Here is a 72,089-nt window from a genome sequence, read left to right as displayed (position 1 = left end):
AGGGAAAAATAAAGTCGGTAAAATTGTGAAGGTATTGTGTTAAGAATACTATAATTAAAACGAAGTAAAAAATGCAGCTAAGTAAAAAATCTAGCTAAGGAGAAAATTTAGCTAAGGAAAAGATGTAGCTGAGGGAAAAATTAAGCTGATAAAAATATGTTTGGCTATAACGGAGACTAAGTCAAAAGTCTAGCGGCTAAGTAAAAAATCTAGTGGCTCAGTTAAACATCTAGCAGTTTAAAAAAAAAAAAAATTGAATATATCGAAATTTTTATTTTGTCGTTTTTTTTTACTCGAAGAGTTTTATTATTAGTCATTATTATAGTTGCAAAAAAAATACATACGTATATTGAAATTTATAAATTATTATCTAAATTTTTATCGACGAGCTTTATTAATTGATATACTAATAAATATTAGAATTGATCGTTATTTTAATAACTGTACGATATATAACCGATAAATAGTCGTTTTTTCCATACTTCAACTCTATTTTTAACCACTTTGCACATGTATAGGAATTTTTTCCGTATTTTTCCCGTAATCGTGAGAAAATTCTCTATAAAAACCGAATAAAAAAACATGTTGTCTGGGTTATGATAATATCCTCAGCTGAAAGTGTCGATACACTAGATTTGTATATATTTGTTTTATTAATTTTTTTTAATTTTTTTTCACATTAATACGTCTTCACTTTTATACGCCGTCTACCTATACATTACAGTACCTCGATCGTTCAGTTCCCCAATTATATTTTACAAACACTATTTCGCATTTAGTATGTTAAACGAACTTGAATAATTTAAAATCAATAAATATCAACAGATGAAATATCATATGTAGTTGAATCCTAATAATATCGATATTGAAACTTTGGATATCACTGTGTTTTTTTATACGTAATACATTATACTTAAAAAAAAGGCACTTTTTAGTTTAAATCAAAAATTATTTTTTAAACTAAAAAGTACCTTTTTTAATACACTATTATAAACATAATAATTATGATAATGAATATTTATCAAGTATACTATTTTTCTTTTACTTTGATTAAAAAAGTATAAATAAATTATATTGTAAAATTATCGTACAATTACAATAATAATTTTTTCTTCCAAACAGTGCCGTAACAAGGGATGGGCAAGAGGGGCAACTGCCCAGGGCGCAGTGTAAAGAGGGGCGCACTTAGAAGCGCGTGACAAGAAAAAAAATATTCTTTTTAAAACAATTGAAAAAAAAATTTTATTTTCAGGAAATAAATTGACTACTGTCATTTATGATCATTCGGGTATTACATAAACATGATTGTCTTTCTAAATTTGAAGGTAATCGTCCTCATTATTGCCATTGTTCGTTTAGAGACAATCGTCCAAAAACAATATTAAAAATGCAAAATACGACGTAAAATAAAAAATAACTTCAACATAAACAGTATGTTGACAAATATAAAAAAAAATGGAATGGCACAATAAATCGAATGTGCTTCCGAAAGAAATGAACGCATGATGTGTCGAAATTGATGATAGAAGACAAGCCCGATAACATTGAGGCAAAGACACCAATCAATTGTATTTCGGAGGCATTCGAAACAGATAAATCTGAAGATCAGATGCCAGACATTCAGATTGGAAAGAATTGAATATATTTAATAAAATTTAAAGTCAAACTTCTTATGTTATTCTGGTTTATTATTGAAAAAATATTCAATGTATAAGAATGAAATATGTTACTTTCGAATTAATGGATCAACAGTTTTTGTTGAATAAATAAAAAAAAATTGATTATGATATTTTATTGTATAATATCTTATCATTGTTGTCATTATTACATCTTTTCAGTCTCATCTGGTTTGTTTCCGGCTTTGTCAAATATTAAACGTATTCCATTCAATTTTCAATGAAAAAATACCACCGTGACGTTTACATAATTGTCAATTGATTAGCTTTTTTTCTTGTTTTTTTTTTTTAATCATTTCTTTGACAGCAAAAGTATTCTTGGATTTTCTTAATAGCAATTAGCAAGTACTAACAATATGCGGAGACAATCGAAGTAAAAGTGAGTAAATCGGAGAAATTCGCAGAGAATCGGAGTAATACGGAAAAAATCTGAGAAATATCGGAGAAAAACGGAAAAAAATCGGAGAAATCATTTTCACCAGGGACCATTTAAAATGATTTCTCCGATTTTTACACTAGTGCATCAAATTTCTTTTTATTTCTATTACCATCGTAAAATGTTGCTGCGAATGATTTTAGAAGATCTTTTAAAACTGTTCTCATTTCTAATTCGGTAAAACTGATAATATTCGCATATTGTGGAAGATTTAGAACATAATTAACTGAGATTCCTGATTCATTACGCATTGAATTAGGGTTAAAAGGCGTGACACCGGTATAAACTAAAAAATGGATTGAATTCATCTCCTCCCTGGATTGTAACAGAAATTCTATAAGTTCTAATATTATCGATTCCATTTCTTCAGGTGACCCATTTAATCTTAACAAATATTCAAACTCGTCAACGGGTATTACTACTTTTGTTCTATAACCTTCAATTGTGTGACCTGTGAAAGCAATTATGGAAAAGAAGTTCTATTTTTTTCATAATTAACATTTGTTGTGTTTATATAATATTTTAATAAATTTTTTTAATTTGTTGTTTGAATTTTAATTCGAAAGCTGCAGGTGTTCGAAAAGTAGTCGAAAAATTTAAACATATGACTGGATATCTTTTCCAATGATATTTTTCATATCTCGTTATTTGACAATCTTTGAATAAGATTTTGGATTCTTTACCTTGACGAACTTTATCTAATGCATTTAGAATCATTGTTTTGCCAAATCTTCTTGGACCATAGAGATTATGAAAGCTCCCTTTCATAATCAGAAGTTGGACATAATTTGTTTTGTCAACATAACAGTTAGAATTAATTAATTGATCAATGTTACTGAACTAACTAAATAATCCGAGTATTATTTCAAGTAAGTATAATATCGCAACAATAAAAAAAAAAGATGTTCTTTTACAAAAAAGAGTCAAGTATACAAAATTGTCACTGTAATTGACTGTCTACATGCAATAACCCGCTACGCGTCAAAAAAATTTTTGATGTTTAAACATCTTTAGGCGCGGGTTGGGTATGGAGTAAAAGGAAAAAACATAAAGTTTAGACGTCAGATCCGGTAACGGATCTGGGCAGGAATCCATTTTCTGTCAGTCTACATTGTGCCTTGCAGCGCCATGGTAATCGGTCGGTAACCGTTCCCTGGTAGAAATATTTCTCCGATTTTTCTCCAACTTTTTTCCAACTTTTCTCCGCCATTTCTCCACCTTTTTACGAAAATGACCCATGGTTGGAGAAATGGCGGACAAATTTCTCCAACCAAAAATTTACTCCAGTTTCCAAAGTTGGAAAAAAATCGGAGAAATATTTCTACCAGGGAACGGTTACCGACTGATTTTTTAAAGTTGATGAGTAGTATAAATAACATTGTTCGAATTTAAGTACTGAATGATTATTTTAACGAGCGTCAATTGTTAATTCTACTATGCTAACATAATAAACATTAATTTACACATAGCACTTTGTATCTAAAGATTATTAAAAAAAAAGATTTCGTTAGTACTTTTGACTATGTCTTCAGTAAAAAAAATCTTGTTTCATAGTTTGATTACAAATGATTTAATTTACTATGTGCCTTTATTAAAATATATAGTATAAATAATAAAAAATATTATATCTTATCAAAAATCCGAAAACATGCACCGGTACTACAGTAGCATAGTAAAACATAATATTTTTTTCTCTCCGTGTAAAATTACAAACAATCATACAAACTATTAATAATAATGTCATATTCACAAAATAAATTTATTTGTAATAAAATGAATATAAGTATAATAAAAAAAAAAAATTTGACACAAACGAGCAAAATCATAGGTTAGGTATGACATATTGATAATAAAAAGTAAATAATTATTTATTCCGAATAGATATGATCTCGATGAAACAAAAAAAAAAATGAACCGAAGAATACTTCATGTTTTGTAACTTTTTTAATTATATTATGTATTTTTATAATATGTATTAAACTTGTTTCGGTAACACAAAGTTTTATTTGGTGTCATTCACTGATAGAAGTGAGGGAACATAATTAATGCAACTCGCAAGACCTAGTGGTCATCTCTCAACTAATTTTTAACATTCGAAAAATTTCAAATTCAAAATTTAACATTTTTTTAAGTGTTAATTTTATGTGTAAAATGAATTGACATTTTTTTAAATGTCAAATTAACTTTTTTTCTAATTTCTACATTTTTTGAGATGTTAAAGACGGAAAAATGTTAAATTTCTATTTAACACTTAAAAATATGTTAAAAATTTGACATTTTTATTTTAATATTTACATTTTTTTTACATTTTACATTTTTTTTTTACTGTGTATTAATTGGATAACTTTGTAAACTTGATATCAGTGCAAATTGGTGTTGCATACTAACAAACAAAAATTTATGTGCGAATATATTGCATAAAATTGATAAATAATTGAAAGAATAAATGGTTAACATTAAAAAAAGGATCACGAAAAGTTCAAACTTTTGGGGTTGGTATGACAAAATCTTCAATATGAAAAGCATAGGACTTCATTTAGGACGCGCTTACAAAATCTAGCTATGAAAGTGCGTTGAACCAAAAAATTTTCAAAAATGTAAAAAAGAATGCCAACGGCACGTGGTGTTCCCAAGCGGTCACCCATCCAAGTACTAACCACGCTCAGCCTTGCTTAACTTCAGTGATCGGACGAGAACTGGTGTACTCAAGCCGATATGGTCGTTGGCGAATGATGAAAATCGAAACTTTGTTTTTATCTGTTTTTTTTTTATTCATGTTACAACTGAATATTCTGTTTTAGTTTTTTTGTGAAATGTTTTTTCTTTCATTGATTAAAATAAAAATAACTTCATATCAACACGATTCGTTTAGATTTTTTATTGAAATGAGGGTAACATTCTTTGATCAATATACGTTTTCTATTATTTTCTATTATGCAATCATGTATATTATTTTGGTCTCCAAAAGAACTTTCTGTATCCGTTGATGCAACAATAGTAGGATATATGAATAATGTATATACAGGCATGGTATTGGACTACACAACCAGAAATCGTAAATGCAAAGCATGTGATTTTGATGTCCCCATCGAGAAGCACGATTGTCGTCTGAATTTTTATAGTACTGCCAAAAACATGGAACCTGATGCAGCAGTGGAGTTGATGGCCTACAGTATACAATTTTACAACAATACTGAATATAAAAGTAGGACAATTTAATGGCAAAAATGATAGTTCCAGTATCGCAGCAATAAGAGAGGCTTGTGAACATGACATTCTCAAACTGTCTGATATAAATCATTCGTCTAAAAGACTGACATGTGTTCTTTATAAAATATAAAAGCCACAAATGATAGAGACAAAGAGCTTCCGTCGAAATCAATAAAATATGTTCATCGTTGTTTCACGTATATGCAATGGCACAAGACAAAGGCAACAGCAAAAACATGGCTGCTGCTGTGAAGAAGATTTCATATCATTTATTCAATGTACATGATAACTGCAGTGATTGGTGGGTTATCAAGAAATATCCAGAAGATGATGATCACTCAACAGTTTCAGATGGTAACATGACAAAATAAATTTTACAAAATAAATCCGGACAAAATAAATCACGAAAAAATAAATCGCGACACAATAAATTAAAAAACAATAAATCTGGACAAAATAAATTTAAAATAAGAAAATTGTTACATGAATGAAGGGGTGGTTTTCAGGTCATGTGGGGGGGGGGGGGGCGAAGCAAATTTTTGCTGATTTATAATTTTAAAAGACAATTTTAATGAATTCTCGATAGAATTTTTAATTTTATTTATTTATTTATTCAATATTAAATAAATTTATTTTGTCTACATTTATTTTTTTAGTGTCCGTAGGACACTTATGTTTTCACTTTTCGTGTGACTTTTTGTTATTTCGCGATAAAAATAAAAGTTATGAATCGAATTGGCTTCTACAAAGCCCATTAGGTTCCATTTTTTTTCCCAGAAGCAATCACCATATTTATTTTCAATTTTTGGTCCTTATCAGTGGTAATAGTGCCATTTTTCTACAGGGCCCAATTTCAAATATTGACGGATCGGATCCGGCAATGATTCAATCGACGACGCTTCATCTGTAGACTCTACGATATTTTTTTGAAGTTTTTCGGTCGTTTATTTTTTTTTTTATTAAACAAAATGTAGTGTCAGAATTTTTTTTTGCAAGATATTTTTTGAACCGCCGAACCGAATTAGTTGATGTTAAATGAAATTGATGTTTTTTTTTTTTCCCAAAAGCAATTATCATATTTATTTTCAATTTTTGGGCCTTATTAGATTTAATATTCCCATTTTTTGATAGGGCCCAATTTTAAATATTGACAGATCGATCCCGGCAATGTTTCAATCGATGACGCTTCATCCGTAGACTTTACGTTATTTTTTTGAAATTTTTCAGTCGTTTATTTTTTTTTTTATTAAACAACAAAAATAAACAACATTAGAAAATAAAACAAAACAAAAAAATAGTCATTTATTTTACAATAAAATAAAAAAACAAATGAAACAACAAGAAAAAAAATAAAAAATCCTACGGAACACTTGGGGTGCACCTTGGGGGACTTTACTATATTTTTTTTCAATTTTATTTTGTCGCGATTTATTTTGTCTCGATTTATTTTGTCGTGATTTATTTTTGGCGGATTTATTATGTCGGATATATTATGTCAAATTTATTTTGTCGTGTAATCGTTTCAGATGGTTTCCAAAATCCACCATTGTTCAACATTCTTGAACAAACTTTTAATAAATTAGTTGAAAATGCTGACGGCCACCTTTGTAAAAAAATTTTTCCATTTTTCACCAATATTAATTCGTTTTTCTTCGATATTTCTCCGACTTTTTCCGCAAGCATTTGATGTTGAACTCTTCAAAAATTTCCATTATTATGCTTCCCGAAAAAGTCCAAATGGAAGTACTGTAATATTTGAGGGATTCTCAGTTGAATCACGCTGTCAACTAACTGACCCCACCGAATACGTTCACGAAATTTTTCTACGTTTCTTTTAGTTCAATTTTATGCCCTACACGGAGAGAAATCCGCAGCAAATAATGTAGAGTATCAAACAAATTTTACTGTAGTCTACTGGAAATTGAGGAGTTGCGTGGGGAGGCCATCAAGATCGACTAGAATTTCCTACTACACTACAGTAATTTTAATCAAAACAAAACAAAAAAACAACACAAAAAATTAAATAAAACCTTAATACCTTATTGTTTAAACATTAAAATAAAAATGTAACGTGTCTATTAATTTTAAAAAAATAAACCATTTTATAATTTTCATGTGTTTCACCGCATTTTTATTTAGATTCATGAATAAAATAAAAACAATAAACTTTTTCAGAAGAGGTTAGGAACACATTTGATTTCCAATAAATATTCGTGTCATCTGGCGGGAAAACCTGCTGTACAGTACAGTAATTTCTGTCATAAAGTATACCATTAACTCAAGACTTCCAAAAATTCCGGTAGACTACAGTAAAAAATTTAGATGAAATAATCATTATAATAAGTGGGAATAAGTCGCTTTAATGACGTCAGCTATGATTTTTACGATACCACTACAGTAAACATATGTATATGCTGCGGATTTCTCTCCGTGTATGGTTCTATTTTATTGATCTACGTAAACTAATCGAAATCTACAGGTTTTTTTTTTCTCCAGTAATTAAAAATGTTATTTAAAATTTAAATTTTTTCAGGAAAATTTTACTTTTTTTATTTTTTCGCGGTGCGTCACGGTTTTAGGAGGAAAAGGGTGGCTCTAATCGCAAAAAAGATGAAAGGAAAAATGGAGGCTCCCAATCTTTAGAAAATTTAGGTTAGGCTTAGAAAATGTATTACCTCCCGAGTGGAAATCTGGTCAGGCTAGCCTGATTTGACTACAAGTTTTGATCAAGACTTGATCAATGTTCCCTTAACACGGGAAGCCTAATCAAAATTTGATCAAGATTTGATCAAGGAGCTTGATTAAGGATAACTTGATCAAAATTGGATCAAGGAAACCTTAACTTATTCTTAATAAGGCCAGCCTGATCCAAACTTGATCAAGAATTGACCAATTAACATATACATGTATTCTGGCACTTGTATTTTTTTTAAAATTATTACTCTATTAGTTAGCTACATCTTTTCCTTAGCTACTGCTTTTCCTTGGATCCTTTTAATTTTTTTTATAAATAAAATACATGTAAATTTATTTTTTAATAATACAAATGTCCAAGGAAAAGCAGTAGCTAAGGAAAAGATGTAGCTAAGGAATTAATGTGACTAAGAAATTATTTCCTTGAAACATAATTTTTTGGCAACATTAATTCCTTAGCCACATTAATTCCTTAGCTACTGCTTTTCTTTGGACATTTGTATTTTGAAAAAATAAATTTACATGTATTTTATACATACTCGTATACCTATACGAGAAGAACAATAATACTAAAAAACGTACGAGTGTGATCGTTAATGCCTCCATCTTGGTGCTACATAGCTTGAATATCAATTTCACAACAAAAGAAAATTTTAATTAATTTGGAAAAGTTTCAAATTATTTTGAAAAATGCAATTTATTTTTAGTTGTACTGATGATAATGATAGAAAATTAAATTGCTATCAAATAAAATATTTATGTAATAAGTTATTAATAATTACTAATAACAAAAAAATAAAAGAATTTCATATAAATTCAATTTTTGAGATGAATTCATTAATGGCAGATTTATTATCAAAGTGTATATAATGGAATAATAATAATTTAATTTCACATGGGATGTTGTATGGTAGTAAAGTAACGTTCGAGCAAAAAATAAAATTGTTAAAAGTAAATTTTTTTCTTTAATAATGATAACAAATTTTCGTCTTTCAATAACAGACACGTATCAAAAAGAAAAAAACAATATCCAGCTATTATATAAAATTTACAATAAAAACAACGACAAAATACGAATTTAAATCATAATATTCGTATTTTTCTAAATATAAAAAATTAGTTTGTATGATGTCGCTTCATTTAACAATATTATTCAGCATTGTGGTTTTTTAATTTGATGAATTTGAGAATACTTCATCTTTCTTAGACAACAAATAATTTATATTAGTATCGAACATACATCATGTCGTAATATGGGTTTCGTAGAGATCAAGATGTTCAAGATCAGGACAATAATTATTTATCAATTGAATGAGACCAGCGTCAGTAATTCTTTTGCAACCGCTACGATCGAAACATTTTATTCCTTTTAATTTGGAGATAAAATTGTCTGTTACATTATCCATATAATCAACCTTTATTTTTTTTTAATGATTGAAAGTTGGTTAAAGCATTAAGAGAATTGTTTCAATAATATCCCAGCAATTTCTTATATCCAGTTTTGTCAAATTTTTGCAAGTATTAACGAAAGCAATAATACTACTCTCGTGAAATTCATTCATGGTTATCAATGGCAATTTTAATTGTTCAAGATAATGCTATTTTATTGAATAATTAAGAACCGATGGAAGGTGAGGTTGGCTAAGAGCCAAAATCATAATACTACCGCCATTTATTTCCAGAATTTTAAGTTTTCTACAATTATTTGATATTGCAATTATAGTTTTAGCATCGAAATCAAGTACGTGTCTAACTTTCAAACATTCAAGATTTTTTAGTTTTGTCAATTTTTGCAGAACAGTTTTTATTGTATCGTCTATGGACGTTGTCAAAAATTCTTGTAATATTTAACAAGTTGATTTGCAATTTTATCAGTAAGTTTCCAAGTAATAGTCAGATGCTCCAAGTTCTTAAGGTTTTTCGAGTTTTCAATTGAAATCTCAAATTTATCCTGATTGTACCACGATGGTACGTCAAGATATCTTATATTTTTACATGTATTAAAAAATAAAAAGTGAAGACATTCAAAGTTAATTTGTGAATTGTAATGCTGATATGCTCCGAGTTTACAAATTTAGTAAATACATGACCAATATTAAATAAGCATTTTTTGGTGACACGGAAATTTATAAGGTCGAGATAAATAAGTGATGTTTTTTCTGACATTCCTTAAAAAATTTCGTTTAAAGTGCAGCCGCACTCAATGTCAAACTGTGAAGATTTTTGAATTTTTTTGAATCCTGAAAAATTATAAAAATCAGTTTATTATATGTATAATTTAAATTAATTCGAATATGCTTGTTTAATTTATGTTATTAAATAATTAAAAAAAGTAACATACGAAAAACACTGGTTTCTGGAATATAAGTGGTCTTCATGGATTAAATGAATTTCATTTATTTCTTCTGGAAGATAATTGATTGTTTCCCAAGGAAACTTTCTTCTGAGACACCAATCCATATGAATTAATTGTATGTTAATAAATTTTAATTTTTTCAATTTTGTAAACGTTTCAATGTAGTCATTGGCATTGGTTTTTAATTCACCGTTATGAACAGATTCAAGTCTCGTCAAGTATTTGCAATTCTCACCAATCATTGGCATGATACTTGAGGTGCAAATTTTTAAAAAAGACAATTCAGTTAAATAAATACTACATTGTAATAATAATTTTTCGACATATGATTGTGTCAGCAACTGGTCATCATAAGCGCGACCGATTGAATGATTACATTTGTATTTTTTAATGTCATACCAATCTAGTTTACAGGCTTCTTTCCATTTTTGACAAACTAAAAAAAAAATACCACATTATAAAAATTATAAAAATGAAAACATTAAAATTAATTTCAAAAAATTATTACCTCGTTCCATGGCCAATCTATTAGGTATTGGCAGCAGCATGAATATTTTTGCTATAATGATCCAAGGAGTTGATAACATCTATTTTTTGATTAACATTATCAAAAAGTTGTTGTTGTGGCTGTTCCTTAATTTCCATTATAAATCTCTCCTAATATAAAAAGGACACTTGACCGCTTTTTATTCGTGATTTGATTGGTCAAAAATTTTTAGCATTTGTTTATAACTAATATTCTATTATTTTCTCTCTTATAAATAACACGTTGCTATGTGTTGTTGTGTGGTTGCTATACGTTCGTTCATTTTCGGCAATTCATTTCATTTATTTGAGTTATGTCGTTTCTAGATCAAAAGTCATATTACAGATTTTTAGTAAGTTCTATATATTCACATTTAATAAGAAAGTATTATATATTTATGAATACAAATATAATATATATAAATGAATTAATATTTAAATAAAAAAAAGTTAGTTTGGTTACTATATGTTTATCAAAAACGTCACCATATTTATTACTGTATAGAATGTAATTATTTATATAAATAAAAAAACAAATAAATAGAAAAAGTTAGTGTGTAAAATTTAATTGCTACGTATGATTGCTAATCATTTTTCTTTTTCATCAAATATAATAATACAATTAACTTGATGAAAAGCTGTAATATATATTTATATAACATTTTAATAATATTTTTAGGTAGATTTAATGAGTTTCGACTGGAATATTCCTGTTCATACAAATTTTAAAAATGCACACTGATTTTAGCACGTGAAGATTATAACAACGGTATTTCACTGCTCACAAAATTTTTAAAACTTTTTCCATATGCCACCACGACGGGGTATTTTCAATTACTATATTCTCTTATCTTCTAAGAAAGTGTTCACAATCCGAATCGTTTAAGCTCCGATTTACTCAGCTTAATAATCTTTTTTTTTTTTTTCTTTTTATTTAACAATTTTACCAAGATAACATGATTATATTTTTTTTTTCGTTTGAGAAATATTTCTGTTCGTATCTAAATTTTTTCTTTAATTATTCGAAACAAATGATAAAACCAACAACTTATTTTTCAAATAGAGAAAAAAAATAAGTTAACCAACAATTACTATATTCATCTATCTTTTCAGAAAGTGTTTACAATCATTCAAGCCCCGATATTCTCGGATCAATAATTCTTGTTTTTTTAATAATAATTATTTTACCATAACAATATGATTATAGTTTTTTTTTTCGTCCAATAAATCATTTTTTTTCAAAAGTCTTCTTTTTATATTTTTAGATAATTTTATAAATTTCAAAAATTATATAAAATGCTAAATGAAATAATTTTTTATAAAAAATTTAATTCAATGGTTTTCTAATCTTCATAGACATTTATCTTACCTGTTAAAATAGATCCAATACAAGTCATCAACTTCCTAAATAATCATTTATCAGCAAAAATATTCATGCTGCTGCCAATACCTGATAAATTGGCCATGGAACGAGGTAATAATTTTTTGAAATTAATTTTGATGTTTTCAATTTTATAATTTTTATAATGTGGTATTTTTTTTTTAGTTTGTCAAAAAAGGAAAGAAGCCTGTAAACTAGATTGGTATGACATTAAAAAATACAAATGTAATCATTCAATCGGTCACGCTTATAATGATCAGTTGCTGACACAATCATATGTCGAAAAATTATTATTACAATGTGGTATTTATTTAACTGAATTGTCTTTTTTAAAAATTTGCACCTCAAGTACCATGCCAATGATTGGTGAGCATTGCAAATACTTGACGAGACTTGAATCTGTTCATAACGGTGAATTGAAAACCAATGCCAATGACTACATTGAAACGTTTACAAAATTGAAAAAGTTAAAATTTATTAACATACAATTAATTCATATGGATTGGTGTCTCAGAAGAAAGTTTCCTTGGGAAACAATCAATTATCTTCCAGAAGAAATAAATGAAATTCATTTAATCCATGAAGACCACTCTATTCCAGAAACCAGTGTTTTTTGTATGTTACTTTTTTCAAGTATTAAATAACATAAATTAAACAAGCATATTCGAATTAATTTAAACTATACATATAATAAACTGATTCACATAATTTTTCAGGATTCAAAAAAATTTAAAAATCTTCACAGTTTGACATTGCGTGGCTGCACTTTAAACAAAATTTCCCAAGAAATATCAGAAAAAACATTACTTATTTATCTCTGCCTTATAAATTTTTGATGTTATACCAAGCTAGTTTTATCCAAATTACTACCTTCTTTAATGGCCATTCTATCAGGTATTGGCAGCAGCATGAATATTTCTGCTGATGGATGATGATCCAGAGAGTTGATAACATCTATTCTTTGATTAACATCATCAAAAAGTTGTTGTTGTTTCTTAATTTTTTACTGCAGTTTTTATTATAAATTCTGGAAATAAAAAAAAAATGTATTGAAAAAATAACATAAAATTGACTAAGAAAAAAGTTCAAATCTTTATCACTATTTTTGTTTTTTAAGCATCAAAAATAAAAAGAAAATAATGAATTCATAAATCAATTCATTGTAAAAAACATGCTAGTTTAATATAAATACCTTTTTTCGTAATTTTTTTGAAAGTTTATTTTATTGACATGCAATTGTTATAAAAATTTTCTTAATAATTATAAACAATTTGACTCGGAACGATATTTTTACTAGAAGTCTAAAATAACATAGCCAGTACACGTTCGCAGTATGAATGATCAAAGCTGCAGTGCAACGCCATCGACTAGAGTAAACAGTAAAGCTGTGTGTAGAGGGGAAGGGCCTCGAATCTGCTTGGATCATTTGGATTTGATGAGTTGCAGTCAGAAAAATCCGCCCCATTTCAACAACCCTGTTTGCTTGCTTCCTGTAGTTGGAAAAGAAGTTTTTAATTATATTAGCTCGATATCATGATTTTTTTAAAAAAAAGGATAATTTTAAATTATCGATGACAAATAATCATAATAATATTTTCAGGTAATCAGGTAGATTTTATGAGTTATGACTTGAATATTCCTGTTTATACCGGTTACAAAAATGTATACTGATTTTAGCACGTGGAGATTTTAACATAATGGTATTTCACTGCCTACAAAATAATGAAACTTTTTCCATATGCTACCACAACGGGGTATTTTTAATTACTATATTCTTTTATATCTTTTCAAAGTATATTACGTACGTACATCACTGTGACTCGTTGTATTACTTTTTATACTCCAAGTGATAATATCGATGAGTGAAATTTTTAAACATTTAAAATTTTTAACTCTAACGTCAAAAAATTAAAAAAAAAAAGGTATTTATAAATATTTTCCAAATTCGTCATCTAGAATGATAAAATTTTTGATTAAGTGTCTTTTATGTACTATACACTGCATAAAAAATTCCTATTTCCTAAAAAAAAGCTTCTTGAAAATAGGAATTTAGTTTTTGCAAAAAAAAGCATTTGAAGTATGAAAGAAAAGTTTTGTTATCAATTATTTTTTCGTTTTGGTTTTTAAAAATCTCAAAAATTTGGTTTATGAAAAAAGAAATATTGAATAGTTTTATTTTAAATTTCAAAACTTTACTCAGCTGACATACAGTATACACACATGCATTCATGACATAAATATTAATATCCCAGGTAGGAATTCTCGGGCCTGACGACCGTGTCAGGCTTGTGCAAGGCCTGTGTATCAAGCCTTGGTAGCCAAGGCTTGTCTCAGGCCTGGGCCCGTTGATTTTACCCGGCTTTACACGAGCCTTGGTAACTCAGTCTTGTTTCAAGCCTGTATTTTTTGTTTTTACCCGGTCTCACACGAGCCTCAGTAGCACAGGCTTGTGTAAGGCCTGTATTTTTTGCTTTTACCCGGCCTCACACGAGCCTTGGTAACACAGTCTTGTGTCAAGCCTGTATTTTTTGATTTTACCCGGTCTTACATGGGCCTTGGTAACTCAGTCTTGTGTCAAGCTTGTATTTTTTGCTTTTACCCGGCCTCACACGGGCCTTGGTAACTCAGTCTTGTATCAAGCCTGAATTTTTTTATTTTACCCGGCTTTACACGAGCCTCGGTAACTCAGTCTTGTGTCAAGCCTGTATTTTTTTATTTTACCCGGCTTCACACGAGCCTTGGTAACTCAGTCTTGTATCAAGCCTGTATTTTTTTATTTTACCCGGTTTTACACGAGCCTCGGTAACTCAGTCTTGTGTTTTTTGATTTTACCTGGTCTTCCACGAGCCTTGTGTCAAGCTGGTGCCCATCGTTTCACCAAGTATGACACGAGACTTGACTTGTGCATATATTTAATGAAAAAAAAAAAAATAGTAATTAGTTGTATAAATGTTATATAAATTTTAAAGAGAAGTTATCAGGGTTTGACTATTGTGTCAGGCTTATGCGAGGACTGTGTATTGAGTCTCAGTAGAGTTTATTCATATAAAAACGTTTCACATCATCATACATCTATACCCCGACGGTTGACTTGATAGCGCGTTAGACTCCCACGTCACCCTGGATCGATCCCACGTCACCCCCATTCGTTTTCGTTTAATTAATGTCGTTTATTCAAATTGCTTAAATAAAAAAATAAATAATGTTATAAATATAAACTAACAATAATAGTTTATTTATATTATTTTTTATTTTTTTTTGCAAGCCTGTGTCAAGCCTGAGATACAGGCTTGTGCCAGGCCTGGGTAACAAGCCTGGAATACAAGCCTGACACCGGCAAAAACTTAGTGAACATTCCAGGGCTCACCCAGGCTTGACACAAGCTGGGTAGCGAAGCTTGACACGAGCCTCAGAGCCCGACAAACAGGCTTGTCCCAGGCTTGTCCCCGTCGTCACTTCCTACCTGCAGTCCAATTCACAGGGCATTACAATTTAGGGCATTACTTTTTTCCTCTACTGGCGGCGCTTGTAGAGCTTTTGTATGTGAAATCTATATAAAAAAAATTTGACAAGCGCCATCACCGGCAAAAAAAAGCCCTAAATTGTAAAAAATTTGCCCTGTGAATTGGACTGCTGGGATGGTGTCTAGATCAGTGTTGCAAACTGACAAAAAAAAGCTCTGTTGTCGAGGTCATTATGAGTTTTTCCGAGTTTTTTGTTTTGATTATGGTGGTTATAATTATTATAATTATAACCCCCTGATTTTTTTTTTTTTTGATGTGTAAACATCTTTAGGCGCAGGTGACAGTTGGAGTGAAATGAAAAAACCAAAAAAAGAGCGTCATATCCTTTGACGGATGTTAGCCTGACTCCATTACTATAATAAGCGCAATGGTAGATTATGTATGGGTGCGTTCCGTGGCTATCCAGTCCGTACGAACTTCAAAATGGCGGAGTTTGGAAATATTTTGATTCTTTGTTGTGGTAGACCTGATTTTTTTCATCTGAAAATAATCTGATCAAATTTAACGTTAGCCAATTTATTCGACAGATTTGAAATAATTAAATAGAAACTCTGTTAACTTAAACCTGAAAAAAATAGTAATACTTAATATTTTAAGTTTTTATAAATCTCTGGCCTTCTCTTTGGCTATAGTGATGTATCATAGTAACTTTTAACATTATTAGAATTTTCATTTTTTTCGTCGCCATTTTGAAGTTCGTACGGACTGGATAGCCACGGAACGCACCCTATATAGTATAATAGGTTATCCAGCGGTCGGTAACTGTTACCATGAGGTATTTTTAAATATCAATGAATTAGGTCATTTATAAGTGAAAAAACTATACCTATGTTCAATGAAAATACAAAATCAATTTATTTTATATTTGGAAAAAATCTCAAGTAAATTTAAAATATATACCTATTTGGACAGACATAATCAAAATTGTTTTAAAATTTACTTTTTGTTTTTAATGTGTAAACATCTTTAGGCGCGGGTTGGGTATGGAGTAAAAGGAAAAAACATAGAATTTAGACGTCAGATCCGGTAACGGATCTGGGCAGGAATCCATTTTCTGTCAGTCTACATTGCACCTTGCAGCGCCATCGTAATCGGTCAGTAGTAGTTTAACCGTTCCCTGGTAGAAATATTTCTCCGATTTTTCTCCAACTTTTTTCCAACTTTTCTCCGCCATTTCTCCACTTTTTTGCGAAAATGACAAATTTCTCCAACCAAAAATTTTCTCCAACTTTTTTCACACTTTTTCTGACTTTTCTCCAACTTTTTTCCGCCATTTCTCCAACCTGAAATGTACTCCAACTTTTTTCCAACCTGTCTTCAACCAAAAATTTACTTCAACTTTTTTCCAACTTTTCTCCAACCATGGGTCATTTTCATAAAAAGGTGGAGAAAGTTGGAAAAAAGGCGGAACTATAAGTATATATAGATGATTTAACAATGACCGAAAAATAGATGGCATTAGTGACGACAACATTTAACGACTGACTGAAAAAATGACGGTCATTTACATTACTACTCAGGACCAGAAAAAAGCAACTAGGGCTGATGGGATCAATCTGGATTGGTCAATCACAATGGTCCAATCGAATTGTAATTGGACTCGGCCATCCCATCCACACCTGACTACGTCGTCGGCACTGCACTGCTGTTCCAAACACCTACCTGCATTCACGGTGCATCGCTGGGACTGGTTGGATTACCTTTTATACTCCAAGTGTTGATATCAAAAAGTAAAATCTTTGAAAATTTGACATTTTAACTCTCTAACTTAAAAAAACTTACAAAGAAAGGTAATTATATATATTTTGTGAATTTTTCATGTATATTGATAAAAATTTGAATTTTTTTCTCGAGTTTCGCTAAAAAAAAAAAAAAAAAGATTTTTGATCATTGGAAACAAAAACATTCTTGTATTCGTAGTACGTTTCACAGACGTAGTAAATTCAGTTCCTAGCATCCTATTGCTAACTCTCTTAGTCATTGTTTTTGACGTGAATATATACATTGGCATATGCGTACCTGGTGACTGCATTTTTTAGAATTAAATTCACCGTTTTCCCGTTTTACACTGGCTCTTCGTTTGTAAATTAAAAAAAAAATATAATATACATAGATATCTTTTTTTATTGCTAGACCTTGATAATGATAAATGCAGAAGAGATCAGTCATGCTGACAAGAAACAACTTTTCGATGATGTTGACCAAAAAATAGACGTCATCGAATTCCTGGATGATTATTCATTAGCAGAAATATTTATGCTGCTGCCAATACCTGATAGAATGGCCATGGAAAAAGGTAATATTTCAAATTAAATTTTTTTTTTTAAATTAATGTTTATGTTTTTATTCATCATTTTTAAAATGTGATATTTTTTTTTTTTTTAGTTTGTCTAAAATGGGAAGAAGCCTGTAAACTAGCTTGGTATAAAACTAAAAAGTACAAATGTGGCCGTACAATTGGTCGTGCTTATAATGACCAGTTGCTAACACAATCATATGTCGAAAAATTATTATTACAATGTGGTATTCATTTAAATGAATTGTGTCTTTCCAAAATTTGCACCTCAAGTATCATGCCAGTGATTGGTGAATATTGTAAATATTTAACGAGACTTGAATTCGTATTGAACCAGAGATCAAAAGTCAATACTGATGACTACATTCAAGCTTTCAAGAAGTTAGATAAATTGAAATACATCAAAATAAAAGCAACTCCTTTGGAAAATCATATGATCCCTAATTTGAATTATGAAATATTTGATAGTCTTCCGGAAGAAATAAATGAAATTCATTTATATCATCCAAAAGTCACGACCGACACGATACCACTGTTTTTTGTAAGTACTTCTTGATAATTATTAATCTGAAATAAATAAATCCATTGCATATTACCTCAATATATATGTAAATTGATTTTATTAATTTTTCAGAATTTAAAAAAGTATAAAAGTCTTCACAGCTTGACATTGAGTGGCTGTACTTTAGATAATATTATACAACAAATTTCTGAACAAATACCACTCGTTTATCTTGATCTTGACAATTCTGTGGTTACTGATTATTGCATGTTTAGAGAGACTTATATTTTCAGTAGACTTGTAAATTTGGAACATTTTTATTGTTTAATCAATTGGGAAAGAATTACTAAAAATTTACCAAGTACTATTTTCAATACATGCAAAAATATTAGATATTTCAACGGGTTTACCGGTGGCCCCTATTTTATTTCACCACAAGACTGGGTAAATCTTCAAAAAATGGAAGATTTCACTATATATTGGAGAGTTACTAATGATTTGGCACTTAAAATTGTAAAATACTGCAAGAATCTAAAATACTTACACCTAAAAGGTGGAACCAAGGAAGATAGTTTGGCAATAATAACAAAATTAATAACGCTTGAACGTTTGGAATGTCCGTTATATAAAATCGATATTGAATCAATATATACAATTGTTACCAACTGTAAAAAACTGAAACATCTGAGTACGAATGAAAATGCTTATGATTATTATTTTGATGATGATGATGACGATGATAATTATAATTATGATTATGATTGTGATTATGAGAACTATGATAATGATAATAATGATAATACTGATAATAGTAATATTCGAGTTCCTTCTGCAAGTATTTTTGATGAGTTATCAAAATTAGAATATCTTGAATATTTAAATATCGCATGTGTCGAAAACTTTCAAGACAGTAGTCTTATTGCTATTGCCAAAGAATGTACAAATCTCGAGTTTTTGAATATAAGTAATTGTAGATATATTACTGAAGCAGGTCTCGATGCCATAATTGGAATAAAATCATTACGAAGGTTAAATGTCAGAGCACTTAAATGTGTTACAGACAGTTTTGTTGGAAAACTAAAAGGATTAAATTCTTTGGAATGTGGCCGATGCACAAAAGTTACTGATGTTGGTATTATTCAATTCATAGAAAATTGTCCGGATCTTAAACATCTTTATGTCGGCTACACTTGTATGACAATTGATACTATTATTGCTGCCAACCAAGCAACAAAATATCGTGAAAATAATATTGTTTTGCATATACATGGTTGTCATGAAGAGCTCAAAGCAGTTTGTAGATCAATTATTGAATCTAAATGGCTGGTTACATCCTATATGATAAAGCTTTAATCTCATATGTAATGAACTATATGTAATTAACTATATGTAGTGCTGTATTATTGTTAATAAAAATTTTATCACGCTATATATTGATTTATTTTTGTTTTTCCAGACACTCTTATCTCGAAATATCATTTCACAATTCTTTTTGTAAATTTTCTTGTAATCATTAATCAAACCATATATTAATCTAAAAAACAAAAAAAAAAATTGATACACTTAATAATAGGGCATTGAGCTTTCCTGTTTTAAAATAACACGGTGAAACTTTATGAACTATATACTGTGACTGATCGGACAGTTCAAAAACATACTCAATATGCATCCAAAAAAATGCCAAGTACTGTAATATTTGATCCCTGACGAGAGTGGGCTGAAATGGCTTATTTTAATCAAAAAACTAAAAAATTTCCACTAAGTAATGTTTTATTTATAATCTATTTGCTATGGGGGAAAAAAAATAATGAGTTTCAAATTATATTGACTCGATAATATAATTATTAAAAAAAAAAAGTATATATTTTTTTTAATTATCAAAAACAAATATTGTACATAAATATATTAGTATATTTATTAAACATTTTAATAATATTTTGAGGTAGATTTTATAAGGTTCGACTACTAGTCTGGAATATCTCTGTTCATACAAATTTTAAAAATGCCCACTGATTTTAGCACGTGAAGGTTCTAACACGATGGTATTCCACTGGGAAGTATCGGAATTCGAATAAAAAAATCTAGCTAAGTGAAAAATTTAGCTAAGTAAAATAATGTAGATATTGATTGTTTGGCTACAATTATAGCTAAGTAAAAAATTTTGCTGGTAAAATAATGTAGTGATTGTGTGGCTACAATTACAGCTAAGTAAAATATCTAGCTAAGTAAAATAATTCAGATATTTAAATTTTTTTTTTTTTTAAGGGACTTAGTTTTTTTTGTAAAATTTAATTTTTTTTTCTAAGTCCATTGTTTTCAACATGGCAAAACTAGACGAAACGGCTGGTACCGAGTTCGTTCCCAAGCCGGATTAAGGCCAAAAAAAAATCCGAGTTCGTTCCCGGGGGCGGTACTATTGCAGCCGAGTTCGTTCCCATCGCGATTTCCCCTATTTTAGTTTTAGATACCCCCTCCCTTAACATTTCCCTCCACATTTTTTCCAGGCTTAGGATTGGCGGCAAATTGCAGGCATGTTTAAAAATGTGTTTTATATACATATAATGTATATTGTATATATATAAATATAATATATTTTTTCAAATATAAGTCAAAGTAAAATATAAATGTCAATATAAAATAATTTATTTTAAGTGCTTAAAAATAAATAATAATAGATGAAATAAAATAAAAAATAATAATCTAATATTATAAATATTATATATTTTGATATGATATACATAAATATAATATTTTTCATTATTTGATATGTACATTTATATTCTTTAAAATATGTAGTAGAGTAAAATAGAGTAAATATAAAGGTCAATATATAATATAGTATAAGAAATTCAATAATAAATGATAAAATAACAAAAATAAATAATAATATAATAAAATAAATACTATATTTTGATACAAAATACATCTATGCATATTGTATGTTATAAATATAATATTTTTTTTTATCAATTATTCATTATTTTTATTTATTTTCTTCAAATATAAGTCATAATTAGTATTTTTTTGCTTATAAAATAAATAACCGTATAGAAAATAAATTCGATATATATGTCAATATATAAAAGTCAAACTTTATATTAAATAGTAATCTCAATTAAAATTAATTAATTAATTAATAAACTAATTATTAAATTGGTATTTTAATTAATAAGTCAATTAATAAAGTATAAATATTTGATATTAATCAATAATATCTTAATAATACTAAAAAGTCGTGCTACACCGGGTAGACTCGGTTAGATTCGGGCATGCTTGATCGATGGTTGGTGGAATTACGAATCGTGCTGCACCGGCTAGACTCGGTTGAATTCGGTCTCCGGAAAAAAGCGAACTGGCAAAGTGGAGGGGACACGGTAGGGGAAACGATTGGAACGAACTCGGATTTTTTTTTGGGAACGAACTCGGATGAACGTGCCCCGCCCCCCAAAATTAATCCGGGCATTTCGGGGAAGCGGGAACGAACTCGGCAATTGCCGACGAAACTAGTCGAAAAATAAAAATGACAACAGACGGTCATGGAGACCAGTATGGACGATAAGTCACGTCCCTCACCGCGAGGGCCACGGCACTGAATTCGGATATTCTCATTCTCCGGAATTCAGGCCCGTGGCACCCCATGGTGGCTTATTGTGGATTATGGCTTTTTCTACTATACGTAATTTTATTATATTTTATTTACTTTTGGCTTCAAAATAAGGGACTTAGTTTTTTTTCGTGAAATTTTTCCGACTTAGAAAAAAAACTAAGTTCAACTTTAAAATTTCCGCCCGATTTTTTACTTAGCTGTAGCTTTTTACTTGGCTTATAGCCAAACATTTAATATCTACATTATTTTATTTAGCTAAATTTATCACTCAGCTAGATTTTTTACTTAGCTGTAATTGTAGCCAAACAATCAATATCTATATTATTTTTCTTAGTTAGATTTTTTACTTAGCTGTCATTGTAGCCAAACAATCAATATGTAGTTTTTTTTTCTTCAACTTAGCAACCCAGCTATGAGGTGCCACGGGCCTGAATTCCAGTGCGTCCTTCCACTGCCTACACAATATTAAAACTTTTTCCATATGCCGCAACAACAGGATATTTCTTATTATTTATTTATTTCTTTATTCTTTATAGTCTCTTATCTTTTTTGAAAGTCACTTCAATGGAAATCTTTTAATCCCTGATTTTTCCGTCCTTATAATTCTTTTTTTTTTTTTTTTAAATAATAACCCGAGCTAAAAAATCTCAGTCTTAAAAATGTCGAAGTCTTAAAACAGTCTTCATTTGTCCAACTAGAAAGACTTCGGATAACTTCCAAATAAAGACTTCAGGTTTACGAAGTCTTCCATTTAAAGACTTCGTAAGCCTGGGGTCTATCAGAGGAAGTCTTCCATTTCAAGACTGTAGGCTTCCGAAGTCTTCCATTTTGCTATTTTTTTTTTAATTTTGAGCCGTAAAAAAAGCAAAAAAAAAAAACCTACGAAGGAACGATCGTAGGTCTCCGGTGTATAAGTCAGATAGGCTAACCACTCAGCCATCTGTTCAATCAATATTGATAGAGATTATTTACATTATAAACTTTTGACTTCTAATTTTTGTTATTTAAATCAATTTTATATCATAAATACTCGAATAAATATTTAAAGTAGAATTTAATACTAGATCTATTAAAATTAGAAGAACTAGATTTTTTTTTCTTAAAAAAAATATATAAATTTTAAAAAATTATGTAATAAAATGAATTAGGTGATAAGAGCAATAAGTTAATATGAATTCGCGAGATATAGTTGTTTTTAGATATAAATTGATAGGAAACTTGATAACTTTATATCGGGTAGTTTGAAATTTTTCTAAGCCCGAGCTAAAAAATCTCAGTCTTCCGAGGTCTTCCAAGTACTAAAACGTGCTTTATTGAACTTAAACTGTCTTCCAAGTCTCAAAACGCGCTTTATTAGTCTTCCGGAGTCTCCCAGGTAGGAGTAAACGATTGTGCCAGGCCTGGCACAAGCTTGTGCACAAGGCTCACATGCTTGTGTCTAGCTTGTGCTACAAGCTTGTGCCAAGGTTGTTAAGTGATTGGAAATGTGCCTATGTTACAAGCTTGATGACAAGCCTTGTGCCAAGGCTCGTGTCCCAGCCTCGTGTCAAGACTCGTATTCCAGCCTTGTGCCTCGGGCTCGACTCAAGCTTCCAAAAACAATTTTAAAAAAAATATAAATAAATTATTATGGTTAACCTATTATTATTGTTAATTTAATAATTCCGACATTGTTATTTTTTAATTCAGACAATTCTATTAAACGATAATAATTAAACGAAAAACTAGGGACGCAACGGGGGATCGATCCGGGGCCTCTCACGTGGAAGTCCAATGCACTATCATGTCGACCATCGGGGTATTGATAAAAGTGGTCGTCAAAATTTTTTATATAAATAAATTCTATTGAGACACACAGTCCTCGCAAATGCCTCACACAATAGTCAAAGCCTGATAATTTTTATTTGAAATTTATATTAAATTTATATATCTAATTACTATAATTTTTTTTTTTTGAGTTAAATATATGCATAAGTCAAGTCTCGTGTCAGGCTTGGTGAAACAATGGGCACCAGCTTGAAACAAGGCTGTATTACGATGCTCGTGTGAGGGCGGGAAAAATCAAGGGGACAGTCTTGTGTCGAGCCTGGATTAACAAGGCTTGTCTAGTGACTGGAAAAACAGGTTTGACACAACCTTGAAATTTTTAATCTTGTGTGAGGCTTGGAACTAACGATTAACACAGGCTTGGTACAAGCCTGGACTAACAAGTCTTGTGCAATGACTGTAAATACAGGCTTGACACGAGCTCGGAATTTTTAACCTTGTGTGAGGCTTGGAATTTACGATTGAAACATGCTTGTTACAAGCCTGGACTAACAAGTCTTGTGCAATGACTGTAAATACAGGCTTGACACAATCTTGGAAATTTCAAACTTGTTCAAGGCTTGGAATTACCGATTGACACAGGCTTGGTACAAGCCTGGACTAGCAAGTATTGTGCAATGACTGTAAATACAGGCTTGATACGAGCTTGGAATTTTTAACCTTGTGTAAAGCTTGTAATTAACGATTGTCACAGGCTTAGTACAAGCCTGGAATAACAAGCCTTGTGCAATGACTGGAAAAATTCTCTGTGCCAAGCTAGGCACATTCTAGTCCACCAAGGCTAGGAAACACAAGCTTGTAACAAGCCTGGCACGGCCGTTCAGCCTTGTGGGATCCTACCTGGGGCTTCTACATAAAATTACAATTTTTTTTGATAATTTTCAAAGCTGCCATAGTTTGCCAAGAAGCCTCCAGGTTTTCTAAAAATAAAAAAGTCTCAAAGCCCTATTAATTTTTATATCAAAAGTTCCCTTATTGTTTCTTCTATCTATACTTAGTTTTTGATAAAGCTAGCCGTATTTTTCATGAAATAGCTAACCACGTTTCTAAAAACTCAATCGGACTCTCCATAAGAACCTATGTATAACCTCCAAAAAAGTAGCCTACTTTATTAATTAATTACTAAGTAATTAGCTACAAAAAAATTATCATAAAATTTGAGCGTGTGTATTACTATTTCATTAAGCTACTTAAAAAATTCCAAGGCTCTATCCGTATTTTTGATTTGTGCTGGATATTCCTTAAGGCTCCCGAGTGGAAAAATTTTCAGGATGCCCTATTTGACCTCAAACCCTGATCAGAAATGGATCAGGATTTCTTATTCAGGAAACCTGACTCATTCCTGACCCGAACCTGGTCAGGACACCTTACGATTTCCTTAAGTCAGGTAACCTTATCCAATCCTGTTCAGGAAAGGAACAGGAAACCTTGACGTATCCTGAATAAGGTTTCCTGAACAGATTCTGACCAGGATATTATCAGGAAAAATTTATCAAATAGATTAATTTTTTTTATTTAGTTTTCCTGTTCAGGAAAGGAACAGGAAACCTGAACGTATTCTGAATAAGGTTTCCTGAACAGATTCTGACCAGAATATTATTAGGAAAAATATTTTTTGGATTTAATTTTAATTTTAATTCTAAAACAAAATGACAAGGGACAATTTAACAAATTGTTATATTTTATTTTTACGTTATATTTACGTCGCAAATTCTAATTTAAGTTTTTTTTAGCTGATGTAATTTATGAAAGCAAAAAATCACATCCGATCATCGATAGACGGCATGGCCGCGCGTGTTAAGGCCCGTAGTTGTAATGTATCCTGGCTCTAACCCTACAATCTGGCCAGGCTTCTTGATCCGGTTCTGATCAGAATCCTAAAAAAGAGCGTTACATTCTGATCCGTTCCTGAACAGGATTCCTGATCCGGTTCTGATCAAAACCTTAACTAAATTTCCACTCGGGCTATGTATGTGTGATCGTCAGCCCCCTCTCTCGCGAACGCGTATGTTCGCGCGTTTGTATATCCATATAAATACAAACAGTATACGCGCAATTTGTTGTTAAATTAATAACTCAGTAAATAATTAATAAAAATATCTGAAAATTTGTAAAAAACTTCTTCCCAGGTAGGAGTAAACGATTGTGCCAGGCCTGGCACAAGCTTGTGCACAAGGCTCACATGCTTGTGTTTAGCTTGTGCTACAAGCTTGTGCCAAGGTTGTTAAGTGATTGGAAATGTGCCTATGTTACAAGCTTGATGACAAGCCTTGTGCCAAGGCTCGTGTCCCAGCCTCGTGTCAAGACTCGTATTCCAGCCTTGTGCCAAGGCTTGTGCCTCGGGCTTGACTCAAGCTTTCAAAAACAATTTTAAAAAAATAGTATATTGCTTTACTAGGGTGTAAGGCTGATGATACTCGCACGATTTTGAGGCAAAGCGAGGCGCATGCGCAGCGTTGCTGAGACGGTGGAGATGATGTCGAGGCGAAGCCGAGACATCAGATTCCACCGTTGAGGCAACGCTGTGCATGTGACGAGCAAAGCCTCAATATCGTAAGAGTCATCAGCATTACACCCGTGTAAAGCATACTATTTTTTGCCATAAGTACTTGAAAGAGACTACAAAATAATTAGACAATTTGATATTAATTACGATCAAGAAATACGTGGGACCGTAATGCGGGTCCAGGGGTGCAACCCCTGGCGAGGTCCAGGGCGAGCAGCCCTGGCGGGTTCGAAGGGCGGAGCCCTCGTGGGGGGGTAAAAAAAAAATATATAAAAAAAAAAAAAATTAATATGATTAAAAAAAAAAAAAATTAATATGATTTAAATGAACAAAATTAATATTTTAAACAAACAAAATTAATATGATTTAAATAAACAAAATTAATATGATTCAAATAAACAAAATAAAATAAATACAAAAAATAAAATTGATATTAATAAATAACAATATTGCTTTGAATAAATAAGAATAACAAATAAATCAGATGGCCTCAATAAAAAAAAAAAATAATAGTATCCTACATTTATAAAATATCTATCTATTTTGATATATCTCAACAATTTATTAAATGTTTTTTTTTTTTTAAATTCCATGTATGCTTTTTTATATATATGTATAAACTCTTTTGATTTTTTTTGGCATTAGTTTCACTGTCACATATGACATTATCACTCATTAAAACAGTTTTTGCAATTTTATTTAATTTTTTTTCTTAATATGATATATTTTAATTATTAATTTTTGTTGAAATAAGATTGTATTTTGTTGTTAAACTGTCTCAAGCTGTCACTTATATTTAGACAGAATGTATACAAAGCCATGGTTATGTTTAGTTATGTTCAGCATGTTTAGTCGTCAGAGGGCTGCACCAGTTTATAAAAAAAAAAAAAAATCACACCGTCATACAATGTTTAGTTGTGTTGGTGGTTTCCCATTAAAAATTAAAAAAATAATGTGTAGTTTTTCATTTTACGCATTATTTCAGTCAAAACAATGTGTAAAATGAAAAACTACACATTATTTTTATTAATGTGTATATTGAAAACTTTACACATGAAAATACGGGTGTAATGTAGTCTTTTTTAAGTACGAATGCCAAAAATATAAATAAGATATTATGGTTAATCTATTATTATTGTTAATTTAATAATTTCAACATTGTTATTTTTTAATTCAGACAATTCTAGTAAACGATAATAATTAAACGAAAAACTAGGGACGCGACGCGGGATCAATCCGGGGCCTCTCACGTGGAAGTCCAATGCACTATCATGTCGACCATCGGGGTATTGATAAAAGTGGTCGTCAAAATTTTTTATATAAATAAATTCTATTGAGACTAAACACACAGTCCTCGCGAATGCCTCACACAATAGTCAAAGCCTGATAATTTTTATTTGAAATTTATATTAAATTTATATATCTAATTATTATAATTTTTTTTTTTTGAGTTAAGGTATAACTTGCCAAAAATTTTGGGGGCGTGCTCTAAATATACTGCCTATGCTTTTACATGGATAGTTTTTGCGCTGCCAACCCCAAATAACTAAAAAAATGGATCTTTCTCGGACGTTTGTGGCTTATTAATAAATTTTTTTACTAGAGAATCTTATCATTTCGTCTATTTTATTGCATAATAAATCATATTCTTGTGATTTAAACAATTTTAATTAGTTTTTATTTTCTCGTAATGACCCCGGCAATAGTGCTTTTTTTGTTAGTTTGCAACACTGATCTTGACGCCATCTTAATATCTTTTTCATGAATGTACGTGTGTGTATGCTGTGTAAAAGCTGGTAAAAGCTTAACATGGATGCTAAATTTTGCTAAATTTGCTGTTTAAATTTTCCCGCTTCAATGCACTGTTGCCAGAGCTTCAATACTTGTTCTCATAAAATTGCTAAAAATCGTGTTTTTAGCTTATATTTTTATTAATTACGTGAGATTTAGTCTTATAAGCCCATTTCATGCTGATATCAAAAAATTCCTTATTTTTTCTTTTGTTATCTATTAGTTTTTGGGATAGGTGAGACCAAAACAAGTATCGTTTTGTTAAGTTCGTAGATATTTTCTAACACCTCCTCCCATAAGAGCCCATGTTTAACCTCTCTAAATTATGTCAGCTTTGAATAATTATTAAAAAAAAAAAAATATTATAACATAAAAACTGAATTGACAAAAAGATGCATTATTATTTCCTTTATCTAAATTATTAATTTCATGAGCCTCAGACTATTTTTCATTTTGGCAAGTTATACCTTAAATATATGCATAGGTCAAGTCTCGTGTCGGGCTTGGTGAAACAATGGGCACCAACTTGAAACAAGGCTGTATTACGAGGCTCGTGTGAGGGCGGGAAAAATCAAGGGGACAGTCTTGTGTCGAGCCTGTATTAACAAGGCTTGTCTAGTGACTGGAAAAACAGGCTAGACACAATCTTGAAAATTTCAACCTTGTTTAAGGCTTGGAATTACCGATTGACACAGGCTTGGTACAAGCCTGGACTAGCAAGTCTTGTGCAATGACTGTAAATACAGGCTTGACACGAGCTTGGAATTTTTAACCTTGTGTAAAGCTTGGAATAACGATTGTCACAGGCTTGGTACAAGCCTGGAATAACAAGTCTTGTGCAATGACTGTAAATACAAGCTTGACACGAGCTTGGAATTTTTAACCTTGTGTGAGGCTTGGAAATAACAATCGACATAGGCTTGGTACAAGCCTAGATTAACAAGTCTTGTGCAATGACTGGAAAAATTCTCTGTGCCAAGCTAGGCACATTCTAGTCCACCAAGGCTAGGAAACACAAGCTTGTAACAAGCCTGGCACGGCCGTTCACCCTTGTGGGATCCTACCTGGGTTGATATACTGCTCAACAATATTGTCACTGACAGGTTACTCAATTTTTAAATTTCTCCGACTTTTTTTTCATTAAAAGTTAGACAAATTGAATTTTTCCTCGACATTAAATAATCATATAATAAAAATTAAACAATATGAATAAATGAGTTTTTTTATTATACTGTTGCAATCGGTAGCTTATAATGAAACTACAGTCAAAATTTCAAGTCGATTTATTACTTTTTAAAGAAGTTGTCTCGAGTTATATGATTAAAAAAAAGTATTTTTTTCAAAAAAAAAAATTTCGTTTTTATTTTTTATCCCGTAAACTAATTATCATATAAAAAAGTTTATTTGGAGAAAAACATGTATTTTTTAATTTTATCGACGACTGTATTTTTTTTTTTTTTAATTTTTCAATTTTAATTTTTCTTATTTTCCACCCACAGCAACATAGCATTTTCTTGACTTCGAGCGCTCGACGTGTTATTGCATCCAGACCCTCAATTATTTAATGAATTAAAAAATAAAGTTTAATATTTTTTTTAAAAAAAAAAACATTATTTTTCCAGGTCTAAGTCGTCATAATTTTGTTAATTATTAATGAATCGACTTGAAACTTGGCATATAGTTTTGTTATAGCTTAGCGATAATAAAAATAATTTAAATAATAATATTTACTTGTTTTTTTTTTTTTTTTTATTAATTTATTGAGTAATGCCGGTCGGAAAATACATTATTCGAAATTTAAGATATAAAAGTGTCGAGAAAATTTTAGAATTAAAAAACTTGTCAGTAGCAACATTGTTTATCTATATATCAAGAAGTTTTTCTCAAATTTTCAATTTTTATTAGCAATAATTAACCAAGTTATCAACTAATTAACAAAGTGTGGGCTGCCGCTACGATCGTAGGTCCGTAGCAAACGTATGCGCACTCTCATATTGGCAGCGGCAGCCCACACTTTGTTAATTATTGCTAAAAAACATTGAAAATTTGAGAAAAACTTCTTGATACATAGATAAACAATGTTGCCACTGACAAGTTTTTTAATTTTATAATTTTCTCGACACTTTTTTATCTTAAATTTCAAATAATGTATTTTCCGACCGGCATTACTCAATAAATTAATAAAAAAAAAAAAAAAACAAGTAAATAATATTTTTAATGTTATTTTTATTATCGCTAAGCTATAACAAAACTATATGCCAAGTTTCAAGTCGATTCATTAATAATTAACAAAATTATGACGACTTAGACCTGGAAAAATAATGTTTTTTTCTTTTTAAAAAATATTAAACTTTATTTTTTAATTCATTAAATAATTGTAATTAAATATCATTTATTTGAAAGAAAATATGTTAATAAATCAATTAATTAAGTAGTAACAAGTTATTATTCGAAGAAAAAAATTAATATTTTTGTCAATTACGAAGTTCTTTATGTATCAGAATTAATTTTCAATTTCTATATTCGATCTCGCGGTCAATCGGATAACGCGCTCGCCTCCCACTCCATAGGTTCTCGGTTCGATCTCCCGTCTTAGTTATCTAGTTTAGGAAAAAAAAAAAAGATTCAATACGCCTAGAAATTAATTGAATATACAACAAAATAAATAATTAACTACGAAAAAAAAAATAAATTTTTTTTTTTTTTTTTCACATTTTCAACATATCATTAGTTTGATTAGAAAAAAAAAATCGTTTGTATCAAACAAAAAAAGTAATTCCTTGAAAACGCTTTTTTGTTTGTAACAAATTATAATTTATTTAATTCATTACTTTTATTGTTTATATTGAGTCATCTGTCATTTGAAACAATCATTACATCGTTTTAAATGAATGACAATTGTTCTTTTACAAACAGCCACCGTTTGAATGAAAACACCACGTGGCATAACTTTAGAAGTTTATTTCTTAAAAAATACCCCCTGCCGTTCGAAACAAGAATGTAGTCTATTATAGGGAACGTAGTAGTGTTAGTGACAAGGCGTGGTGGGGATACTTTTGAGAAGTTTTTTTCTTGATGAAAACGATCTATCGTTTGACACAAAACGCCATCTGTATGAAATAAAAAAACTTCGATTATTTCAAGACTTTTTTCTTTCTCCTTACAAAACAATTATAATTTATAAAAAAAAATTATTTCTTCCTTTAAAAATTTTCTTGCCAAGAAATTTATTTCTATTATCGAGAAATATTCTTCTTTTTTTCGTCAAAAAATTTTCTCAGTGTATGATCGTTCCTTCGTAGGTTTTTATTTTTTGCTTTTTTTACGGCTCAAAATAAAAAAAAAATAAAAAAATGGAAGACTTCGGAAGCCTATGGTCTTGAAATGGAAGACTTCCTCTGAAAGACCTCAGCCCGTGAAGGAGAAAACAACATGGCCAAGCATTGGGCCAAGCCTGGCAAAATGTTGCCAAGTCTTGGCAACACTACCACTACCACTCTTGGTCAGTGCTTGCACCAGGCTTGGGGATTGACACCAATTTAAGCTTGGCTACCAATACTCGGCCAAGCATTGGCTGCCAATACTCGGCCAAGACTCCCAAAAATTTAATAATTTTATAAAAAAAACAATTGTTTAAACAATTTAATTTCTTTAATTACATAATTAATAATTTATTTGACTGAAAAAACTACACCATAAATACTTGACTTCACCAGGACTTGAACACGGGACCTCCTAGTTGAAACTCCAGAGCCTTACTCACTTAACCATAGCAGCAACAATTAGAGATGAGGAAAATTTGTTCTACTTGAATTTACATTATAATCATGGCAATCCAAGAATCAACCGACACTCAGCCGATATTTAGATTTAATTTGTTTCATTAACCCCGGAATATATTTTAATAATTTATAAAAAAAAAATTTTTTTTCTTGAAATTTTCGATATGTAAGAAAAAAATGAGTATATCTGTTATACACATATATACATATACCTATATAATTGAATAAAAAATTTTTAATATTAAATTCATAACAGTGGCTCTTATAATATATATTCACTAGACCTGTCCAAAAAAAAAGAATTTTTTTGTTTGTACCCTCCTGAGGTCTAAATTTGTTCTTTATGATGACACAAAAAAAAAAATAAAAAAATTTTTTTTTTAGGATTTTTTTTGAGCCTGCTCATCGGGTTTTTGTATTTCCCATTTGATTAACACGCGCGCGTATGGCTGTATATCTTTGACTTTGCATAACTCAGTCAGTTTTAATCCTTGAGAATTGATATTAGTCTCATTTTTTAGCTCATGAAAATACCTTTAAATTGTCACTACATTTTTTTTGTACTGTTTTTTTTTTTTTTCGTCCCAAAAAAAGCTTGAAAATCATGATTTGCAATTTAACTGCTAAACATATTTTATTTAACATAAAAATTTTTTTCTTTATCAAGCTCAACAATTTTATACTTTCGAATAATAATACTTACCCTACTAATAATAATAATAAAATACGTTTACAAGTTAAATTGCATATACCTATAAAGTCATGATTTTTGAGGTTTTCTTGAAACAAAACTATTAACAGTACAAAAAAATGTACAGTGACAATTTACAGGTATTTTCATGAGGTAAAAAATGAGATTAATATCAACTCTCTAGGATTAAAACTGACTGAGTTATGCAAAGTCAAAGATATACAGCCATACGCGTGCGTGTTGATCAAATGGGAAATACAAAAACCCGATGAGCAGGCTCAAAAAAAATCCTAAAAAAAAATTTTTTTTATTTTTTTTTTTGTGTCATCATAAAGAACAAATTTAGACCTCAGGAGGGTACAAACAAAAAAATTCTTTTTTTTTGGACAGGTCTAATATTCACATATGTCGAAAGAATAAAAAATAATCAATTTTGGTGACCCAAAGAACAATCGACACTCGTCCGACAAATGGTAAGTCAAGTTCACCAATCTTTAATGTTCCAACTCTTGGCTTAATTGTATATTCCCAGTCTTGGCCGCCCAATAATTAACCAAGACTTGGCCGATGAACGGTCGATCAATGGCTGGCCAGCCCTTAACGAGCCAAGCCTTGGCTCAATCATTTGTTTCCAGTCTTGGCCGCCCAATAATAAACCAAGACTTGGCCAATGAACGGTCGATCAATGGCTGGCCAGCCCTTAATGAGCCAAGCCTTGGCTTAATCATCTGTTTCGAGTCTTGGCCACCCAACAATTTACCAAGACTCGGCCGATAAATGGCTTGATAAGAGCTGGCCGCCTCTTCTTCAACCAATGGTCGGCCAAGCATTGGAATACAAGCCTTGGTAAGCAAATAACCAGCCATGAGTCAGCCAAGCCTTGGCCCATGGATGGCGCACGATTGGCTGCCAAGCATTGGCTGCCATTATTGGGACAAGACTTGGCCGTGTTGTAAGTCTTGGCAATTCCTACCCGGGAGACTTACGAAGTCTTTAAATGGAAGACTTCGTAAGCCTGAGGTCTTAAATTGGAAGTCTTCCGAAGTCTTCCTAGTTGGACAAATAAAGACTGTTTTAAGACTTCGACATTTTTAAGACTGAGATTTTTTAGCTCGGGCTGCTTCGAAAATTATCAAAAAAAATTGTGATTTTGTTTGGAAGACTTCGGAAGACTAATAAAGCGCGTTTTACGATTTGGAAGGCTGTTTAAGTTCAATAAAGCGCGTTTTAGGACTTGGAAGACTTCGGAAGACTAAGATTTTTTAGCTCGGGAACTATTATATATTACTGCCCGAGCTAAAAAATCTCAGTCTTCCGAGGTCTTCCAAGTCCTAAACACGCTTTATTGAACTTAAACTGTCTTCCAAGTCTTGAAACGCGCTTTATTAGTCTTCCGAAGTCTTCCACATAAAATTACAATTTTTTTTGATAATTTTCGAAGCTGCCGTAGTCTTCCAAATCAAGCGTTAACGATGAAAAAGTACAGTTAAAACTGAAAAGTAATTGAAATTAACAAAATAGTATTCTTATGTACATTTTTATCAAAGATTCTTAAAAGATTTGTGGCATCGTGGTAAAGCATCCGCTTGTCATCAAGATGGTCTGAGTTCGATTCTTTGTTGAAAAGTTTTTTTTTCTAATTATTCTCTGAAAATTTAAATAATTCTTTTATAAAAATTTGACAAAAAATAGGGGGGGGGGGGGAGGGGAGAGTTAAAATACTCGAAATAAACTGATAAATTTTTACGAAAAAATTTATAAAATATTTACAAATTTTTTATATATTATATATATAATATTTATAAAAAAAAATTGAAATTTTTATAAAAATTTTATAAATCTTTTACATAATTTTCTTAATTTTTTTGCCCATATTTTACAAAATGATTTTATAAAATGACTTTTATATAATTTTTGCAAAATTTTTAGAAAATATTTCCGTGGGGGATGTGTGTGCTTGCACTCAGAGAAGGATAAGTTAACAGTTAACATACCAATATGTTTACATTAAACATACAAAAGTTTAATGTTAAGATATATATATTAACAATAAACATAGATATCTTAACTGTTAACATACGTATGTTTATAGTTAACATACGTATCTTTACGCGGCCAAATATTTTGATGCGCCAGTCTACTTCTTGTCATCTTTTTTTTTTGACATTATATTGTGATACTATTCTAATTGTAATATAATATAATATGTACTCGTGTTGTCATAAATTTATTTAAATTTAGTTTTTTTGTAAATTCATTCTTAATTTTACATTCAATTTTCATATTTACATACGTAAATGTCTTCAACTATCAGCCTAACCTTCAAATTGTGTCAATTACAGATATCTTAATAGTTAACATACGCATATTAACTTTTAAGATACGTATGTTTAATGTTAATATATATATCTTTGATGTAAACTTATCAGCCACCACCCATTTTAACATGGCATATGTTAACATTAAACAGGATATGTTAACTGTTAACATATCCTTCTCTGTGTGTGTCCTTTTTTTTTTATTCTCCCTTAGCTACATATCAAGGGACTCGGTAGAGTCTCCAGTAAGTTTTTTCCAGCGCGAGATGACTTACCGAGTAATAGTATAAATAGGTTGCATGGGTATGACGTCACGAATTTTTAATTGGTCAATAACTTATTTATTATTAAATATAAATCAAAACTAAAATTACTTTCCTTATTAATATCAATATTTCCCTATCCAACGAGCCTAGTCTCAAATTCTTCTGATGTATAGTTAAATAGATATGATAACCCGTAAAAGCCAGGTACAAGATTTTATTAAAAAATAAATATTTTTGTTAAAATTGCCCGATTCTGCATTTTTCTCTTTCTCGCGTTCACAATTTCTATCTCTTCTTCGCCTCGAATCCACTACTTACACATACATGTAGAACACGCATGCGTATTAGCAGCTGTGCATACGGGATAGCTCGGCGCGTATTTGATTGTTTTAAATAATTTTTTATAAATTTGTTCCTTTAAAAAGTAAACAAAAGTAGTGAAATAACATCAAAACAAAAATTGTTATTTTTTATATGCAAAAGTAACTCATTTTTTCCCTTTTTAATAAACAAAATATGTGAAATAAAAATATAAATAAAAAAAATTAGGTTATTCTTTTAAAATCACAAAATCAAATTTACAAACTATCGTAAAATATAACCACCTGATTTTTTTATTTATATTTTTATTTCACATATTTTGTTTATTAAAAAGGGAAAAAATGAGTTACTTTTGCATATAAAAATTAACAATTTTTGTTTTGATGTTATAAGTATATATATACATGTTTTAATTTTCGATTTATTTATATGCAAAAAGATTTGTTATTTCTTGTTATTTCTTGTATAATTAATATCGTTATTATTTCTTCATTCACGGTTAAATTAAAATATGTAGTAGAATTGTACAGGTGCGTGAACCTGGCCTGCATAAGTCCTAGAAAAATTATCTAGAATATACTGATTAAAAGCGTCTCAATTAATCAGCCAACGTTCTGCTCTTTAAAATAAAATAAAAATTATTCAAAAATATTGATTGTTAAAGGCACCATGCAATCAAACATTTTTATTAACAATTGCATGGTACCTCCAAAAATCAATATTTTTAAATAATTTATTTTTTATTTTAAAGAGTAGAACGTGAGCTAGAGCAGAATGTGTACCTTAATAATTAAAGCAGATATTCAATTGTTAATTAACGTTTTGGAGTAAATAATTTTTTTTTTTTTGTTGTTATTTTGAGGTACTAATTCCGAGTTTAGTGGGACGAATTAGTACAAATTATTCTGCGTCTGTAGCAATTTTTTTTTTCCCCTGAGTCATCTAGAAAAAAAATCGATTCTTAACCCTTTCTTCACCCTTTAATTTTGAGGTACAAATGAAAACAATTGCGGTGCAAAATGGTACAAACTAAGACGCTTCTAATGAGTATTTTAGAATCTAGATAATTTTTCTAGGACTTATGCAGGCCAGGTTCACGCACCTAAATTCGGAAAAAATTTTTGTTCACTTAAGCTACAAATCAATATCAATAAGAATAAATAAATTTTTTACTATCCGTACTCGAGAAACACTAGTTTCTGACACTGAATTTAGTTGGGAAAGAACTCGTTTGGAACATAGTTGAAATAACTTTTTTATTTCTTGCATTATTTCAACACGAAATAATGCGGGAAACTTACCCCCTCCAAAAAAAAATATCGTTGTATGCGTAAACACTAAACTGTGGAGCTATCATCGAGCATGCGCCGTATGATTTTTGTGTTTTTGTGTATATGTATGTGTATGTATCTTTATACATCTACGCATTAAATCAGTCCAGCAGCTGATTGTCTAAATTTTTTTTGATTTATCAGTGTTAAAAATTTGTTATAAAAAAAAGTAATAATTAAACAATTAAAACAATATTTTCGAAATTAATTAAAAAATAAATTAATTGAAATAAAAAAAAAAAAAATGAAAGTTGTCAGACTTGAAAATAACAGTGATTTTTGTTTGACATTTTATTTTTTTTTCATATCTGAGGTTAATCTTATTTTGCAATAACAAAAATGATTGTGAACATGACTAATGAATATAGTTAGATGTATAATAATAGATTGATTATCAAAATTGAAATTATTTAAAGTTGATTTGTCTTTTTTATGTGATAACTTCCCGAGTAGAAATTCAGGTCAGGTTTGGATCAAGCCCTGATCAGGCTTGCCTGATTTCAAATCCAATCTGGATCCAGATACTGGATCCGAACCTGATCAGGATGTAACGCTTTTTCGTAAGGTTCGGATCCAGAATGGATCAGGATACCTGATCAGGCTGTAGTAAAGATACATGATCCATAATGGATCCAGCTACTGAATCCGAACCTGATCAGGATGTAACGCTTTTTCGTAAGGTTCGGATCCAGAATGGATCAAGATACCTGATCAAGCTGTGGTGAAGATACATGATCCATAATGGATCTAGATTCCGGATCGAAACTGGATCAGGATGCATGATTTATTCAAAAATAAAAAAAAAAATTACTAATTTGAAATTTATTTTTTTTTTAATTTGAAAACGAACGCTTAACAGAATACGGATAAAACTTTGTTATTACAAACTGACCTAACTGCTAATTTACCTAACTAATTATTGGTATGACCGGGGTTCGAAGCCTTCGACACGGGATTACAACGCTAGTACTTGACACGCTCGGCCATTGAGGCATTCAATAATTCGTACTAACTCTTTGTCCTCATAGGTTCTACAAATTGCCTGGTCAGGATAGCATCAGGCCATCTCTATTTTATCCTTAATAGGGATAGCCTGATCCATTCTGGAACAAGACTGGATCAAGAAAAAATTATTTGAAAAAAAAATAAATTCAATATTCCTTTCTTGATCCAGTCTTGATCCAGAATGGATCAGGCTATCCCTATTATGGATAAAATACAGATAGCCTGATGCTGTCCTGATCAGGCAATTTGTAAAATTTGAAGAAATAAATTCGATACTTGTATCTTTATCCATTTTGGATCCAGCTAGCCTTACTCTATCCTTAATAGGGATAGCTTGATCCATTCTGGATCAAATCTTGATTAAGAAAAAATTATTTGAAAAAAAAATAAATTCAATAATTTTTTCTTGATCGAGATTTGATCCAGAATGGATCAGGCTACTCTATTAAGGATAAAATAGAGATAGCCTGATGCTATCCTGACCAGGCATTTCGTAAAATTCAAAGACGCAAATTTGATACTTTTTTCTTTATCCATTTTGGACCCAGCTAGCCTTACTCCGTCCTTAATAGGGATAGCCTGATCCATTCTGGATCAAGACTGAATCAAGGAAAAAATATTAAAAAAACAAAATAAATTGAATATTTTTACTTTGATCAAGTTCTCATCCAGAATGGATCAGGCTACACATCGTCGCATGAAAGGATAAAGGGCGTAAGTGCCAAAAACGTCAATTTTAAAGGAAGAAGGGCGTAAGTGCAAATTTATTAATTTTTGGGTTTTTCATCTAATTTTAAGGCTTTAAAAAAAAAAAAGGAAAAAGGGCGTAACAACCTTTTATAAAGGATGAAAGGCGTATGTCCAGGGACTTACGCCTTTTTTCCATTATCAAAATCATTTTTGATAGAAGATGAAGGGCGTATGTCCAAGGATTTACGCCTTTTTTCCGTTATCAAAATAATTTTTGATAAAAGATGAAGGGCGTATTTCCAATTTTATTTTTAATTTATTCAAAGGTAGTGTTTTTATAAATTATTGATTATTTATTCATAATTATCAATAAATAAATGATCAGTCTAAGTACACTGCCTTTGAATAAATTGAAAATAAAATTGGAAATACGCCCTTCATCTTTTATCAAAAATTATTTTGATAACGGAAAAAAGGCGTAAGTCCCTGGACATACGCCCTTTATCCTTTATAAAAGGTTGGTACGCCCTTTTTCCTTTTTTTTTTTTAAAGCCTTAAAATTCGATGAAAAACCCAAAAATTAATAAATTTGCACTTACGCCCTTTTTCCTTTAATAAAAAAAAAATTTTCAAAAATGGCACTTACGCCCTTCATCCTTTAATGCGACGACATATTTTTTATTAGCGTAACTCGAGTACTAATAGTAAAAAATAGTATGTTTCACTCGGGCCAATGTTGTTGTTTCTGGCGTGATTATGCATTATCGCTCGACACACGCTCGAGACGTTGGTGAGATGGTAAAATTTCGATGTCAAGTTAATGGGTAGCCATTAACGCGACATCGAAATTTTACCATCTCACCAACGTCTCGCACATGCATCTCGCCCAACGCATAATCGTGCCAAAAACACCAACACCCTCGTAAAACAATATACTATTAGCTGTCACAGAATGCATTTATTTTATAAAAAAAATTGTTCTGTGAAAGTTAAAATTAATAATAATCAACATAAAATAAAAATAATAAATAAATAAAATTAAAAAGAATGAAATAAATTATTGATTTAAAAAAGTACTTGATTGAATATTTCAATCGTCAGAGGTATCGAATAAAAATATCAAAAAGTAAAAAAATTAATTTAAAAAGGAAACAATAATTTATTTCTTTAAAAAATTCGTGGATGATGATATTAACTTGTAGTTGAAGTGTAACACCCAAATAAATAAATTAATAATAAAAACAAAACATAAATTTGCAATTGATGTCCCTAAAAGCCTCAATTTTAGATGAGCTGTTAATTTGTTTATCATAACTTTAATAATCAAAAGAAGTGAAATATAAAAAAAATAGCAAAATTTTGAAGTATAAAGTTTAATAATTTGCTGGATAAAAAAAAAAAAAAAAATTAGGGGCTTTTTTACGATAACGCTTCTTTTTTTGATTATTAAAGTTATGATAAAAAAAAAAACAGCTCATCTAAAACTGAGGCTTTCAGGGACATCAATTATTGTAAATATATGTTTTGTTTTTATTATTAATTTATTTATTTGGGTGTTACAACAAGTTAATATCATTATCCACGAATTTTTTAAAGAAATAAATTATTGTTAATTTATTGATGTTAATTATTAATAACTCATTACTTGTAGTAGTTGAATTCAATAAATGGAATATATCATATTATCATTCAATTTTTCTTTATTTGATTGTGTCTCACTCTATATGCAGGGTCAACTTTTCTTTTAATTCCAATCAAATATTTTTCATTATTTTGTTTTTTGTTCCACGTAAACAAAAAAAAATCAACTGGCCTGTTAAAAAAATAATAATATATCGAATTTATTGATTAAAATAAAAATATTTGGATATTAATAATCTACTTGATGTATTTATAGTTTACAAAAATTTGAATTTTCAAATTTATTTCATGAATTAACACAAGGATATTGTAATTCTGAAACTCAGCAGCTATATACAGTTATCTAAAATTAGAAAAAAATAAATTAAGTATAAAGGGATAACCCAGATAACTCTTATCAGTATCATAATAAATTTCACGGAATTCCCCAAATCTGAATACCCAAATGAGTTTACATATATATACAAGCATTGACTGACAAGGGTCATGGCAACTGATATGAAGTGATATGAAGCCAATACACTAAGCACACGCAACTTAAGCGATAATCTTTCATTCACGTAATTGTATATTTATTATTTATCTCTAAATATTTATCAAGTATTTGTACTTGATTTTGACTGACTTGTTTTAGTGTATCATTAAGTTGCGCTAACTTATTATTAAAGTCTTTATTTTCCAATAGTGATGATAGTAATTTTTTGTCAGACAATGTATTTGCATCAAACAAAATTCGGTACTTTTCTTTTTCTTTAGCCAAATAATTTTTCAAGTCATGATTATGAATCTGTAAAGATCTCAGTTCCTGATTCATTCCTTTCATTTTTTGTAAATCAGTTACTCTAAATTTTTCTAATTCCATATATTTATGATTTGATTTATTATCATCTTCTCTAGTTTTTATTATTTTTTTTCTTGAGTTTTATACAAGTTTAGACTGTGTTTATGATTTCCTAATGATAGTTTAGTGAACAAGTAAGAATGATATCTGGTGATATTGTCTTGTTGTTTTTTTATCAGCCAATTGAGTTGTGTGTAAAGTCTTTTTCATAATTTTCAAGCTCTAATATGCATTGCATACAGTCAGATGAGTTTCCAGATCAATATTATATTTATCAACTTTTAATATAGATGATACAACCGTAAGAGTTGTTAAGTCACTCTGACTTTGGAGTACATTTGATGAATCAATTGCGTATCAATATTATTTGACGATACATTTGGTTGATCTGCTGGAATAGTTGAAATTGTGGAATTCATCATTTCAACATTAACTTATTATTGAACTAGAACACCATATTTTTTTAATTAAAACCTGAGAGGGAAGCCACTGGTGTAATCAAATGTACATCGAAAAAAAAACTTCAATAACCTCTTGTAACCATATACCGAGGTGATTTAAAGAAAATTGTGTAATAATTGCAATCTCTTGTTCTCTTGTAATTTTCTCTGATCAACAATAATCTTGATGAATCTCATGTAATCAGCAATAATTTAACGGCGTAAATTCATAATCTACGTCGATTTTCTGTAATCTTGATATGAATAAATTATGGTTTTAAAATCTTATTATATCTCCTTATCTGCACGCACTTATTCGTTGATTTTTTATTTGTTTTTTTCTACATTTTGCCCTGGCGGAAGACTAAGTCGTTATTTTTACACCACTATATAGCAGTCTAGACGCGGTTCAATAACATAATAAAAATACGATATCACAATTATTATAGAGCTTCAATTCGAATATTAATAAATAAATAAGATAAAGATATAAATAAAATTATTTATACTATTTAAACACGTTAATAAATACTAAAATAGATTTTATCATGCGATCAATTCAATAATTGCTTGATTTTAGAGTTGAATGTTTTGAAGTTATAAAAAAGTATAATTGATTCAATTATTCTCAGTTTTTGTAAACAACAGTTATTTATTTTTTCTCATTTCAATGAACAAAATATGTAAATTAAAAAATTTGAATAAAAAACATTAGTTGGTTATAGCTTACGATAGTTTGTAAATTTGATGTTGTAATTTTCAATCAAAAAACCATCTTATTTTTTTCATTTATATTTTGTTTATTAAAAAGGGAAAAAATAAGTCACTTTTGTATAAAACGGAGATACTTAACTATACATAGCCTATACATATCTTATACACATTTCAATTTTAAGCTATTTGAATTTACTAATTTAAGCATTACAATGTAACAACCTGTATAAACATGGATCCACATAATCAGCCTTCAATAAGCTGTGTGGCTATTGTATCTAAATAAAAATAAATATGAAATGAAATAAAAATGATGACGATTTTCTTTTAATTATTATTATTTAATTATTGCGCATTGATGCTTAATTTTTCTTGTTAATCGTCGATTATATGTAATATTTTTTAATAAAAATTCATTAGATATCGATAAAAAAAAATTATTTTTTAAAATTTACTCAATTAAATATTGAGCTCAACCCGTGGCAACAGTGTAACTTTTATTTTGTCAGTGTGCCTCCCTGCTCGTTGACAGATGTGCTGTTGTATTTACTATTTAGTGACATTGACGATTGTTAATGCCAAAAAACCAAACATGGAAAATTGTAGTGAACAAATAGACATTGAAAAAAAGAAGAAATATACTTGGAAAGGAAGATATGTTTCCGAAAAAGTTTATAATAATAGAGTGAGGATGAGTAAAGCCTCAAAAAAAATAAAGAGACAAACTGATGAAAAAGAAGAGTCAAGTGTTGTGCAAGGTAATCGCATTGTCAATTTCAAGGTTATGATGGACCATATGATTTGTGGATTTTGCAAAGAAAAATTATCGTTGGAATTTATGGAAAAAGAGCACACTATTGGATTGGCATCAATATTATCAATACGTTGTAATGCATGTCTGAAATTAAATCCAGTACCAACAAGTAATGTTCGTACGAGTCAATTGTCAAAACGTCCTCGATATGATATTAATGTACAAAGTGCACTTGGTAACTATCATCAATCCAATTTTATATATATATAAAATTAAGTATAAAATAAATTTTAAGGTTTTTTGTATGTTAATATTTTTTATATTTTATAGGTGCTTTGCATGCTGGATTAGAATACAGTCAGCTAGAAAATTTATTTGCTGTTCTCGATATCCCTGCTCCAACAGCTATGAGTTTCAAGGAACATGAAAGTCTAGTAGGAAAAGCAATTGAACAAGTTGCTAAATACTCATGTGATCAAGCAGCACTATGAGAGCGATAATTATAACAATGAAAAATGTAGAAAAGTTAAAAACTTTGTTGTAAGTTTTTTTTTATCATGACTTTTGAACAGCTACTGCTGTATAAAAATCTGATAAACTTAAAAAATCAGATAGAATATTAAAAAGTGTACTTGAGTTTTTGAAAAATAATATAAAAATAATTTCCAAAAACTAATATAGGAAAAAATAGTTATAAACAATATATATATTTCTGAATATTATATTTGTTGGGGACCGAAATATATTTTGTAACTGTTAAAAAATTAAATTTGTATTTTATTATTTTAATCCTTGTGTAATCTCTGATTGTGAAGCTTTCATTTAGTTTTAAAATACCAATTTATTTGAAAAAATAATATAATTGAATTTCTACTTGTTTTTTTTATTTTTTACCGCATCAAATATTTTATATATAAATTATATTATTACTCAATTGTTTTGTTTTTTCTATGCAAAACATATGAAGGGCAAATAAAATTTTTATCAATAGTAATGACAATAGAAAAAAAATTTTAATACAACGTTGAAAGGAAAATTACTTCATGTAAGTAATTATTGTGATATCAAGTTATTATAATGTTATTATTTTTTTTTTATCAATACTGCAATAATATTTACTTGGTATAAATATCAAGAAAGTATTTTATTGAAGGCGATAAATAAAAGAAAAAATTTGCAATTTTACGAGACGAAAAATAAAATAAAAACAGTCAGTAATGATAAAAATAATATTTCTTTTTTTGATGGTTTTAACCATATATAAAAATAGTAAAGCCTTGGCTGATGATATTGAAAGAGCTGATGAATTTATTAATTTTTTTGATGTCTACAATAATGAAATAAACATTGTTGCTAAAAAATTAATTAAAAGAGAAAACTTAAAAAGGACACAGTTAAGAAAGCTTTATGGAAGATTAGCGTCAAAAAAATTTCATATAGTGGTAAAGATAACTTCTGTAAAGAAAGCTTGTGTCCGTAAAGTGTCTAGTTTTGTGGAGTTTATAAAAAAAGTATCACTAACCAGTCAAATGGAATTTACTCTGAAAAAAATGCAAAATGTTCTTGATGATTATATATATTTTTTCGAATTAATGGAATTTCGGAAGGAAATGGATGAAAAAAAAATACAAGTCACACTTACTAAAAATAGCACTGACAATCTCTTTCGTAAGGTAAAAATTGAGGATGAATTAAAAAATATTCATAAAATCATTATGGAATCAGATCTATTGGATAACATAACGGAATCAATAAAAAGTGTTAGTAGTATCACAAATTATAATTTTAAAAAAAAATTAGTTCATATGATGTAAACAACTATATTTAATCACGATTTTAAGTGTAGGTTAATAAAAAAAAATTATGTGGCATTCAAGGATCACCACAAGAAACAATTTACAATTTTTATATTATTTTTTTATCTCTTGAATTATTAGCTATAACAAAAAAGATAAATGGCAATGCAATTTACAAAATAATAGAACCAGGTAATGTAAATCAACTAAAATTAATGTGTTTAATAAAATTAACGTGTTAATGAACTTCTTTTTAGACAATGGATTTGAAGAAGAATTGACCGATAGTATTGCTCAATCTAAAGAAAGAATTAAAGAATATTCAACTAAATTTTTATCAATACTTGAACAATTGCCGAAAAATTATCGTAACTGTGATCCATTTGATAAAGATAAACACAAACGAGGTAAAATATATTATTTATATATTAATTAAAGGATTAAATTATGACTTTTTAATTTTTTATAAAATGACAGATGTAACATATACAGAAATGTCTGGTCTCTATCAACGTATTGATGATGAATCTTCAAATTCATTGGCTGTTAATACAGTCAGTTTGTTACCATCTTTAAGTAATGTAACAGAAAATAGGTGATATATATATATGTATTTTTTTTCTTTATTTCTTTAAATATTTCAATTTTTCTATTAATCAGCCATATTCATTTTTTTTAAAAAAAGGGTTGTTGTTGGTGCAAGAATTATTGTACAAAATAATATACTTCATCTTCAAGTAAGTGATGCAAAAATTGATAAAAACTATAAAATTGCAAAAGATGAACCAAATCATTGGATAAAAATAGAAGATATACATATTGATGTAAAAGAATCACGTTTGAATAATAATACAGGTAAATTACACGAATTCGAGGATTATATTGCTTGGAAAGAAAATTCAACTGGATTTAATTTTGATGAAATATTAGTTGAGTATGGACGTGTTGTTATTGGTATGATTATTTTTAATTTGTTTTTTTTTTTTTCGTAATTTAATAATAACAGTCAAATATTAATTTTGATTATTTAAATATTTTGATAGGTCTCAAATTTGGAATGAGTAACATCGAAGAAGAAGAAAATACAAATAGAATACAAATTGAAGTACAATCGATGGAATATGATTATCAAACTGGCCAATTGGTAAAAGATAGTGAAAAATGGGATCGTCCGAATAGTGAACATCCGTTAGTTTATTTAAAATATATTAAAAATATAATTTAATTTTATAAAATAATAATTATAATATAAATAATCGATTGTTTTTTAATATTTAGTATATTTCTTGAAACTGGAACAAAAGTTTCAACAACGACAAATGAGAAAACAATTGTTGATTCAAATACTAATCAATGGGGTCATTTAAAAGTGAGTTATGATAGATCTGATGCAGGACAAACAACTGTACCATTGTTTGATGCTCAAACAATTGAATCAATTGATAAATCTCCATCTGGTGGTATAGGATTTCATCATCGATCATCGAATGATGAATATTCTGGCTTTTTTGCTCTTACTGGTTATTCCATTGATTATTATCAATTTTTAAAAGAAACAAATAATAATTTAAATTAAGAAAATATATTTAGTCATAACAACGTGTAATATATCATTTAAAATATTGAACTTATATATACCTATATATTATTTGTTTTATTTTGTTCTCTTATAATATATATATTATATATATTGTAACGAGATTTGGCAGATCTCGCGCTCCCGAAAATAATTAGAGGTCTGGTCTGAGGGGTTTTATCGACTAAGACGCTAATTAATACCACCGGTTTGTGAGTGGCCTCGGTAGTGACATCCATTTTCGCCTGAATGTCAGTGTTGACTTGGTAGACATCCACCACGAGTGGATAATCCGGATTCCTACCCTGGCTACGACAGATTCGTATCCCCTACTTCGACACTCCCACCGGAGAGTCGCATCGAGGTGTGCGCACAGATGGTCGTATGGAGTGGGTCAAACGGGAGTGGGGATAGAGAGTCCATAAAACTGGTGATCGCTGGCATCTCACTGCCAGTCGTCGGCCGGCTCTCGGAGCTTAAGGTAGGCAGCTTTAGCCTTCGGGAATTCTAACGATCCCTCTCTACTTTTTTTCCCTTTTTTCTTCTGATTTGCGTGGAATTGGAAGCGCAATAACGAAATTTCACGCAAGTCAGAAGAAGAAAGGGAAAAAAAAGTAGAGAGGGATCGTTAGAGGTGGGGATACCCGCAGGCTCCCGCAAGTGAAAGAACGCACCTATTCTCGAATTCATACGAGTCGACTCGTTCACACGGATCGAGGTCCGTGAACGGATCTCACATCTCTACTCAAGGCAAGATCCGTCCACGGACCTCGATCCGTGTGAACGAGTCGACTCGTATTCATTCGAGAATAGCCCCCCTGGCTGATGGCACCGGGACTGGTGACAGTCCGTGGTTGGCTTCTGATGAAGCTAGCCGACTCCTTGGTGGAATTGGCTGGTGGCTTGGTGATGTCGACATGCTCCTATGGAGGAGCTAGTTGATATCATTGGTGAAGCTGGCATGACTCCTTGGTGGAGTTAGCCGACTTAGACGATGACGTCGATTGGGTCCTAGGCTGGAACTAGTTGATGTCACTGATGAGTCCAACCAAGCTCCCGATGCGTGGTGCATGCTCTCGGGGGTGATTTACGATGTCGCTACGCTGTATAGGTAGGACGTTGTATATCACTCGCTCTCTCGCTCTAGTGTGGTTACTTACTGTCAGGGTAACCTATAATCGAGTAGCCAGATGCATAGAGTGGTCCGGCGTAAGACCAGCGTGGCTGCGGATGGACTTTATGTTCGGCTACTTGGTGCACTAGAGTGAGTAGACAATAGGAGGATATTTGGTAAAGCCGGTGAGGTACGAATATCCTCGTTCTCGTATTGACTCAGGTTGTGCGAGTGAGTTAAACCAAAGTTAATGATCACGGTAATAACCGCCGCCGCGGGGTGAGGTTATTACGCTCCCGGCCAATATTAAAATTCATATACATTTTAGTAGTGGTGCCAGAGTGACGTTTTGGAACTAATATGGTGGACCGCGCCCCTCTACCATTTTCTTACTGAACTAGTCGCTACCGAAATGGCCGTCGGCGGCCATTGCTCCCGAAACCTACCCCACGGTCCGTTGGTTGCCGTTATACACCAGCTGGCTCCCTCCTGGCGGTAAGAGAGGAGGATGGTGAGAAATCCTCGTTGATCCCATAGTAACTGAGGCTTCTACTTTATCGGTGGAAAAATCAGTTACAATATATAAAACGAAAAAAAATGTATACATAACAATGCGTAATAAAATAATAACAATTAAGAAAATTAATATTGTAGCAAGGTTTTGCGTTTTTTTATAAACAAAATATAAAATTTGATAGAATCAATGACTAACCTATACAACTAATTAATTATAACTCTCTAAAAAAACGAGATTCAATCAGATTTTTTTTTTTTTCGAATGTCTGGGAAAATTTTTATAAAATTCTCATTAGAAGCAATTCTCATTAGATTTGTTCTAATTTGTATTACAATAATTGTTTTGATTGTCACCTTAAAAGTAAATGGTTGACAAAGGGTTGACAGTCATAGTTTTTCTGACAAATGCTAATATATTAATAAAATCAGAATGTACCTCAATAATAATAACAAAGTATTGCAAATTTAAATTTAGAGTTAACAATATATACATATATATATGTCTGTTTGAATTATTATTAAAGTACGAATTCTGCTATATTGTCAATACAAATAAGCTCATGTGTTTCTCTTCAAGAAGAACTGTTATATTCAATCTATAAATTTAATTATAACAAAAAAAAGTTATTCGTTGTAGTCGAGATTGTAGTCAGTCTAGTCAGTCGTGTACTAGACTACATTGGTTGCATTTTTTTTTAAACTTGAATATGTTTTTTAAATTTTTATAAGTATTATAATCTCAGTTCCTATATATGTAAATTAACTCTGACGAGAGCACATGTGAGAATCGTTCAATAACAACTAACGTAAAATAATGATAAATGAGCTATTAAAGAATGAATTATAACAGACTAATAATTCGATGACGACTGATATCTTCGAATCAGTTGTATATATTAATTCAAAAAAATCAATTTATTGAAAAAAAAAAAAACAATATTTATAAATTGAACTGGCAGACTGTTGGAAATCAAATATGTGGCTCACAGAATCTGGCAGACTGTTGAAAGCTGAATATTTGGCTGGCAGAATCAGATTATTTATTAATACATATCATGTAAATGTAAAAAAATAATTGATAAAACTGAAGAAACACATGTTGAAGCTGATGTACAAAATCTACACAGAGCAGTTGTTCAATTTGCTGGAACATTCGATAACCGGGTAATAAATTATTTTTATTTACAAAAAAAAGTAATAAAAACAAAACATAAATTTAAAATTAATGTCGCCAAAAAGCCTCAACTTTTAAATACCTGTCTATTCATCATACCTTTAATAATCAAAAGACGTAAAATATCCAAAAGAATGTCAAAATTTTGAAGTATAAAGTTGAATAATTTGCTGGATAAAAAAAAATTTTAAAAAAAATTAGGCGCTGCAGTTTTTATTATTTATTATATTATTATTATACCATGTATCGAAATAATAGCGCCTAATTTTTTTTTAAATTTTTTTTTTTTTTTTACGCAATTCACAATTGAGACTACCGGAGATATTAATCAGGAATTTATTCGGATTTTCTATTTCGTATGTAAACTCTTATTTCTGGTTCTTTTATTGATTTTTCTATTTTTTTTTTGTTGGTTTTTTTTAAGCGAAAATTCCGGAAAAAATCCGGAGATATTATGAAAATAGTCTGGAGATTACTCTGTAAATATCTCTGGAAGTCTCAATTACGTCGAAATCCGGAGAGAATCGGGAGAGATTTTTTCCACCAGGGTTGTTTAAATAGATAAAGGGCTATTGACAATTAATTGGTAAGCAACATCTATTTCTTAGCCATTTTTCCTATAGCTTTCAATTTGTTTGAATAAATAAAAAGCTATATTGTCAAGTTGCTAAGAAAAGGATGTAGCTCGCTACTTATTTTCTTTAGCCAAATTAATTCTTCAAAAATTAATTGGTAAGCAACTTCCTTCCTAAGCCATTTTTCTCATAGCTTTCAGTTTGTTTAAATAATTATTAATTTAACAACTTAAAAGCTATAACAAAAAAGCCTAACGAAAGGATTTCGCTTACCAATTAATTTTTGATGAATTAATTTAGACAAAGAAATTAACTACTGTAAAAAATTTTTCTATCGTTTGTGTAATTTTAATGAATAATTATTGAATAGTTAAAAGAAAACAAATGAATAAATAACATATAATCAAAATAAATGAATTGTTATGATTATCTACTTGAAACATAAATTTATAGGTGGAGGGAGTAAAATTTTGGAGTGGGAGGAAAATGTCCTGATTTGGCTTTTTCGAGATATGGTAACCCTACATGTAGATATACCGAAGCACACGAACAAGACCGAGTCTTACCGGTAACACCCGAAAATCAAATTGTTGTGCAGCACGGTAATATTTGCCTTGAAACTGGACAATATTTATTGAGCAGCCGAACAAATATTATTAAGCAACACAACAAATATTATTGGATGGTAAAAATTGTTGTGCAGCTAAATAAAATTTGTTCAACGATACAATAAAATTTGTTGTAGCACAACAAATTTTGTTTAACGGTAGAACAATTTTCGTTGCAGCACAACAAAAAGCGACAGGATAGGATTTCGCCTCTAGTTTGTTGTGCTCTCACAACAATTTTTGAGGTTTTTTTTTCTCAGTGATACTATATATGTACGCTTTGAATAAAAGGAAAAAGAAACAAATTCTGCTATACCATCAATGATAAATAACTAACACATAAATAGTAGTGATGATGAACAAATGATTGAATCTTATTATTTATTATTTTTTTATATATATATACAATATTTTATATAACAAGAAAAATATTATCTTTACTATTTATGTATTTAAAATAACTTTTTTTATGATCATTGTATTATTTTGTAAATAAATTAGCAATAGAATGTTGTTAATAATTGAAAATAATATTATCTTTTATCAATGTCAATGAAATAATGATAAAAAAATTCCAAAAACTAGACATAATTTTTATATTTATTTAAATATTTTGACAGGTTTTAATAACATTTTTGATACAATATTTCAAACTTGAATATATAAAACAAAAGAAAAAATATGTTATTGTATTTCGATTGTTAAGATAATTTTTTCTATTCTTTATCCAAAACGTAAATATACCAAAATGCATTTAAAACTTTTTTCACAATGTTTACAATCAATTCTTTTTCCTGATCTTAATTTACAATACATGACTTCATGTGTTGGCTCATTAATATGAACATAAGTAGATTCAGAAATTCCCCAAGCTTTATTACTTTCAACGATACCAGTGTTATTAAATAAAAATAAATCTTCAACTTTAGAATTTAAAAATGCACCATTATCAATATTTTTAATATTATTCTGTGATATGTCTAACTTATTACATTTAACACCATAAAAAGTATTTTTTTTAATCACTTCTAGTTTATTGTAGCTCAAATTAAAATTTTGAAAATTTTCATTACCAATTATCATCATTGCACCATCATCAATATAATTAATTTCATTGTTATTCAATACAAGGTCAATTAGATTTTTAAGATTATCAAATATATTTACTGATATAAATTTTAATTTGTTGAAAGATAAATTTATTAATTTAAGATTATTTAGTAAATCAAATGTACCAACATTTATTGTCTTAAGTGATGTCTCAATTATTATTAAACTTTCAATTTGTAATAAACAATTAAATGAATTTTTTTCTAAACTATGAATTAAACCTTTTTCATAACGAATATCAATGATTGATTTTGGTATTATTTTTGAATATAAATTTTGACAAATACCGATTGAATTATTACCAATAATTTCAAGAGTTTTTAAATTTTTAAGCTGCATTATAACTTGACTAATATACACGTTATTTAATTCATACGGTTTAATTTTAAGATACTTTAATGATGGTAAAAAACTGAATAAATTCTTTTTAATTAACATTAGTCCAACATTTAATTCTAAATTTTCTAGCTTTGTTAAACCCTCAAATGATTCAGGATAAAGATCAAGTCCATACTTGTCATTGTCTTTATAAATTATCAATGTTTTTAATTGATTTTTTAAAGATGATTGTTTAAATGCATGTTTACTAATTGACTGAATGTCATTGGCATTTATTTCAACTTTGTCAATCACAGACCATGGAAGAATATCAAATATATAGTCTGTAACATCTGTACTTGATTTAACAGATAATATAGAATTATGTTTTTTACATATTTCAATCATCCATTCTTTATTTTCACATGTTGTTTCAATTTCAAAATTACTTACAGCCCATGCTGAAGGATTTCTTTCTAGTTTATCATTATTATAAACATATAAAATTTCAAGATTTAAATTTTTAAATGAATTATTTTCAATTGTAATTATATTGTTGTTTGATAAATCCAACACATAACATCTAACTCCAAAAAATGTATTTTCTTTTATATGAATTAATGAATTATAACTCAAATCAAGTAGTGATAATATTTGATGATTAAATGCTTTGTCATCAATAAATTGAATTTTATTTTTTTTCAGTAGAAGCATATTCAAATTTTTTAATGGTTCAAATACATTCTGATTAATATGTGTTATTTGATTTGATGTCATTGTCAATTCGTAGACATTTTCAAGTCCATCAAATGCTTGGTTTTCAATTATTTCAAGGCTGCTATTACTTATATCAAGAACTTCAAGTTGATTTAAACAAGAAAATACCATTGGTTCTAAAATTTTAAATGTACCCATTGCATAGCGAAGATTTTTGATATCAATAGTTTTATTTTTACATGTTTCATGACAAATATCAATTGTACTATGATAAATAATTGAAAAACTATGTAATGTTAATATATTTGTTAATAATTCACATGAAAACATGCTGTAAAAAATCCGAGATTGTGTTGTTGAAATTTTAAGTAGTTTTAAAGATTTTAAATGATGAAAAGGAGATGTCTTGAAAAATATTGGTTTAGTGTTAAGTTTTAAGACTTTTAAATTTGGCAAACCAGCAAATGAATCTTTATTGATAGTAAACATTTCTTGTGTAGATGTAATTATTAATATTTTTATTTTTAAATTATAAAATGCATTATTATCAATTGATATTATATTATAGTCGTTTATATGAAGCATCATTGGTTGCCATAGATCAATGACAAGTGATTTTACTGACGTCAATGATATTGAGTCAGAATTTTTACAAATTTTGAAATAATCATATTTACTCAAGTAACATGTGTCTGTTGAATTTTTTGTACTTATTGGATTGATAGTCTTGGTTGTTATTTGATGAATGCTTTTTTTACTTTCAATAGAGCCAATTGCAAAATCAGAAATTTGATAATTAAAATAAATCATTGTCGTATAATAATCAATACCCCAATTTCCAATATTAATATCAAAGAATTGATTTTTATAAAAATAAATTGTATCAATGTGAGATTTATTAAATGCTCCATCAACAACAGCAACAATTTCACTTTGTGTAAAATCAATAACGCTACATTTAATATTTTGAAAAATACCTTCTCCAATAATTTCCAATGAATTGTAACTCAAATTCAATAATGATAATTTATTATTATCAATTTTAAATGCTCCATTATCAATTTTATCTATTGAATTATTACTTAAATCAATAATATCCAAACTTTTAATATTAAATACATTTGAAGGTATGTAAGTTAGATTAACATTTGATATTAATGATACTGTTTTCAATTTTTTTAAAACACCAAATGTACCAGGTGCAATAAAAGTCAAATAACTCTCAGCAATTGTAAGATGTTGAAGATTTTTCAAACACATTAATGATTGACGAGATAGTATTTCCATTGAACTACCAGTATATTGAAGTTGTAATACTTTGACAGGATTATTTTCATTTATTAAATTACAAATATCAATATCTTCGTGATTTAAAAATTCTAGTTTTTGTAAATTCAAATGTTTTTTTAAAATATCATTGAAATGTTGTCTTGTTGTATTGGCTATTTGTATTTTTAAATATTTTAAATTATCTAGACCATGAAAAGTATCTGGGTCTATTAAAACTGAGGCTGAATTAATTTCCAAATTTTCTAATTTTTTAAAATTTGAAAAAACACGTGGTTCAATATGCAGATCTACATCAGCCAAATTAAGTTGTAAAATTTTAATTGTTGAAGATGATGATATATTTTCAAATGCATTATTTTGTAAGACGTTAACTTTTTTATTTGTCACTTCAATTTTATCTGGATATGTTTTAACAATTGAATCTTTTTCCTGAAACGCTGTCCAATTACCTGACTCACAACTTTTGTAGGATCCCGTAATAGTTGTGTAACAATAAGTTGTCTTTGAAAAAACAAATGATGTATGTATTATTAATATTAAATTAATTAATATACCCAGAATAATAATATTATTCATCGTGGATATATATTTTCAAATCACTGATTGAGTGTAAACTGACTAACGAGATATGATTTTTATTTTTCACCTCTTCTTATATATGCAAATAATCACATCTAAAAAGACATTCATTTTATCTTAATATTTTTTATTATCAGCTACTTTAAGCTGAGATTAAATATATATATGGAAATGTACCGTGATTAATTTTTTATTATATATTTAAACAAAGTCATAATTTTTTTCGGCACATGTCGCTTTATATATGATATTTATTATATATAAGTATATTTGTTTCATTTTTTTTATCTCTCACACAGTCACAATAAAAATATAAAATTAATACTAATTTGACTAATTTTAATTTTTTCATACTCGTGATATAATAAGCCTTGTGTTTTTGGTTAAAATAAAAATCAACAGATGCATTTATGATTAAAATTTCATAAGAATAACAACAATACATGGCAATACTAGAATGAAAAAAATTATTTGACCAATTGAAAATGTAATTTTTGTTCAATTACTTGACAGCTAATAAGTAATTACTACCCTGGTGGAAAAAATATCCCGCCACATCCCGCCAATATCCCGTAATTGACCCATTGGCGGGTTATGTATCCCGTCAATATCCCGCAACAACATATTGGCGGGTTATAAATCCCGCCAGAAAATTTTGGTGGGTTATTTATCCCGCCGACATCCCGACACAAAATATTTTCAGATTATGTATCCCGCCAGCAACCCGCCAATATGCCATCACAAAACACTCTGAAAACACTGGTATATGTATACCCTGGTAGAAATATTTATCTGCCATTATTCCCGCTTTCTCCGCATTACGTTGAAATTGGCGGGATATGTAACCCACCAAGAAAGAATTGGCGGTGACCATATATTGTGGCGGGATACATAACCCGCCAATGGGTCAATTAATTACCAATGGTCAAGTAATGTAACCCGCCAATGGGTCAAGTAATTACGGGATATGCCGGGATATTTTTTCCACCAGGGCAGCTAAAAACTTAATTTTTTTTTGCATTTCAGTGATTTTTTCAACATCAAATTACGTAAATTTATTTCTAAATGAATGACGCAGCTATTTTATTTTTTGTAATGTAAATATTTTTAATGAAAATCAAAATAATCAGACAATTTTATTTTATTTTATTTATTATTTTTTTTTTAAATTTAAAAAATAGATTAATTAAAAACATGCGTAAAAAATTATCAAGTTAATTTTGACCTATGTTATATTATATTAATCGTATATTTTACAAAAAATATAATTCATGCGGTTTATTTTTTATATACATATATTTGTCATCCCAGGTAGGAGTAAACGATTGTGCCAGGCCTGGCACAAGCTTGTGCACAAGGCTCACATGCTTGTGTCTAGCTTGTGCTACAAGCTTGTGCCAAGGTTGTTAAGTGATTGGAAATGTGCCTATGTTACAAGCTTGATGACAAGCCTTGTGCCAAGGCTCGTGTCCCAGCCTCGTGTCAAGACTCGTATTCCAGCCTTGTGCCTCGGGCTTGACTCAAGCTTCCAAAAACAATTTAAAAAAAATATAAATAAATTATTATGGTTAATCTATTATTATTGTTAATTTAATAATTCCGACATTGTTATTTTTAATTCAGACAATTCTATTAAACGATAATAATTAAACGAAAAACTAGGGACGCGACGCGGGATCGATCCGGGGCCTCTCACGTGGAAGTCCAATGCACTATCATGTCGACCATCGGGGTATTGATAAAAGTGGTCGTCAAAATTTTTTATATAAATAAATTCTATTGAGACTAAACACACAGTCCTCGCGAATGCCTCACACAATAGTCAAAGCCTGATAATTTTTATTTGAAATTTATATTAAATTTATATCTCTAATTACTATAATTTTTTTTTTTTAATTAAATATATGCATAAGTCAAGTCTCGTGTCGGGCTTGGTGAAACAATGGGCACCAGCTTGAAACAAGGCTGTATTACGAGGCTAGTGTGAGGGCGGAAAAAATCAAGGGAACAGTCTTGTGTCGAGCCTGGATTAACAAGTCTTGTGCAATGACTAAAAATACAAGCTTGACACGAGCTTGAAATTTTTAACCTTGTGTGAGGCTTGGAAATAACAATCGACACAGGCTTGGTACAAGCCTAGATTAACAAGTCTTGTGCAATGACTGTAAATACAGGCTTGATACGAGCTTGGAACTTTTAACCTTGTGTAAGGCTTGGAATTAACGATTGTCACAGGCTTGGTACAAGCCTAGATGAACAAGTCTTGTGCAATGGTTGGAAAAATTCTCTGTGCCAAGCTAGGCACATTCTAGTCCACCAAGGCTAGGAAACACAAGCTTGTAACAAGCCTGGCACGACCGTTCACCCTTGTGGGATCCTACTTGGGATATAGTCATAATTTATTTTGATTTATTTAATTTACAAATATAAAATAAATAATGTTATCAGATGTTTGTAGTTTTTTATGTTTTTTCTTCCGACAAATTAAAGATATTAAAATTTATTTTTTAATTCAAAATTCATTACAGTTCAAGTCAAAATCATAAACAATTAAATAAAAAATAATTATATTATTTTTTTCATCTCAATCCCGATGGACTAGAATTATAATCAATACATTTCGATTGACAATTTTCACAGGCTCTAATTCTAAAACCACTATACAATAATTTATTAATAAAAGAAGATGGTTTTTTAATATAAATCCTTATATAAAAAGAAGAATGAAGCCTCTCTTCGAGCTATTTGATTGGCTGTTTATAATAATTCATTTATTTTTGTTTAATTATTTCCTATTTTATTTTGTTTATCCGTTGCTATGTGTACCCGTTGTTATTTTATTTTTGTTTACATGTCATGTTTTGTCAACGATGTAAGAAAGTAGTAAATAATTTTTTTTTGTTTATTGTGAAATTAGCTGGAATAGAGTGATTTTTTAATTTTTTTTTTTTATTTTCTATTTTCTCAATTGGTCAAATTAAATTTATTTCTTAAAGATCTTTATTTAGTATTTTACACAACGAAAAAAAAAAAAAAACAAAATTTTTTTCTACAAAAAATAATCAAGTGTTCGAAATTGTCACTGTACTATGTAGTTGTAAGTATATTCATTTAGATATGACACTAAAAATTCAAGAAAGAAATATATATTTTTGACGAATGTAATTAAGTCTAAACTATTAAAAAATTTGAACTTGACCCAACCAGGTTTTTCCTGAATAAGATTTTAGTATTTAAGACATATATGTTACATCAGGTGGGGTCAAGTTTAAATTTTTTTTTTTTTTACGTAAAGTAGTCCGTATGAGGCTTGGAAAACTCGAAGCAATACGTATTGGGCTCAGAAAATACAAAGCAATACGTATGTGGCCGAAAAAAATTAAAGCAATACGTATGAGGCTTAGAAAATCCAAAGCAATATGTATGAGGCTTGAAAAAATCAAAGCAATACGTATGGGGCTTAGAAAATACAAAGCAATAGGTATAATGGGGCTGGAAGAAATTAAAGCAATAAGTACATATGGAGCTCAAAAAATCCAAAGCAATACGTATAAGGCTGGAAAAAAATTAAAGCAATACGTATGAGGCTCTGAAAATCCAAAGCAACACGTATGGAGCCAAAAGAAACCTAAAGCAATACGTATCGGGATGGAAAAAATTAAAGTAGTACGTATGGGATGGTAAAATAATGAAGCAATACGTTTGGAGCTGAAAAAAAAATTAAAGCAATACGTATGAGACTCAGAAAATCTAAAGCAACACGTATGGGGCTAAAAGAAACCTAAAGCAATACGTATCGGGATGGAAAAAATTAAAGTAGTACGTAGAAAACTTGAAGCAATACGTATTGGGCTCGAAAAAATCAAAGCAACACGTATGGGCCTGAAAAAAATAAAAGCAATACGTATGGAGCTGGAAAAAATTGAAGCTATACGTATGAGCCTCAGAAAATCCGAAGCTATACGTATGAGGCTTGAAAGAATTAAAGCAATACGTATGGAGCTGAAAAAAATTAAAGCAATACGTATGGGGCTCGAAAAAAGTTAGAGCAATACGTATGTAGCTAGAAAAAATCAAAGCAATACTTATGAGGCTCAGAAAATCCAAACCAACACGTATGGGGCCAAAAGAAACCTAAAGCAATACGTATGGGGATGGAAAAAATTAAAGTAGTACGTATGAGGCTTAGAAAAACTCGGAGCAATACGTATTGGGCTCAAAAAAAACAAAGCAACACGTATGGGCCTGAAAAAAATAAAAGCAATACGTATGGAGCTGGAAAAAATTGAAGCTATACGTATGAGGCTCAGAAAATCCAAAGCAATATGTATGAGGCTTGCAAAAATTAAAGCAATACGTATGGGGCTTAGAAAATACAAAGCAACACGTATGGGGCTAAAAGAAACCTAAAGCAATACGTATCGGGATGGAAAAAATTAAAGTAGTACGTATGAGGCTTAGAAAACTTGAAGCAATACGTATTGGGCTCAAAAAAAATCAAAGCAACACGTATGGGCCTGAAAAGAATAAAAGCAATACGTATGGAGCTGAAAAAAAATGAAGCAATACGTATGGGGCTCGAAAAAAATTAGAGCAATACGTATGTAACTAGAAAAAATTAAAGCAATACTTATGGGGTTGAAAAAAATTAAAGCAATACGTATGGGGCTACAAAAAAATTAAAGCAATACGTATGGGGTGGAAGAAAATCAAAGCAATACATATGAGGCTTACAAAATAATTATTTCTTATTGTTTCCTAAGTTAATCACACTCTAATAAGTTTACGGTGCTCCGCAATACAAGTAAATTTTATCTATCTATTTTAAATAGCCTCATACGTATTGCTTTATTGAAAAAAAAAAAAACCTAATAAAATTATTTCACGCTATGAAATATTAATACAAAATAATTATTTCTTATTGTTTTCTAAGTAAATCAACATTCTATGAAATTCAGTGACCAAAAAACCTAGGCCTCCAGAGACCCCTCATTCACTCCTGCCTGTATTTAGCTATCATCAGTAGTTGAATTCACGAGGTAATAGGGTTTTCTGTGAATTCTCTCAATTCATTTAAATATTAACGAATTAAACAAATTATCTGTATCATTATTTTTAGTATTATTTTGACTATAATTTTTGGTTAAAAAAAAACTCACGGAAAAAACCGCGCGAAGCGCGGGTATGCCCTAGTAATTGTAAATTCAGGAACAGGCCAAGTTTCATTAACTTCAATAATATTCGTATTATTTAATAAAAAGATATCTTGAAATTGCGTATTTTCAAATGCCCGATTTCCAATAAAACTGACTACATTTAAATGTGTCTTTGCCAATATAATTGTAATTCATTATATCTCAAATTAAATAAATACAAATTTTCATTACCTGGCGAAAGGACATATATTTGATACTACTAACTAGTATTAAATATACATAGCAAATTTAAATTAATATTGAAGGACCTCTAATTATGATATAAACTAATAAATAACATGATAAAATTTCAATATCGATATTATCAGGATTCAACTATTGGTATTGTTCAATTACAACAATACGCCGGAGATGTTTACACATAATAAGCCCGCGAGTCTAGATGGCTCACAATTTATTTTTTTTTTGTTCTTGATTCGCTCTTGGTTTGCTATTGATTTGCTTTTGATTCCAGTGGTAAGTTTTCATCAATTACCGTTATGGATGCCCAGGAAAAAAACGCGTAGATCTACGTATATCAAATTAGATCCACTTAGATCTTATTAGATATAATTAAATATAATTAGATCCGAAAGTAGCAAGATCTACTTATATATAATTAGATCTCATTAGATCTAAGTAGATATAATCAGATCTAATCATGTCGAAAATGCGGCACGATATATGCTTAATATAAGTAGATCTATTGAGATCTAACTAGATCTAAGTAGATATAATCAGATCTAATCATATCGAAAATGCGGCGAGAATCGAGATCGAATTATATACAGAGTGTCCCATTTTAATTTATCAATGGATTTTTTTCGAAAAATAAAGCTTAAATTGTAAAATGTTTCAAGTAAAAGTTGTTGGGTTTGGAAGGGGACGAAGAAAAAAAAAAAAAAAAAAATTCGAAAAATCCGAATTGGCGGAGGTTCCGGTTCAAACATAGTTTTTTTAAATGGATACTGCATTTTTTTTTTGCACCAAAACGTTTTCTACACTTTATTTAAAAAATTTTTTGATATAAAATCACTTTTTTTTCGGCCCGATTTTCTCTGTTTATGGATTTTCCTGAAAAAATATGGCTTTAATTAAAAAATGTTATTTGAAAAAGTTGTAGCGCTCAAAAAGAAAAAACAAAAAAAAAAAAAAAAAAAAAATTTTAATTAAAAAATGGCAGAGTTTCCGGTATGAACATTTTTTTTTTCGAGGTTAGGTGTAATTTTTTTTTATTAAAAAATTGTTTACATCAAGGCTAACACTTTTTCTAAACAAAATTTTCCGGAAAAATTGAATTTTTTTTTCAAAACTTTGTTCATGCTTCTAACTCCGTCATTTTGATTTTTTTTCGGAAGTTTTTTTTTTTTTTCGTTTTCGTCTTTCTGGGCGCTACAACTTTTCTAAATATCATTTTTTAATTAAAGCCATATTTTTTCAGGAAAATCCATAAACAGATAAAATCGGCCCGAAAAAAAAGTGATTTTATCGAAAAATTTTTCAAATAAAAAGTGTTAGTTTTGATGTAGAAAACATTTTGGTGCAAAAAAAAATGCAGTATCCATTTAAAAAAACTATGTTTATACCGGAAACTCCGCCATTTTGGATTTTTCGAATTTTTTTTTTTTTTTTTTTCTTCGTCCCCCTCCAAACCCTACAACTTTTACTTGAAACATTTTACAATTTCAGCTATATTTTTCGAAAGAAATCCATTGATAAATTAAAATGGGACACTCTGTATAAGCATATATAATTAGATCTAATTAGATCTAAGTAGATATAATCAGATGTAATCATATCGAAAAGGCGGCAAGTTCTAATTATATCTCGATATATACTTATATATGTCGGAATTTGATGGAAAGCTGCTGTTATTCTTTTGCATTTTTTTTCATGTAACGAAAATTTCAAGAAAAAAAAAATTCTTTTTTAATTATAAAAATACATTCCGGGGTCTATAAAACTAATACAAATGAAATTTATGTTTGATTGTTTATATTTATAAATATTATTATTTTATGCATATATAATTTGCCGATCATCAGCCGAGGGTTGGTTGATCCTCGGATTGTCATGATAAATATTCAAATAGAACAAATTTTCGTTGTCTTTAATTATTGCTGCTATGGTTGAGTAGGTAACGCTCTGGACTTTCATCAAGAAGATACCATGTTCAAGTTTACGTGATGGTAAAAATTTGTGGTCTAAATCTTTCGGTCCAATAGATCATTAATTGAGGGTCCGGATACAGTAACACGCTCCGCGCTCGAAGACAAGAAAAAGCGACGTTGTTTAAGTTGAAAATTAAAATTGAAAAATAAAAAAAATAAAAAATACAGTCATCTATAAAATTGAAAAATATACATTTTTATTAAAATAATATTTTTTTTATAATAATTAGTTAATGAGATAAAAAATAAAAACGAAATTTTTTTTTTTTTGAAAAAATACTTTTTTTTAAACATATAACTCGAGATAACTTCTTTAAAACTTAATAAATTGACCTGAAAATTTGACTGTACCTTATTATAGACTAGCGATGGCAACCGTAACATTAAAAAAAATCTATTTATTGATATTATTTAATTTTTATTATATGATTGTTTAATGTCTTTGAAAAATTCAATTTGTCAATCTTTGAATGAAAAAAGAGTCGGAGAAATTTAAAAACTGAGTAACTTGTCAGCGGCAATATTGTTAAGCAGTATATCAAGAAGTTTTATACAAATTTTTAGATATTTTTATTAATTATTTACTGAGTTATTAATTTAATAACAAATAGCGCATATATCGTTTCTATTTAATGGATAAACGAACGCGCGAGCATAGGCGTTCGCGAGAGAAGGGACAGACAATCACGCATGAATAGCCTTAACGGTGGTTCTGAATTTGTTATTAAATTAATAACTCGATAAATAATTAATAAAAATATCTAAAAATTTTTATAAAACTTCTTGATATACTGCTTAACAATATTGCCGCTGACAAGTTACTCAGTTTTTAAATTTCTCCGACTCTTTTTTCATTCAAAGTTTGACAAATTGAATTTTTCGTCGACATTAAACATCGTATAATAAAAATTAAATAATATCAATAAATAGATTTTTTAATGTTACGGTTGCCATCGCTAGTCTATAATAAAGCTACAGTCAAATTTTCAGGTCAATTTATTAATTTTTAAAGAAGTTATCACGAGTTATATGTTTAAAAAAAAGTATTTTGCCAAAAAAAGAAAATTTCGTTTTTATTTTTTATCTCATTAACTAATTATCATAAAAAAAATATTATTTTAATAAAAATGTATATTTTTCAATTTTATAGATGACTGTATTTTTTATTTTTTTTATTTTTCAATTTTAATTTTCAACTTAAACAACGTCGCTTTTTCTTGTCTTCGAGCGCGGAGCGTGTTACTGTACCCGGACCCTCTTATTTTATAAATAAAAACAAAAAAATTGTCTAAACAATTTGAAATTTTTTTTTTTTAAATCAATAAATTTTTTGAATCTCAGTAGATCTACTTAGATCTCAATATATGTAATTAGATCTAAGTAGATCTAATTTGATCTCAGTATATCTAAGTATATCTAATTAGATCTAATTAGATCTAATTATATACGAGTAGACCGCGCCACTTTCCGGATCTAATTATATCTAAAGCAGTTAGATCTAATTTGATATACGTAGATCTGCGATATTTTTTTTCTGGGTGGTCTTGTTTTTTGTGTCTGTAATCTGTTTGACAGCTCGCTACCTAACCTTTCAACCTTATGTTTTCAAATCATATAAATTATTAATAATAAAAAATAATTCACGTAAAAGTAATGTGTCTAAACTGTCAATAAAGTATTTCAATATTTTATTATCGTACTTAATGGTTCATATCATAATTAGGGGTTCTGTAATATTAATTTTATTTTGCTCTGTAATAGCTATTGACTCGTTCTTGTAAAAGCGCCGAAATCAACTCTTGTCATTTTTGCCAGGGTGATATTCTACTGCATTTTAATTGTAATGACCAGGGCCAAAGATTTCAGTCAAATTTGGATGCGGTATCAATTCGCGGTTAGAATTTTAATTAAAAAAATCGAAAAAATGTATCGTTATATCGAGGTTATTAAGTTAGAGTCTACAACAGGGATACTCGATATATTGATTTCGTGTCGAGTTTGTTTTTTGTTTCAACTGAGCCTCACTGAAATAAATTATTTATTTATTTTAAACTTTTATTTTATTTTTTACAATAAAATTATGCATTTCATTTAATTTGAAGTACTGAATAAAGTTTCGAAATATAACACTCTTTTAACACTCAAGTGTTAATTTTATATTTTTAATATTTTTAATTCTAAATAAAGTTCTTTTTAGAAATATATTTAGAACTTTATTTTTATTTTTTACAGATTTTTTTTCGATATTTTTTTTAAAGAACTTTTTTGAGAATTTTTTTGAGAACTTTTCTTAGAACTTTTTAAAAAGTTTTAAAAAAAGTTCTAAGAAAAGTTCTCAAAAAAATTCTCAAAAACGTTCTCAAAAAAAAGTTCTAATAAATCACATCATTATTTTTCACAACATTATTTTTAACGTGCCTCATATAATAATAATAACTCGTGTTTTTTTCAATTTTCAAAAATTAATATCTCCGTCGGTTACCAATGAATTTGGTAGGGATTTTAAAATTAAATTAATATAATAAAATTAAAAGTATTAAACAAAAAATTAAGTAATTATGAGCTGTCTGAATTATCGGATTTTCACCTGGCTTACCTGTGGATAGCTGTTACCAATCAGGACGGTAGGGAGTAGGTGCAACGTGTTTTGGAACTCAAGAACTACCACTGAACAAATATTTGACCATTTAGGTTGTGTCTAGTTTTTTTAGCCATCAGCTTACGGACTATACATCTTTTCCTTAGCTAGATTTTTTACTTAGCTTCAATTGTAGCCAAACAATGAATATTTACATTGTTTTACCAGTGAAATTTTTGACTTAGCTCGGTTTTATTATATAATTAAATTTTACAAAAAAAAAACTAAGTCCCTTATTTTGAACTTGGCAAAAATAGACGAAATGAGTCAAAAAAAAAATAACTACGGATGGTCATGATGGCCATAATCCGCAATGAGCCGCCACTGGGAGCACTATGGGGTGCCGCGGGACTGAATTTGGGTACAGCCGAAAATTTAAAAAATTCAGGTTATCTGCACCCCTAAATCTCAATTAATTGATACTAATAAACTATTAACTCCTAAAGAAAATTAAGTTCACTCCAATATTCTCCAAAAAAACTCCAAAAGAATTCATGTAATAGTTTATTCTGATTCTATCAACCCCAGGCTAATTAGATGTGAACTTTTTCGTAAGAAAAAAAATAATAAAACTACGTGTTGTCATGGATTAGAAAAAAGTCTTTACGACCGATTATGGAATCACTTAGTAGCAGAATTAACATCAATTACCTCTTTATAGATTCATTTAAAATCAACTATCTACAGCATTTATTTTAAAAATTGGTTTTATTTTAAATTTATTTTAATAATTTCAATAATTAAAAACAGGAAAAAAAAAGAACATACTAATCTGTGTTAGATAAATATGTATTCAAGAGTCTTTAATATGTTGATAATTTTATGATTTTATGTTACGAGAAATAAATCGTGATATTGTTTATAATTACATGTAATTAGATTTAATATAATTATTTGTAGCCCAAAAAAAAAGCTAGTCAAGGACATACCTATATTTAAATAAATAAATAAAAATAAATAAATAAAATAATAATAAAGATTAAAGAAAGGAAAAAACTTAAGTTACCAGTGGTATCACTCTCGCCTTGGATAGCCACTCGACTATAATGGCTCATAAAAATTCCAAGTTTTTATTATTACTCACGATATGATCCTGTCAATATTATAGCAAGGTCATTATTTATATAATTTTTACGAGTCAACAAAATTATAGTTTAAAGACATATTTATTAAACTATTGAATATCTTTTTTCACAGAATTAATTAATTAATTACGTATTTATGTATTTGAACTATATTATAAAATTATGTATTTAAAAAATATGGTTTACCGGTAAAAAAAATTCATAATTTAATATGCTGGAAATTAACAAAATATATATTCAGTATAGAATAAAAAAGTTAAAATATTTTTTACCATGTGTAATGTGTATATAAATTGAACAACAATTACAAATATTGAGAATAATAAAAACATTAAAATACATTGTAACTTACAACACATGTTTTTATCATTTTTACATTATCAAGTCTAAAATTATGACATTCAAAAAGAATGCAAAATTTATTTAAGTATAATAAATATTTTATGACAGGTAGCGAAAAACGCGATAACTCAAATTCCTTGACAAGAACTTAACGTATATAACCTGTGTTCTGAGTAGATATAACAGTAATTTTAAATAAAAATATATTTTTCGTGACAATAAAAATGACTTATATATTTTTTTTGATTTTGTTAATTCAATTTATCGGTAATTTGTTAACAAATTTGTCTCTAAATGATATGTACATTTCAAAATACCATGACAATATAATTGAATTATATATAATTTTCAAGGTTATTGTAGCACCACCAGCGATGATCGTACCATCAGTAAAGCGTCAACAAGTCTTGGATGGTTTCTGGTTGACAAGAGGTTTCAAATACCAATTGTGTTGAATGTTCAGGTTGTCTAAGCAATACGATGATGAATTTGTCAAACAAACATATATTTTAGATTGAAATAAATTATTTTAGTTGACTGAATACAACAATGGTGAGATAATCGAGTTTCAACAGCAGGACTTTTTTGAGCTTCGAAAATATCAATTTAAAAAGCGTGGACTATATAGAGATTATCAATTTCCAACAAAATTATTTGAATTCTCGGGAGAAGTATTGAGACCTAAGGTAGTGAAAATAACAAAAAAAAAAATATATATATATATCTTACACGAGTGCACATGTTTTTTCTGTACTTTTTTCTATAGGATATTGTAGATAAGCCAGTTTTATTTATTGAAAATAAAAACAATTATCACGTGAAACAAGGAAGACTAGGTAATTGCTGGTTCATAGTTGGACTTATAAATCTTCGATATTTTCCAAATTTATTTGAATTTATTGTATCGCCAAGAGATCAGTCATTTGATAATGACAATTATGGCGGAATATTTCACTTCAGGTTAATACATTTATGAGAATAAAATCGATGGACTAGTTGAGCTCATTTAAAAAAGAAAATAATTATTTTCATTAGATTTTGGCAAGTTGGAACATGGGTTGACGTTGTTATCGATGACCGCCTTCCCACCTCTGAAAGAAAACTGATTACTGCATCTTCGGGAAATTCCAACGTGTTTTGGGTTTGCATTCATAAATATTTTCTTTTTTTTTATTAATAATGCTAGATATTTCATTTCGAATCATAGAAATAAACAGACAGTTAAAATAATTCCAGCCAGCATTAGTTGAAAAAGCTTACGCAAAGCTACTTTATCGATCATACAAAAAACTTAGTGGGGGTTATTCGAAAATAGCAATGCAAGACTTATCGGGATGTATACCAGAGTATTTTGTTACCCAAGATTCATCAAACAATTTGTTCGAAATTATGCAAGATGCAATAAAAAGAAGTGCAATGATAGGTTGTGGAAGTATTTCAGAACAAAAAATGGCACGTGGAGTTGGAATGAGTCTATTCAAACTTAAACCAGATCATGCTTATGCTATTACAGCTGTAAAAAAAGTGATACAAAAAAATGATAATACTGAATTTAAACTAATACGTATTTGCAATCCACATGGTACTAAATCTTCAAATCCTTATCCTGGTAAAATTGACGATATAAAATCACAGCTACTAATCGAAATTGATGGAGAAAGTTGGATTCTATATGAAGATTTTATTGAATATTTTGTATACGTTGATATTTGTAACTTGACACCCAATCCACTAACAGATGATTTATATGGAAAAAATGGAAAAAAAAAATTATCATTATCAGCAATTGAAGGTAAATGGATGGGAGGAATAGAATCAAAGGAAATAATAGTTGATGATTTCTTTAAAATTAATCCGCAATATCGTATGGTATTGAAAGAGTCGGATGAAGGTGATAAATGTAGTATTTTAATTGGTTTATCATTAAAACGTAGGCATGATTTTGTAGCAGTAGATGATACTGCATTGAATTTCAACATTTTAAAGGTGAGTTAATTATAATTATCTATTTGAATAATGAATAATGCTTTACTAATCTCATATTATAAAATAAAATATTAACGCCCCCAGTTTAATGATGATGACAAACAGAGCTTGCCAAAACCATTGATTTCTTCTTCAAAGAAAAGTACTCAATTTGGTCCAGAAGGTGGTTGGGGGCAAGTCAGTCATCGCTATCATTTGAAAGCTGGTACATACTACATTGTACCATATATATATGATACATTCAAAGGAGGAATTTTCTATCTGCAGATACTGTCTGAACAAGAAAATATTTTAGAGTAAGTTTTGCTAACTTTTTCGTTCTATGTTTAAATGTTATTCAAGTTCAATTGATGAACTACAATGACAATGATGTGTACAAATATTAGTTAATAATTAAACGATTGTATTGAATTGAATTTCAAAGAATTCTTTGGTTTTTTCAATTTAGAGTGTATGACCAAGCCATTGGTATACCCAACATCAGAAATATGGTAAATTATTATCGTCATCATCATCAGTGTTATTATAATAATTACTATATTATTTTTTTTTACAGGTACATACCTTAAAGTCTAAAGGTATTGAAGAGACAGATGCTAAACTATTTTCAAAAATGGTATTAACAGATGGCATGTCAATTGATTTCAAAGGTTTATTTTCAATTTTGAGAGACGATAAATTTACCTTGAATCAAAACTGTATGTAGCAATATTTGACCTATCGTTTTAATATCATTTATTATTAATAATTTTTTTCATTGATTTTATTATACCAGGTCATATTGCACATAAACTTGATGATGAAATAATTTCCGAGTGGAAAGTACTTTCAGAAACAAAAGAATTGATGCTTAAAAAAAAATTGTCTATTGCAAAAATAATGGAAATAAAATTAAATATTGAAGTATAATTAATTGTTCTTCCTACTTTGAAGTCTCTTTTAATTTTTTTTTTTAATAATTCTCAATAACTCTCGTACTTTAATTAATTTTTAGGAAGCATTTGAAATTTATCAAGAACCAGGCTTTCCTGGATATATTCATGCTTTTTTTATAATGAATATATTGAAGCAAAATGGATATTTGATAAGCCTAAATATCTTTAAACCCATATATTCACTTTTTGTAAAAGAAAACAAATTAATACATTTCAATGATTTTACTTTGATTGTATTTGATCTCAAAAGTAAATTAGGTGAGAAACAAGAATTATTTCATAATTAATGTACAGTTTTTGTTATTTTTATTTGGATTCAACAAAATATTGATAAGCAACTTTTTTATTTTATTGACAGGATCATATTGTGAAGAATTTAATGCAGAACTGTGTCAAGACTTGATAAGAATGATACATGACAATATTCCAAAATTTACAAATTTAAAAGACTCCGAAATCCACAATTTAAGAATTAATATAGATCACTTTAAAATTATTATTCAGTTTGTCAGTCAATTGAAGGTAAATGAAAATAAAAAACTAATAATTATTAACTGTTGATCAGGTTTTATCGATTAATAAGTATTATCATTTTTAGGAAAAGTTTTATAAATATGCATCTAAACTATCTCATACTGTGCCATTTACAAAATTAAAAAATCTTCTTGATGCAATTGATTATAAATTAACATATAATATTATTGCAAGTATGTTTCAAACATATGGAAATGAGGATGATATTTTTTATCATCAGTTTGTACAATCAGTTGTCGATGTATCACGAATAATTGGTAAAAAAAAGAAAAAACTAATTTAAATTAAAGATTTTGTTTTATTTTTTTTTCACGTTTCATAATAAAAAAAAATTGAACACTTTCATGAAATTAAAAAGTTATTTTTCAATTACAGGTGGTCTAGATCGTATTTTATTTGAGAAACAAAGTGAAAATGGAAGTAAACTTTACAATAAATTTTTTCTTCAATTTTGGAATGACAAACTAAAAAAAAATAATAAAAATAAAAGAGAAAGTGATCTTGGAAAGAAAAAAATATAAGTGGAAATGTTATAATAGTTATAGTGGATTATTCAAATAATAAATATGTCCATTGAATAAATCACAGCTGAAAAAAATAAAAAAGATATTATCTGATAGTTTTTTACTCTACTTATTGAAAATAGATAAATTGCAAAAAAAATTTCAATTCAAAATATTCAAATAATTTCCTTGTATAATGATGTAATTTATTTTAGCATATTTATTTTATGTCAACATGTTTTTAATAATAAAATAAGAAATAAAAAAGAAACTTATAATTTTAATGAGTTTCTATTATTACTCACAATACTCACTGATGATGAATCGATAAGTTTTCGATTTCCAGTTGGAAAGCGATCATCAACTTGTTGTTGTGAAGTTTTATTTAGCTAATGTAAAATATTTTTTTACTAGAATATAAATATCAACTTGCTTTTTTCATTTTATATTGCCACTGATGCATGTTATATTTAAAAATATATAGATAAAAATAAAACAAATATATTTTCAAAATAAATATTATTTTTCAATAATAGAAGGTTATTTAAAAAACTTTAAAAATATATATAAAACTATTAAATGTATGTTTCGATAATATATTATTTAATTATTTTTTTAAAATTTTTTCATATCGATACATTTTTTTTTTTTTAACAACAAAAAATAATAGAAAATTAACTCTGGATTTTTTTATTTGTCTTTTATTACTTTAGACTTTGAGAAGTTTGTTTTTCATAATTTTTTCAGGGAAAAAAAAATACATATTGATATAGAATAAATGCAGACATACCAAATAAATCAATGTGATTAATTTTTTAAATTTTTACTCAAAGTTGTAAAATATTTTTCAGATTCGTTTGGTTTATATTTATTGATTCATTTTCAATCAGTACAATACATAATCATTTATCGTAAATATTTTTTAATTTTTTTCTGTTATGAATTTATGATTAAATTATTCGATTACATTTTCAAATTTACTTTATTTTTTTTTATTGTATGTATTATATTTATTGAAAATTCATTGACTATTCAAATTCAGCATTTTTTTGTTTTTCGAATTGAGTCAATTTTTTTTTGTTTTTTAAATTGACTCTTGTTCCAGTCAGATCAACATTTCTTCAGATTTCAGTTGAATACTTATTATTACGTTTTTTGTTCCCAATTTCAAAAAACATATTGTGGTAGAATTTATTTAAATCGCTCCGTTCTTCATATGCTGTTGATTTTTGTATTTCAGCAGTAATCAAATTTTTTTTCCATATATCTAGAGAGTGAAAAAAATTGAATATTTAATTAAAATTTCTTATTTTTTTTTTGTTACCAAATATTTGTGTGATATCGACCACAGACTGTGGAAACTGATGATAAAAAATACAATCATCATTTCCATATGTTTGAAAAATAGTTGCAGTAATTCGATATGTTAATTTATAATCAATGGCATCAAGAAGCTTTTGAAGTTTCTTAAATGGCACAGAAAGATCCCAGGTAGAATTCTGTCCAGTTTCGTGAGATTGAATCTCGTGACTAGCTATTCGTACTACCCGGGAAAAACGGTTTGTATACAACCATATACAATCATATATAGATGTATATGGAAAGTTGATCATTTTAGTGACTTTGTATACAACCATATACAGTTGTATATAAGTTTACACAATCATATAAACTTGTATATAAGTTTATACAATTATATAAACTTGCAGCTGCCGTAGTTAGGTTAGTAAGGCTCTAGAGTTTCAACTAGAAGATACCGTGTTCAAATCCTGGTAATGTCAAGTATTTATGGTGTAATTTTTTCGGTCAAATAAATCATCAAATATATAAACAAAAAGATTAGATTGTTTAAATAATAATCAATTTTTTTTAGTGTTCCGTAGGACACTTATGTTTTCGCTTTTCTATGACTTTGTGTTATTTCGAGATAAAACGTGAAGTCCTGAATCGAAATGGCTTGTGAGATGCTCATTTTCTTCATTTTTTTTGGCCAAAAGCAATTGTCATATTTATTTCCAATTTTGGACCTTATTAGATTTAATATGCCCATTTTTAGACATGGCCCAATTCCAAATATTGACCGATCAATTCCGGCAATGTTTTAATCGACGACGCTTCATCTGAAGACTCTACGATATTTTTTTCAAATTTTTCGGTCGTTTATTTTTTTTTTTTATTCAATGATATGTAGTGTCACAAACT

The 72,089-nt window shown here is 29.0% G+C and overlaps 3 protein-coding genes, 1 long non-coding RNA gene and 1 other non-coding gene across 5 annotated transcripts; 3 read left to right on the top strand and 2 right to left on the bottom strand.

The window, feature by feature from the left end:
• Positions 1-4,720: 4,720 nt before the first annotated feature.
• On the bottom strand, positions 4,721-4,839 carry LOC122859951. The gene has a single exon (XR_006374395.1). It is a non-coding gene; the product is annotated as a 5S ribosomal RNA (ribosomal RNA).
• A 4,318-nt stretch (positions 4,840-9,157) lies between these two features.
• On the bottom strand, positions 9,158-10,994 carry LOC122859458. The gene is made up of 3 exons (XR_006374349.1): positions 10,881-10,994; positions 10,358-10,808; positions 9,158-10,256 (listed from the first exon to the last, which is right to left on the bottom strand). It is a non-coding gene; the product is annotated as an uncharacterized LOC122859458 (long non-coding RNA).
• Positions 10,995-17,944: 6,950 nt separating this feature from the next.
• LOC122859828 (F-box/LRR-repeat protein 4-like) lies at positions 17,945-19,953 on the top strand. Its single transcript, XM_044163515.1, has 4 exons — positions 17,945-18,098; positions 18,188-18,639; positions 18,733-18,852; positions 19,375-19,953. Exons 1-4 carry the CDS (start codon positions 17,945-17,947, stop codon positions 19,951-19,953), a joined length of 1,305 nt encoding a protein of 434 aa, XP_044019450.1.
• Positions 19,954-42,852: 22,899 nt separating this feature from the next.
• On the top strand, positions 42,853-43,778 carry LOC122859457. The gene is made up of 2 exons (XM_044163059.1): positions 42,853-43,360; positions 43,456-43,778. Exons 1-2 carry the CDS (start codon positions 42,904-42,906, stop codon positions 43,614-43,616), a joined length of 618 nt encoding a protein of 205 aa, XP_044018994.1. The 5' UTR covers positions 42,853-42,903; the 3' UTR covers positions 43,617-43,778.
• A 2,192-nt stretch (positions 43,779-45,970) lies between these two features.
• On the top strand, positions 45,971-46,552 carry LOC122859456. The gene is made up of 2 exons (XM_044163058.1): positions 45,971-46,109; positions 46,200-46,552. The coding sequence occupies exons 1-2, from the start codon at positions 45,979-45,981 to the stop codon at positions 46,495-46,497; spliced, it is 429 nt and encodes a 142-aa protein (XP_044018993.1). The 5' UTR covers positions 45,971-45,978; the 3' UTR covers positions 46,498-46,552.
• Positions 46,553-72,089: the final 25,537 nt, after the last annotated feature.

Source organism: Aphidius gifuensis, linkage group LG6 (assembly GCF_014905175.1).
Source record: "Aphidius gifuensis isolate YNYX2018 linkage group LG6, ASM1490517v1, whole genome shotgun sequence".
Taxonomy (NCBI): Eukaryota; Metazoa; Arthropoda; class Insecta; order Hymenoptera; family Braconidae; genus Aphidius; species Aphidius gifuensis.
Note: the sequence above shows the minus strand (reverse complement) of the source record. Positions and strands in the feature narration are given on the sequence as shown.

What these genes read in the sequence shown, in the direction of transcription:
- LOC122859828 (XM_044163515.1), top strand. Translation starts at nt 17,945, where the DNA reads ATGATAAATGCAGAAGAGATCAGTCATGCTGACAAGAAACAACTTTTC. An exon ending in TAGAATGGCCATGGAAAAAG is followed by an intron (nt 18,099 to 18,187) that starts GTAATATTTCAA and finishes TTTTTTTTTTAG; the next exon opens with TTTGTCTAAAATGGGAAGAA. An exon ending in TTGATCTTGACAATTCTGTG is followed by an intron (nt 18,853 to 19,374) that starts GTTACTGATTAT and finishes TGTGATTATGAG; the next exon opens with AACTATGATAATGATAATAA.
- LOC122859457 (XM_044163059.1), top strand. Translation starts at nt 42,904, where the DNA reads ATGTGCTGTTGTATTTACTATTTAGTGACATTGACGATTGTTAATGCC. An exon ending in TAATGTACAAAGTGCACTTG is followed by an intron (nt 43,361 to 43,455) that starts GTAACTATCATC and finishes TATATTTTATAG; the next exon opens with GTGCTTTGCATGCTGGATTA.
- LOC122859456 (XM_044163058.1), top strand. Translation starts at nt 45,979, where the DNA reads ATGAGTAACATCGAAGAAGAAGAAAATACAAATAGAATACAAATTGAA. An exon ending in CGTCCGAATAGTGAACATCC is followed by an intron (nt 46,110 to 46,199) that starts GTTAGTTTATTT and finishes TTTAATATTTAG; the next exon opens with TATATTTCTTGAAACTGGAA.